At 37.9% G+C, this 72,089-nt stretch overlaps 2 protein-coding genes and 2 non-coding genes across 7 annotated transcripts; 1 reads left to right on the forward strand and 3 right to left on the reverse strand.

Moving 5' to 3' along the window:
* Positions 1–5,259: 5,259 nt before the first annotated feature.
* Positions 5,260–12,018, reverse strand: LOC130966449 (uncharacterized). 4 transcript variants are annotated; one of them, XM_057891265.1, is made up of 15 exons: positions 11,945–12,018; positions 11,439–11,517; positions 11,027–11,209; positions 10,836–10,944; positions 10,717–10,749; positions 10,126–10,250; positions 9,188–9,322; positions 8,842–8,918; positions 8,469–8,734; positions 7,627–7,683; positions 7,368–7,536; positions 6,561–6,618; positions 6,401–6,486; positions 6,256–6,312; positions 5,260–5,678 (listed from the first exon to the last, which is right to left on the reverse strand). In XM_057891265.1, the coding sequence occupies exons 3-15, from the start codon at positions 11,169–11,171 to the stop codon at positions 5,583–5,585; spliced, it is 1,413 nt and encodes a 470-aa protein (XP_057747248.1). In that variant the 5' UTR covers positions 11,172–11,209; positions 11,439–11,517; positions 11,945–12,018; the 3' UTR covers positions 5,260–5,582. The 4 variants fall into 4 exon arrangements, with proteins under 4 accessions (XP_057747248.1, XP_057747262.1, XP_057747241.1 ...); XM_057891279.1 differs by lacking the exon at positions 11,439–11,517 and having other exon boundaries at positions 11,945–12,015; XM_057891258.1 differs by having other exon boundaries at positions 11,439–12,005.
* A 6,755-nt stretch (positions 12,019–18,773) lies between these two features.
* Positions 18,774–19,516, forward strand: LOC130981354 (uncharacterized). The gene is made up of 2 exons (XM_057904950.1): positions 18,774–18,988; positions 19,150–19,516. The coding sequence occupies exons 1-2, from the start codon at positions 18,774–18,776 to the stop codon at positions 19,514–19,516; spliced, it is 582 nt and encodes a 193-aa protein (XP_057760933.1).
* Positions 19,517–23,982: 4,466 nt separating this feature from the next.
* On the reverse strand, positions 23,983–24,086 carry LOC130955343 (small nucleolar RNA R71). Its single transcript, XR_009076732.1, has one exon. It is a non-coding gene; the product is annotated as a small nucleolar RNA R71 (small nucleolar RNA).
* Positions 24,087–32,731: 8,645 nt separating this feature from the next.
* Positions 32,732–32,839, reverse strand: LOC130949136 (small nucleolar RNA R71). Its single transcript, XR_009073334.1, has one exon. It is a non-coding gene; the product is annotated as a small nucleolar RNA R71 (small nucleolar RNA).
* Positions 32,840–72,089: the final 39,250 nt, after the last annotated feature.

The raw sequence follows: 72,089 nt of genomic DNA on the forward strand, positions 1-72,089 counted from the left end.
CAATTTTAAAATTTTTAAAATATCTAAAAAATTCTTCTCACTCTAAAAAGTTGCGTTTCAATTAGTTTTTAAAAAAATGTATCTCGTTTACTACGAGAAGAATGATCTCACCATCCCAAAGGTCAACGCTATATATTCTCATCTTTAAGAATAACACAAAAAAAAAAAATCCATATCAAATTTTTTTAGCCCCAAATTTACACTTGAACTTTCACTATATCACTTTCATGCGAAATTGGTTAACACTTGACTTTTTTTTTTTATTTACATGTTAATACTAGCATTTTTTTTTTTTGTAGAAAAATGTGCGCGGATGCATACAGTCTATACAGAAAATGTTAGTCATCGTGCGAATATTCCTGCGAGCTGAGGCTATAAACAAAACCAGCAGACAGTGGTTAGGTTGTAGAAGTAGGTAATACGGCTAAAAGGGAAGCATATCAAATTTTTTTTTAATTAGTATACTATTATTAATTTTTTTGTAAAACCTATTAAAGATAACAAAGTTAAATATTAAAGTACTATAGACTATTAAATGTTTTATTTTGAACTAACCATTTGTCAATATTTTGGTTGTTTAATGAGCAAATAAAATATAATACATAAAAATAAATAAATATTTTACAATTAAAAATTTCAAAATATACAGATTATGTACATTACATTATTTGTTATAAAGAAATTAAAGTCTTACTAAATATAAATCTTTTAAATTAATTACATAAAATAATAGCTGCTATTATATATCAAAATTTAGGCCCAAAATTTATTATGAACACATTTATTATACTCAATTGAAAAAATTGGGCAATTTACGTTATTAAATTGTTTAATCCTCAATATTACGCAAATGCATTGTTTCAAAATCCAATACGCAAATACGTTGTTTTACAATTCTATACAAACCGTTTACAGGTGTGTATAAACCGCTATAACCAGCCGCGGATTATGTGTGTGCGTGTGTGAGGGTAAACCGCTGCTGCTGCCAGTAGTGGTTTACCCTCACACACGCTGGTTATAGCGGTTTATACACACCTGTAAACGGTTTGTATAGAATTGTAAAACAACGTATTTTGTATTGAATTTTGAAACAATGCATTTGCGTAATATTGAGGGTGTAATAATTTAATAACGTAAATTGCCCGAAAAAATTAGATATTTTGAGATTAAAATTTATGCATCTAATAATTTAGAATAATATTTAATTATAATAAAAATAATTTAAAAAACAAAATGTACAAAAATATTAATACTCACAAATAAAATTAAAATTTTAGCGGAGAACTACCCGTGTACCGCTGCATCACACTACTCTTTGCCTTGAAAGTTTTTTTGAAGGAAGTAGTAATTTTTTTATATTTGTTCATAAAATTGATTTACATGTTAAAACTTAGTTACTAAATTAATTATTATATATAATATATTTTTATATATTATTTTATATAATTTCTTTTTAAAATCAATAACCATCAAAATTCAAATTCTTTACAATAGAACAATTGAAATTTTTTAATAAAATAATTAATCATTTTTATAGTAATATTATCAATTTTTTAATGAACTTTAAAAATAAAATAATGATGTATGATTAATAAAATTTATCATTTTGAACTAACATTTGGCCTAAAAATATAGTTTTATACGTAACAGTTAAAAGATATAGGGCCATTTGGATAGGTTCATAAGTTACTTTTTTTTACTTTTTACTTATAAAAATGTATAGCATTAATGTCTGGTACAATTTTCAAAATCAAATTGCAGCTTTTTAAAAAGTTATTTTAATGTTTATGGAAAAATTAAAAAAAATGACTTCTCTCAAATAAAAAATTTTTTATTACTCTTTTCTTAAAATAAGCACATTTAGAATTAAAAATTCAAATACAAAATAACTTATTTATAAGTTACTTTTAATATAAGTATTTATTATTTAAGTTATTTTTTAAAAACAACTTAATTAAGTTGTTTATCCAAACTGAACATTAGTGCTAGTTAAACTCGAAACCTTAAACTCTAAATTTAAATACTAAATTCTAAACTCAAATAATAAAAAAGTAAATATATTAATAGTTGATTGGTGGATGATTATTAACATAGAGACATGGCTATAGGATTTTTTCTTATTATAAATACAAAAATATTATTTAAAAAAAAATAAAAGAGCATTATTTATCAAGATATAATTTTTTTTGACATTGCATGTATTCGTCTAATGAGTAAGTGAATTGTGCTAGTTAGCCAAATCATTAGGCAAACTTGCTTCTCAACCATGCAATTTGTCATTAGACGAACTGTGTATTATGAGCCCAATTTAATATAATTTGATAGTTTTAGATGGTATTGATATATTTCTATTTTTGAATTAATTTAATTTTATTCACATAATTTAAAATTTTTAAAAATTAACAATTTAATTTAATTTAAAAAATATATTTATATTATTATTATTATTATCATATGATTAAATATATTTATTTAATTTTTAAAAAAATAAATATTTAAAACAGTTAATTTTAAATTAAAAAATAAATGCTCTCATATTGTTTTTAAATTAAAAAATTTAATTTAAAAATACGAGTTTGATTATTTAAAATAATACCAGTCCATCTATTTAAATTAAAAAATTTTAAAATAATACAAATATGTTTATTTAAAATTGTTAATTTCAAAATAATACTAATATACTTATTTTTAATTTAAAATCAATAGTTTCAAACATTTAATATTTTTTAAAATCAAATAAACATAATTAATCTTACGAGAATAATAATACAAATATGTCTATTATCAAATTAAATTAAATCATTAATTAAAATTTTATAATTTTAAAATTTTAAAATATTTAAATAAAATTAGATTAAGTGAAAAAATAAAAATATACTAATATAATTTTAAATTATACAAAATTATATTAAATTAGACTACAAAACAGATCGTTCACCTAATTACTGAACAAACTACATATTTCAAAAACAATTTACCTAATCACCTGGCGAACTATAGTTTGCTTACTCATTCATCTAATGTCAAAGAAAAAAAAATATATTTTTGTAAATAATATTTTTTTAAAAAAAAATAAAGATATACTAATATAATTTAAATTATACAAAATTATATTAAATTAGACTACATAACAGATTGTTCACCTAATTACTGGGCAAACTACATGTTTGGAAAACAATTTAACTAATCACCTGACGAACTATAGTTTGCTTACTCATGCATCTAATGTCAAAGAAAAAAAATTCTCTCTTACACTTTGTTTGGATGTTTGATAGAAAATGAGAGAAAAAAAAATAAGAGGAAAGAAAATGAAAGGAAAGAAAATAAAAGGAAAAATAGATTTCTTTGTATATTGTTTGGATGTAAAGAAAATGAATGAAAAAAAAAGAAGAGAGAAAATTATAATAGAGTAAAATTACATTATTATCTTTACATATATTATATATAAATTATAACTTATTAATATATTTAAATTATTTTTTAATAAAAAAATCTTTCAAATTATTTTTTAAAATTTTAAATGTCATAAACAAAAAGTCATATATTTTTTTTTTAAACAAATACATATAATAAAACACCAACTAGAAGAAAAAATTAAAGTGAGTTAGAGATTTTATTTTTTTGTTATTGAAAGGGTAAATATGAAATTTAACATTGTTTACCCTCCTTTTTCAGTTTTCATGGCAATAAGGAGAAGAAAAAATTTATATGAACCCCACATTTACTTTTTTATTTTTCACCCATTTTCCACTCTAATCCAAACAAAGAAAAATAAACTTTTTTTATCTATTTTTTTATTCATTTTCCTTCCTTCCAAAATCAGTTATCCCAAACAAAATGTTAGTAAATAATGTTTTATTTTAATAATAATGATTTTTTTATTATAATATAAAAAAATATTAAAAAACTATCAGAATTTATTTTTTTATTATTATTTAATTATTAACTCAATTTTTTTAATTTAATAATCTAATAACACATTTTATCTTATAATATTCAAATATTGATAACGATAAAAACAATAAATTTTAATGTTTTTAGTATTTTTTTTATTAAAAAAAATCCTAAAGCTATAGATCACGTGAGTCACAAAATGAATGTGACAAATGGTAGGTCGGTGTGTGTTACTGTTCAATCTTCAATCTCATCACTGCTTTAACAGTTTAACCTTTACCTCTCTCCTCAATCTCTGCTTCCTGCCATCTGAATCGAGGGATCTCCCAACGTATCTTTGCTCTTTAGTCTTTACGTACTTTCTACTCAATCCTCTTCCCTTCACTTTCATCATATTCCTGCATCACAAAATTGGGGCAAAAGGGAAACTTTCCAGTGGGTCCATCCCTTCTCAAACCACAATTTTTTTAGAAAAAGTAAAAACCGAACAAATTAATACTAAATAATTTTATAGTTTTGCTTGATTTTTTTGTCATGTGAGATTGGCAGATGGCAAAGGCAAACACACTGGGGAAAAGGGTAAAAAAAGAAAAGCAAAACCTAGAAAGTACGGTAACAAGGTAGTGTTGATCTTCACGGATGTTGATCCTTTTCAGGATTCAACATTGTCAACTGTTAATGCCCATAGCTTCTGCTTTAGCCCATGCTAACCCTAAACAAACCAACAATATAATTTCGGCTACATTCTACTTCTAGCTATGCATGGTAAATAACCAAACACCAAGTTGGTATAGATATGCCGTGTCTTTCCAAATATACTAATTTTTTAGTATTTTTTTTCTTTTTCAGAAGTGATGTTCAAACTCAAACATCACTCTCTCCCAAATCAGACTATATATTCTGTCCATTAGTGACAACTCTAAGATTTCCATTTCCTGCCTGGCGATTAGACATATCACATTCGTTTCATTTCACCACACACAAGTGATATTTTAACTTTATGTTTAACTCAATCCTCATTAGTCATTACTATTTATACTCGAGAACAATAATGGGAGATATGCTCGAGTAGTTTGATGCCACTTATTGCCACTGTATTACATTCCAATAAAGTGCTGTTAGGTGATGCGATTATACGGCAATGCTAACATGAAATAAAACAAGAATAATTCTATGATGCACCAAGCAAAGTTATTAAAAGTTTAAAAACCTATAGTTCAACTATGGTGCGTCATAGATAGCTTAGTGCACAATTCAAATATATGTCATTGGATTAAATTAGTGATGATATATATAGTATTAATGCGTTAGGACGAAGAAATGGCATAAAAAAAGCCATCAAAGGAAATACGCATGGGCTAAATCTTACTATTCAATAGAAAAGCCATCAAAACTTTATGGTAAATCAATTTCTTTTTTCACACAAAAAAAAGGTTCTCAGTTCTCACTTCTCACTTCTCAGCACTACAAAAAGACACGGTGATTCTTCTTTATATCCTTGTAATATATCCTATCATTAATTCCAAAATGCCTTTGGTTCAAATTCTAACTAAGGTTACAAACGCTTGCATCCATGCAAATACATAGTTTGATAAGAGTTGAACAGAGCACAATCTTGCACCATTGAAATAGTCTACCAGGGACATCCCATTGAAGCTTAGTGGACACAGAATCATACTTCTTCATTATCAAGATTTGGCATCTTTAAGCTTCGTAGTAGTTAGCTTTGTAACCATTCTATCATGATTAAGCATGCAATTAACACACTCAATCACCAAAGCAACCTGCACATAGCAACCATATTTATGACCGCAAGATTATAATGTTCCTAATCAATCGGTTTTCATACAATTTGTCAATACCGAATCGTTTGGCAAAGGGCCACACCTAAAGGGTGTAACTAAGCGGCCTAATTTAATACTTTTATGAGTGGCCGATTCTATGGCTTAAACCCGTGTGGGTCACACGGAGACAACTCAACAGTGGTTTCAAGGCTCCCCCTTCAATTAAATAAGAAACAACTACACAAGAATATGCAATTTGATCTGATCTATCTTGACAGCGACTTGATATCGTCTCAAATCAAATATGATTAACCAGTAAACAGCCATACTGATCAGTATCACTATATAAGTTTAGTGTATGGAATATATAGTTTGGCAAGGGCCTTGATTATAGTTTAATGGCTATTGTTAGACTATTCCACATGTTATTTGACACACATCTGGGCGCAAAGAGGAAGAAAAAAATGAATAAGGAAAATTTGAAGCCTTAAATTTGCACAAGTGAATATCAAGGAGCAGAGCTTTTATTTTTGAGAGGGGTGGGGAAAGATAAACTCGATGAGTAGAGATAATGCACCTGGAAGAGGGCATAAGCAATTGCAGTTGCATAGTAAAAGTTTGCATTCCCAGTACCCTGCAAATTCCAATTACAAAGGTGATTAACTGAAGATAACAAGATGAATTACCTATTTGAAAATGTACATCAAACCAAAAATCCATACCCTCCATATCCATAAGTTGTGCATCACAGGGCTGAGAAGTGAAACCCCAACATAACCAGCAAACAGCAAGAAAGAAAATCGTATGTCTGAAAATGAAGGTGTTGGTTATTGCAGAAGAAACTATGTTTGATATAAAAGAACAGTCAGAAAGAGAAGTAACCTTTGAGTTCATAAGAAAATAACCCAAGTAAACCCAAGTATAGAGCTGAATCACCAACCTAGAAAAAGAAGGGAACTTAAGTAGATCAATTAAATTACAAAGGAAAACAAGTTCACATCCAATGAACATATAATGGAAAAACACCGATGAGCCACTTTATTTATTTATTTTTCCGATACTGAATAGTAGAGTTACTAATTTCAGCAATTACTAATATTCTATAAAACTGCATGTTCAAACTAAATGGTAGGCCCCCACCCTCCTTTCTTCCATTTTCTTCTAAACATGTTTGAGCAATTCAAATGTTGTATAGCTTTTTTATGGTTTGATTGACTCCCTATCGGAATTGCTTGTGGATGTCATAGAATTATGTTAAGAAAATATAGTAGTCAGATTGGATTGATCAATGAAACTCTTATATATTATCTTCTATAGTCAATATAAATAAGGCTATCGAAATTCCTGTGCTAGATCTTTAAAATTTGCGGTCAACATTTTTCCGACTAAATTTTAGGTTCCCTCTTCTAAATGCGTTGTGCAGATGCAAGTGTATAGCTCTTATTGAGCATTTTTAATTTGAGACAATACAAAATTTTACTCTATCAAGGATTAAAACAATAGCATTTCTTTCCTTCTAAATAGGAAATTCTTTTCATGACACCAAATGAAGGCTAGCCTTCATATACGTAGATATATTACATGCCTAAATTATTTGCACTAGTTTTTGATCCAGTAAGAATTGAATATAAAGGAAAGACAAATAAAAACTTGGTCAGAATTGAAACTAAAGGAAAAATTAGAACTTACTGAAGGATAAGACTTCAACAAGGAAGAAATCATAATATATACAAAAGCAAGAAAGCATGGCCGGTGATTAAGCCGTAAGGCTAATGGCATTATCATCAACAGAATATTCCCATGAAATACCATCAAGAAGAAACTTCTGAAGAAGTCGAAAACTTCGGCAAAAAAGTACCTGCATTAAGAACTATGTAAGTGCCAGAGTTCATGGTAGGTATGCAACATTCAAACATTCAAAATTACTTCCTTTTCCTATAAAACATACCACAAAACTCCAATATTTGGAGACAGGTCTGGTATGGTAAGGATGAAACCGTAGGTTCTGCGTAAACAAGTAGAAAGACCCATTAACAATGATGAAACTAAAAATTAAGATACAAAACTGTAAACAAATCCTTCTAACTAAGTAACAAGTCTCGTGCCACGAATAAGAGATAACAGAAAAACAACAGCAGAACTCTTATAATCAAATCAACGTTCTTCAACTATGCATAATATAGTAAAGTCTACCACCTCCAAGAAAAAAATTGTCACTGGACAAAATTCATCCAAAATCACAATTTACTTCTTAAACACTGACCTTAAATACCACATATCCCAATTTTTGGAATGATAGTTGAAAATCATGCATACTGCATTGACATGCAAAAAAGCTATGCAAATCCTGGAACCAGGAAACGAGTGATTTAATGACCCAAATTACAAATTATTGTTTTACTTTACAATATTGGTAGTTTCAAGCATTACATGAACAAATAACAATAATAAAGACTTCAACATTTTCAACTTTTAAGGGGCAAACGGCAGAAGATTTTTTTTTTTGAACTTCTAGATCATCACATTTATATACTCTGACAAGAACTCAGTACTTATGCAATTGCTTTGGAGTGGTTTTAAAGGTCTATAACTATATTGAAATGATAACGAATGGAATCTTCACTAATTCTTCAAACGACTGCTCCATAAGCAATGATAACCAATGGTGTAAATAATAAAAGTCTGAATAAAATTGAAGGTATAAACTAATTTGAATTCGTAATTAGACACTATACAAACAAATATGCCGCTATGTTTTGGTATAAAAGTAGTGAAATATTTAGACAAAACCTTCTGTACAACTCCTGTAGACCACCATGCTTTTGGAGATATATGCCACATAAGACTAAGACATAAGATGACCACAGCAGTATCCAGATCAAAAAATGAACAACTAGCCTCCATGCAAAGACCTTTAGCATGCTACTTTGATCCTTCAACTCTTCTTTTAAATGATCGCTACCAATTGAGGAGGAATTGCCAACCTCAAGTTTTATCCTCCGTTGGAATAACTTTCTAGGAGGAGCATCAGGACCATACCCCAACAACAATATCACCTGGTAAATAAGATTATATATGTATTTATAGATAATTAGTAATTGTAAAAGATTACAAAGATTTCATAGTATGCTGCAGATGCAATTCAATGAGTTCAAGAGCATACTGGAATAATAAGGATTGATGGGTAAAAAGACAAGTGTGTAGCCAAAACCCATCCAAAAGCTGCCAGTGAAGCTAATCCTATTGTCAAAACAGTATCAACATTTGACAAAATGTTAAAAGGAAGATCATTATCCAGTTAATATAACATGATAATGGTATTTGATTGATCCTGTTTTAATCATTCATAATCCCCTAATGATGTAATTTCTTGTGAATTCTAGCAACATTTCCAAAATAAATTCAATAGCATTTACATGATCCCATAGGCAATCATTACCAAAATATTTTGTCCATGCAAGCATGCTCCATAAATTAAAAACTAGAGGTAGTTAGCTATAGCTGCTTACGTTTGCAAGCTCCATAAAGTGATAACACAACAACTAAGTTCTCAATTGCAGATGTGGATAGACCAACACATGCAATTATCGTGAAAGGATTCCATAAATATACAAGAGCGGCAAAATCTCCTGAAGGAAGAACCTCTGTAAAAAGTGAATACACTATCAACAGGGATGATCAAGAATTTACAATAATTTTCAAAATGATCCACTGCTCAACAAGAGAACCTTTAAATATACGATATGATCAGAAGTTAATGCATAACGATAATTGTTAAGTCATGTTTCCTAATGAAACACTTTTGAGAATGAGTGGTATGCACAAATTTAGTGGTTTTTCTTTTTTATTTCTTTTTACAGGTCACCAAACCACAAAATCTTCAGCATCCATTTGTTAACAGAAACACACAATACTTTGATAAAACTAAGGAATACTCCTGTCATTCAATGGATATATTCAAAAACCTTATGTTCAAACCACCTCTATTACTACCTTTTTTTTTCCCATTTTAAACAAGAACAAATGCAGAAGGGGAGCGTTGGAATAACAATTGAGTTTTCTCCATGTGACCTCAAGGTCACGGGTTCAAGCCGTGGAAACAGCCATTGATGTAATTAATAGGTTAGGCTGTGTACATATACATTACACCCTTTATATTTTAGAAACAAGAACAGATGCGCATTTATGGCCAAAATTAATGCCACAATAATAGATTTACATTTCACACATATAACCAACTGAAATAACTATAATAAACACCTCATTAACAAATCCGTTAGCAGTGAACTTATATATCAAAATTTAACTCTAGCAATTTCCATGGATATAACTTCTAGATTTTCAATAAAGATATAATAATAGTAGATTACTAAAATTAACATCTACATAAAATTAACATCTTAAATTTGAGCAGGAGGATAACATATACAGCACACACAATAACAACCTGAAGTTTCTGATAACTGATGAAGGCCAAGAACTTTTAAACTAGAACTGTATGCTGCCTGAAGACTTCTACCGGCAGCACGGATGAGAGTTGCACTGATCACATCTGCAATCACAAAAACCAAACTATATCCAGAAATGAGCTGGATAATTCACTGCTTAACTATGTGTGCAACATACATAAAGTTAATAATGCAGATGAAGAACTCAATATGCAAGATACAAAAGAAGAAGAAGGATGGAGAAACATGTTATTTTGGATTTAAAAGCATCAAGAAAAATGATGATCAAATGTAACTATAATTCAATCCTAAAGATGTCACAAACTATAAGCATGTCTTCTTTTCTATTTAAAAAAGTCAGAACCAATTTTAGAGCAATGGCCTCTCTCTGGTAGTAGCAAAATGCCAAAATCACAGTTTTATTGTATAAAGAGAGGACATTTGTATCTAGATTCACTCGAGGTAAACACCAACAAGGTGGAAAAGATGTTTGACTCGTAAAGAACAAGTGAGCAACCACAATTAATGAGGATTAGGACATAAACAAACAACTGATTAAAAACCAAATAGTAAAAGGCAAAGGAAGTTACCTGCAGAGAAGTTGATCAGGTTGCCCTTCAATTCTTCAAAACAATATCTCCAAAGTCATTACTCAATTCAATCCAAGCCACAAAGAATAAAAAAAGCTGGTCCAATACAATAGATATACCTTGTAACTGTTAGAGGACCGAGGAGTGCCAACAACAAAGGAGAACCATGGTACATGGATCCAGCATATGGCGACATCGATGATCGCTTCAGCCAATAACCCTCAGCAACTGTGGAAACGAAAGTTGAGCTCAGAAAATTAAAGATTTTGGAATAAACAAGGAACATAGAATGTGGAAAAAGATAGTGTACGGCGGCGAAGACTTGTGAGAGGAGTGGAGACTTCGGGGCGAGAAGAGAGGTTGAGGTTCCTAGGGAAGTACACCAGAATCAGCCTCAATGTGACAGAGCCAATCACCCACATCCAGAACCATTGCACCTTCTTCTTCTTTGTCATCTTTTCCCTCTCTTTTAATCTTCCTTGATTTTGATGCACTGCAAATATAAGCTTCTTCAGCTCAAAACTCACTCACTGCTAGGGCAATCCCCCTTTTTTTCCACTAAAACAAAAGAATTATATATACATCTCCAAATTTAGCTATCTCCTCTCGAATACCAATATCCTATTGATGCCTTTTTTTTCAACATAATGTACACTACATTTGCCACTATGATAAGGAACTTAAAACACAATTTGCAAATGGTTATAAAAAAAATTCAGTACCTTGGATAAATATTAGCTATTTATGCAAACAAACACTGGAGCAAACAGAAACTAATAGCTTCCGGTAATGCTAGCAAATCTACAAACCAAAAACAAGCTCATAATTTCAGCTCAGAACAAGCCATTTTAAAGACCTTGTACCTAACATAATCTTCTTCATACAAATAAAACAAAACTTTGACACATCACAGATTAGGAAAACGGCACCAGTTTTCACCCAAACTTATAAAATAATAAAGAAATCACTCAGTGAGAGGAGTGGGACGAGTCTGAGAGTAAGACAACAGCAACAGAACCGAAAATTCAAGCTCGAATGAACCGAGACTGAGACACGATGCCTCAGCAAATCGATGAAGAAGAAGAAGAAGAGAATAAAAGGAAGAGGGTTTATGGAAACCCCGGAGAGGCTAGCGGCGTTCAGATTATGGTTCAGAACTTGCAGGAACCCGACTTGAAGAAGATGAAGATGCAATGAATCAAAGGAGATCGGAAACGGAAACTGAAACCTCTGGTGGAAGCGCCGCTGGAGAAGACAACAGAAAGAGGAGAACCTTGGGGAATAGGGCTGCACGGCGCTGATTCAACGAGGCTAAGCAGATGCATTTCGGGCCAAATGCAATGAGGGTCGGGTCTCTCCGTATGGTATGGTCCGAGTCGGTCCTGGACCATGGCCGGAAAAGAATAAGCGTTTGTTTAATTTTTTTACTTCTTACAGTTTTTTAGTTCATGGATCTTTAATCTTAATTTTTGGTCAAAGCCCACAACTCCTAAACCACCCTTTAACAGAAATAAAACCCCAAGAGAAAAAAAAAAACAGAAATAAAAACCCATAACAAGAAAAAAAAATCAGAAACGGGAACCTTGTAAAGAATAAAAAAAAAAAGAACAATAGAAACCCAAACAGCAACCCTCGCCTGGAATCCTTTCCCCAAACGCTAAACCAACTTATATGTCAAAAAACAGAAAACAACTTGAGTTGGTTTTGTGGCTGCTAATTCATTTAAATAAGTATCTAAATTGTACATACAGCAACTCATTTACTAGCAGTAAATGTTTAAATGAAGTTGCGATGAATTAGTGTGTTTGGATTAAAGTTTGCAGAGTTTGTATCATATTAAATTTTTAAATTTGATTTTGATGAAAAGTAGGTTAGTGATAATGTGATTTCTGTCTGACTGTATTTAAAATCACGTTTAAATAAAAATTACTAAAAAAAGACATGAATTTATATGATTTAAAACCACATTTTTTTCAACACTCTTATGGCTATAATTTTTTTAAAAAAACTTAAATTTATGTATTAAAATTTAATATTCTTTTAATCAAAATTTTTTAGTACTCTTTTTTTAGTACGTTTTTTATATTTAATTTGAGTTTTCTAATGAGATTAATAATTCATATTATAAAAAATTAACAAAAGTAAACAAAATATACTTTAATTCAAGAATTTATGATAAAAATGATACAAAATCAAATAATAAATTATAAAAGTTCCATAAAAAGAAATTTATATTAGAAAAAACAGAAGTTATTATTGTAATTATTAAAAGCAAAAGTTACAATTTGTTGTTTCAAGTAAATAGAAGTTAAAGCATAGAATTACATTTGCATTTAGAAAGAAAAAAAAAATAAGACTTTTAGGATAATTGAACGTGAAAAAATTTAAAGGTAAGTTTGGTTGAAGAGTAGGCATGGAGTTAAATTTTTTTTTAAAAAAAAACCCTTATAATCAGTAAAACCGAATCAATTACTCACCTTTCATTTTTTTTATATTCTTTTTTGACAACATGCCATTCAATTGCATACTATTTAATTGCTCTCCAAAATTCAGTTTCAAATCATTAAATTAAATCAATTCCGCACCATTCCACTGGATACTAATCATTCAAAATGAATTTAGGAAGTGTTTGAAAAAGAGACTGAAACTGAGAAATAGAAACTAAAAGATAAAGACTGAGACATAAAGACTAAGTTAAGTTTTTATATTGTGTTAAGTATAAAGTGTACAAGATTGAGTTATGTCTCAATATCTTATTTAGTTTAAGATAAAAATAAAGACTTAAAAAAATATTACTAAAATACTCTTAATTATTTAAAAAAAATAAATCCTAAACCCTACCAGTCACTTCCCTTCCTTTTCTTCTTCTTCTTCTCTCTCTCCCTCTCTCTAATATCTTTCTTCCTCTCTCTCTCCGGCAAACCAGCAGTGGTGGTTTTTGTCCCTGTGCATCGTCACCCCTCACTGTATGGTCACCTCATAGCATTGTCACCCTTTACCGCGTCACTCTTGCCGCTCTACTGCGTCATTCACTTTCTTCATGTCTCTGCAGCCAAACTGTCAGTCCATCACCCCTCACTACGCCGTCACATCACTGCCCAGCCACCCATCAGCTTTTTTCTAGTTCGTCATTGCTCGCATTTCCTACACTGTCCCCTTCGCTCGCGTTTGTGGTTGTCGTCCCCTTACCATATGCTTATGAGGTTGTTGTTGTTTTTGGTATTATTGTTGTTGGTGGTGGTGGATTTGGTCATGGCAAAGGTATAGTGGTTATACTTCAGTGATGGTAGAAGTGTGGTGGTTATGCTTTGTTATGGCAGAGGTGTGGTGTGATGCAAATTTTTTGCAAAACCACAACTCGACAAGTGCACCGAATTGTATCAAGTAATACCACGAAGAGTGGGTTATCATTTTCACAAAGATTAAATGAATAAGCAACAATGATTAATTTACTACTTTTAATAAGACAAATTAAAATAGAGGAGTGAAGGAATTAAACGTTAAAACAGAGGCAAATAAGTAGCAAATAATGAATGAAAACAATGATTATAAGAGTGCTAAGGTTTCAAAGATATTCACTCCTTAAGAAAACAATCCTTGTGCTCATTTATTTGAGTCATGCAAAGATCAATCACGGTCAATCATAAATAATCAAATTCCAATTTCTTGGTAATTCAATTTCACTTTAACCTAATTAAATGCTAATTCCTTAGTCAATTATTTAAGAAAAGATATGAAGTACAAATCTGATTTAGTTTTAAATAAGATTCAAGAATAGTTCTTAGGTTGAATTTTGTGTCACTTATCCAAGCTTGTCCTAAACAATTGAAACTTACAAGAAAAAATGATTTCCAAAAGTTTTGTAATCGGAATTTTATGTCACTTATTCAAACTAGAGCAATTGAAAATCACAGTGTTGCACACTCTTTGAAACACTATTCCTAGTCAAATAAAAAAGTAGTGAGGAAGAGTTTTCAAGCTAATTCCAATATTACTTTTTTCAAAATAATATTTAGAATTCAAAACAAAGTTAGAATGTTTTCTAGCCATTCTAAATCTTTAGGGAGGAAGAACGAAAACTCAATCATAAAATAAATCAAAGCATAAACCTCAAATAAAGCAAAACACTTAGATTAATAATCCATAAAAAGGTTAACAGAGCTCCTAACCTTAACAGAGAAAATCAGTGACTCATGGTGGAATGAAAACAAAACCTTAAGGTGTGGTGTGTAGTATGAGATGATGGATCCATGGAAACAATCCTTCCACTTATTTAAAATCTAAACCTAAAACTAAAATTGAAATTCAAAACTAAATCAAAACAGAATCAAATCTAGAGGCTCAGATGGACCTGCTGAGAGATATTTTTGGACTAGCCAAGTCGATGAGAGATGACTACCTCTCTACTACTTCTTTGGAGGATGACCTAGACTAGAAATATAATGATGTCGTAGAGCCAGCTATAGAGGCTGGGAGTAGTGGTGGTGCTACGAGTGATGCATGAGACTAGTCTTGAGATGACATTTGCATATTTGCAGCTCGATGGTGTTGTGTCTAAATGGTATTTGTTTTCTTAAACTCTATCTCCCTCGCACTAGTTGAGTCTATTTGAGGGATTAGGACTTGATTTTCTTTTGTTTAGGCTAGATGCCAACTTAGGAGTATATATATATATATATATATATATATATATATATATATATATGTCTATCGAGTCTGTCGTATACTAACTTTCTATGACGATGTATGTATGACATTTGGCTTGTTTTATGACTACTTGTTGGCTATTTGTTTCAATTAAGTAATATTTGTTTTTGTTTATTCTTTGTATGCCATTTCTCAGCCTTTAGCTGGGATTGAACTCTAGTAATAAAACCGTAAAACACATAAAAGATGGATAACATATGCGAGTTCGATAATGCAATAGGCTCATATGTATATAACTAATATAGAGTCTAGAGTTTTTAGATTAACTGAGAAGTAGTGTCTGATAACTGGTAATGATCCAGACCTATTGTAAATTAGGTCGTTACATTTACTAATGCCCACATCTATCCATTATTTCTCATTCTAAGTTAATATTAAAATTACCCAAACCACCTTTTCCAACTTTGTCCTCCTAGAGAAATATAATTTCTCTTCTGTCCCAAAAAAACTACTCGAGCCACCACCATAATTATACGTCAGATTTTCCAATTTCATATTTAATAACTCCTTGAGAATAGGATCACCTACATCGTCCCTTCTTTTTCCTTCTTTTTCCTGTTAAGTCTCCTGCACTACTAAACAGCACACCTCCTTAATAGCCATGGCTATCGAACTATGATTCACCTCTTTTCCATTGTGAAAACCCTCCTTTCTAGCATTATTGATGTTTCTAACGGTGCCATCCGAGCTCTTTGACTTCTCTAGATGGACTTGAGCCCATTTGATGATGTGTACACCTTATGGACGAAAAATGCCAAAAAATATTATTTCTTCACCTTATCACTTTGTAAACTTTTTCAAATTGTAATTGGTTTGTTCAATTGTAATGACTAAATAGACTAACAGAATAAATTTAACCAACTACTCTATATACTTTCAACATAGCCATCATTGTTGTCGATGTTTCATTTGTAGAGGTATCAACTATGAAGAGTCTTATTCAAGTAGAAATATAGAATATGCATCTCATTTAGTAACAAAAATATTATTAGTTAATACATTGTGATTGTGGTTCCGTATCACACTTTTATATTCTTTATTGTTCATATTTCTGGATATATCGAAATCAAATAAATTTAGAGTCGTGTCATGGTCTAACTCTTAGATTAGATCTAATGTTACGTTGGTCCAAGAATTCCCTTATTATGGGTATGTTGGTCCACAAAAGACGTAACTTAGATCATATATATAGAAGATCTTGCGTATATCCTGCATGAATCTATTCAAATCCGCCCTAGAATCCTCTTCCAAAAACTATACATAAGGGGCTTACACATGTTCAAGGTATGCTATCTAGCTTTAATCCTTCTATCTTTTAAACTATAACTGACTGGAGCATTGGACTCTTTTGCACGTCCACATTCCGTTGTGGAAATTCCAACTTGGAGCAAAGAAACCCATAGCACTCTCGTGTTCATATGTTGCAAAACTATGTTCCATAACAATAAGAGGTAATTTAAATTTTACCTTTGGAATATTGGTGTTGTCTGTAGGGGCACAATCACTTGTTACGATTCTCTTTTCTGAGTTATTTTTCACTACCTATGATACGTTCACATTTTTAGTAGTTTTTCTTGCAGTATTTTCATATTTTCTTAGAGATAATTACAGTTTCTTTCATCTAAACCGATTGATTTGAGAAATTCTTTGTCGTTAATATATTTTCCAAGTACTTTAAGGGAATTACAGGTAAAGAGAAGAAAACCAAAGAGCATAGGAAGCATTATTCAAAGGCTAGCAAAAGGGAGTGGAATGGAACGACAAGCACGTAACACATTAAAGCCATGTAGCCATGCAAAGGGACAGGGTGTGCAACGTCCTCTAGCTCAGCCAAGTTAGCACGCAGCGCCACTACAAGCGTGCAGCACCTTTGAGGCCCTCTAATAAGTGTCGTGTAACTCTACCACTAAGGGTGTGCAATGTCTCAATGAAAAAGAAAAAGTGGTGTGCAACACCTCCATAAAATAAAAGAAGTGGCATGTAACACCATCGAGGATCTCCAAAAGTGGCGTGCAACACCACAAAGTGGCGTACAATGACTTAACAAGCAAGAAGGAGTAGCGTGTAACACCACCTGTAAACCTGGTAAATTTAGCGAATAATTAATCAATAAATTAATTTTTAATAAAAAAATTAGAAATATATGTTTTTTTGTTTAAGGAGGTAGAGCTAATTAAAATAAAAATTTTGACATTAATTTTAAAGAATTTGGCCCAATATTGGGCCAAATGGGCCGAACCAGTCGAATCAGGCCCAAGGGTCCAACCCAACCCATGAACAAAATGAGCTTCCGCTATTTCTTCCCCCTCCATTCACCATTTACGTTCCCAAAACACAAAGAGAGGGGAAGGTTCCAAACCCTTGGTTTTCATTCAAATCCCCATATCTTCTCGCTCTGAGTTCCGATCGCCGCACTGTTTGCAGCGACGCATCCACAATGACGAGCTCTACAAAGCCCAGTATGTTATAAGGTGAGAAAATCACATTCTCAGTTCCTATACTCTCTTCTTCATTTCTAAAATGTCATGGTTTTGTGGTGTTGAGGTTTTGGTTAATTTGATGTTTTAGGATCAAATTGACTTCAGGAATTAATGGGCATTTGGAAGTTTATATTTTATTTTATTTTATTATCTATACCTGTACAGACTCTCCTTATGTATATATACTTTACTATTACACCTCATAGAGGTTTATGGAGAACCAGAATTACTTTTATGTATTTTGGGTTATAGATATCTATATGTATGTACATATATATTCTCCGGCCAGCCTTAGCTTCGTAGGCTGAGTTAGGAGCTTTCTTAAGTTGTACCCTTAACCTTCTACTCTCTTTTTATATACATATGTATGTGTGCTTTAGTTTTCTTCGCACGCAAGTTACGTTATTCCGGAGCGTAGCGCTTTTAATTTTTGCGATTTTGTTTTACCTATTCTTCAAGGCTCCTCATTTAATATATTCTTCCAATTATTATACGTATATATTTTTATTTTAGAGGTCGTAATACCACACCACCTCAATTTTACTACTTAAGCGTAAAGCCCTGTGTGATAGGGTGTTACATTATAGTATTAGAGCAGTTTGTTCCTGTAGAGCCTGAAAGACGAACTGACTATGCTTTTGGGCATACTCTGAGTGTTTATACATGCTAAATTAGGATATCTAAGTGATATAATGTGACATAAATGTTCATGAGCATGCATTTAGGGACTTTGAAGCACTAGACTTGCGATATTGAGACTGATCACCTTGATATCGGTTTTTTGGTGTGTATAGGAACCAGTTGGCGCCTCGTGGACGCGGTTGTGGCCGGGAGAGAGGTCAAACTAGTAATGAGGAACCAAAAACCGATATGAATAACCCTACAAACTTCATAGCTTCACTGGAGAACATGACTGTGGCTATGCAGGATACGGCTGCGACCTTAGGGAATCAAGGTAACAATGGTAATGGCGGAAATGGGGACGACGGGCCGATGACACTTGCTACCTTTCTGAAAGTGCACCTTCCGACCTTCAAGGGGACCTCAAACCCCACTGAAGCCAATAATTGGTTTCAGGCGATGGAGTAAGCACTACAAGCAAGCTGGTTCTCGAGGATCAACATGTTGAATTTGCCACTTATCAGTTAGTGGGGGAAGCACAATTCTGGTGGCAGGGGACCCAACATCTCCTACAACACGGCGATGCTGTGATACCTTGGGATGCATTTCGACTTGAATTCTACAGGAAATATTTCCCTAACTCCGTTAGGATGATAAAAGAGCTCGAGTTACTACAATTAATGCAGGATTCCATGTCAGTAACCGAGTATACAAACAAATTTGAGGAGCTATGTCGATTTTCTAAGATTGGTCATGGTGCCCCAGAAGGCTTTGAACAATGGAAGTGCATTAAATATGAAAGTGGGTTTCGTAGCGAAATTTTGAGTACCATGGGGCCGATGGAGATCAGAATTTTCTCTGAACTGGTAAATAAAAGTAGAGTTACTGAAGATTGTGTAAGAAACGCGGCATTAGATAAGGGTGATCACCGCGCCATCGTTAGGGGAGATCAAGGAAGAAATTTTGCGCCCAGAGGCCAAGATTTTAAGTGAAGAGGCAATGTTCCACAGCCACATCAAGGTCGGAATAACTTCCAGAGGTTTAACAATAACAACAACCAGGGAAGAGGACACGAAAAACAGGCTCAGTTTTTGCAAGACGATTTGACTTGTAGGAGGTACCACCCGAACACTCCATGTAAAGCAAGTTGGAATGTATGTTATTACCGTAGGAGACTGGGCATATGTCCTGGAATTGTCTGGAGAAGAAGAGTCAGGAAGCTAGAAGAGCTCAGTAGGCGGGACGCGTGTACACCATGACTAAGGATGGTGCGGAGGGCACAAATGCCTGATTAGAGGTAATTGTAAACTAGTTGTTGAAGTTTTGAATGCCTTGCATGATAATGACATGTAGTACTCATCTTAACACATTACTGAGTGTTGAGAATTGTGAGTTTTCAAGTGAACAATTGATTGATAACTTCCGATCGGTGAGACAGAATGACATTTGGTTAGTCTAGATAGAGTGACTAGGATATTGGAGAATAGTCATTTGGGTAATACAATAGAAGTGGATTGGACAATTGAGCATACAATTTGTACCAAACATTAGGGATCAGAGGTGCTGAGGATCATGCGAGATTATTATTTAGAACCCAGTGATGGTGGACTACGAGGATGAGGCATGATGCGGATCTAACCTTTAACTGCTAATCGGTTGGGTGTCGAGAGCGGAAGAAAGTAGCGATAGAATTAGTATCGAGGACCGAATCATTCTTTATTAGCTTGTATGTGACAACTGAAGAGCGGATAATTTATACGCTTTTTGCCATTGTTTTTAGGTAGTTTTTAGTAGAATCTAGCTACTTTTAGGGATGTTTTTATTAGTTTTTATGCAAAATTCACATTTCTGGACTTTACTATGAGTTTGTGTGTTTTTTTGTGATTTTAGATATTTTTTGGCTAAAATTGAGGGACCTGAGCAAAAATCTGATTCAGGCTAAAAAAAGACTGCTGATGCTGTTGGATATCGACCTCCCTGCACTCGAAATGGATTTTCTGGAGCTAAAGAACTCTAAATGGCGCGCTCTCAACTGCGTTGGAAAGTAGACATCTAGGGCTTTCCAGTAATATATAATGATTCATACTTTATTCGATCTTAGATGACACAAACTAGCGTTCAACGCCAGTTCCATGCTGCATTCTGGAGTAAAACGCTAGAAACACGTCACAAACCAGAGTTAAACGCCAAAAACACGTTATAACTTGGCGCTTAACCCCAAGAGAAGCCTCTGCACATGTAAAGCTCAAGCTCAGCCCAGCACACACCAAAGTGGGCCCCAGAAGTGGATTTTTGCACTTAGAATTATTTCTGTAAACCCTAGTAGCTAGTCTAGTATAAGTAGGACTTTTTACTATTGTATTCTCATCTCTGGATTATCTTTTGATCCTTTGATCACATTTTGGGGGCTGGCCTCACAGCCATGCCTGGACTTGTATCACTTATGTATTTTCAACGGTGGAGTTTCTACACACCATAGGTTAAGGTGTGGAGCTCTGCTGTACCTCGAGAATTAATGCAATTACTATTGTTCTTCTATTCAATTCAAGCTTATTCTTGTTCTAAGATATCACTCGTACTTCAACCTGATGGATGTGATAATCCGTGACACTCATTATCATCCATCCTTATGAACGCGTGCCTAATAACCACTTCCGTTCTGCAAGCGAGAGCTAGAGTGTGTATCTCTTGGATTTCTGGTCCACGACTTCTCGTTGCCTCGCCTGACAACCGAGCCTCCCATTCCGTGAGATCAGAGTCTTCGTGGTATAAGCTAGAATTATTGGCGGCCATTCCTAAGATCCGGAAAGTCTAAACCTTGTCTGTGGTATTCCGAGTAGGATCTGAGATGGGATGACTGTGACGAGCTTCAAACTCGCAAGTGTTAGGCGTAGTGACAGACGCAAAAGAATCACTGGATTCTATTCCAACATGATCGAGAACCGATAGATGATTAGTCGTGCTGTGATAGAGCATTTGGACCATTTTCACTGAGAGGATGGGAAGTAGCCATTGACAACGGTGACGCCCTACATACAGCTTGCCATAGAAAGGAGTAAGAACGATTGGATGAAAGCAGTAGGAAAGCAGAGATTCAGAAGGAACAAAGCATCTCCATACACTTATCTGAAATTCCCACCAATGATTTACATAAGTATCTTTATCTCTATTTTATGCTTTATTTATCTTTATTTTTGAAAACTATTATAACCATTTGAATCCGCCTAACTGAGATTTATAAGATGACCATAGCTTGCTTCATACGAACAATCTCCGTGGGATCGACCCTTACTCACGTAAGGTTTATTACTTGGACGACCCAGTGCACTTGCTGGTTAGTTGTGCGAAGTTGTGACAAAGTGTGATTCACGTTTGAGAGCTCCAAGTCTTTGGCGCCATTGTTGATGATCACAATTTCGTGCACCAAGTTTTTGGCGCCGTTGCTGGGGATTGTTTGAGTTTGGACAACTGACGGTTCATCTTGTTGCTCGGATTAGGTAATTTTCTTTTCAAAAAGTTTTCAAAAATCTTTCAAAAATTTTTTTATTTTGTTTTCGTTTTTCCAAAAAGTAATTTTCAAAAAACCAAAAAAATTAATAAAATCATAAAAACAAAAAATTTTTGTGTTTCTTGTTTGAGTCTTGAGTCAATTTTGTTAGTTTGGTGTCAATTGCATGTTTTTAAAATTTATGCATTTTTTCGAAAAAACTCATGCATGGTGTTCTTCATGATCTTCAAGTTGTTCTTGATAAGTCTTCTTGTTTGATCTTCAAATTTTCTTATTTTGTGTCTTTTGTTATTTTTCATATGCATTTTTGCATTCATAGTGTCTAAACATGAAAAATTTCTAAGTTTGGTGTCTTGCATGTTTTCCTTTCTTGAAAATTTTTCAAAAATAAGTCTTGATGTTCATCTTGATCTTCAAAGTGTTCTTGGTGTTCATCTTGACATTCATAGTATTCTTGCATGTATCATGTGTTTTGATCCATAATTTTTATGTTTTGGGTCGTATTTGTGTTTTTCTCTCTCATCATTAAAAATTCAAAAATAAAAAATATCTTTTCTTTGTTTTACTCATAATTTTCAAAATCTTTGGGTTGACTTAGTCAAAATTTTTTAAAATAAGTTGTTTCTTGTTAGTCAAGTCAAGATTTCAATTTTAAAAATCTTATCTTTTTAAAACTTTTACAAAAATCAAATCTTTTTCATTTTTCTTTTATTTTTCGAAAATTTTAAAAATTGATTTTCAAAATTTTTTTCTTAATTTCATTTCTAATTTTCAAAAACTTTACTAATAATTAATGTGATTGATTCAAAAATTTCAAGTTTGTTACTTTCTTGTTAAGAAAGGTTCAATCTTTAAATTCTAGAATCATATCTTTTAGTTTCTTGTTAGTCAAGTAATCAATTTTAATTTTAAAAAAATCAAATCTTTTCCAAAATATCTTTTTCAAATCATATTTTTTTCAAAATCTTTTCCAACTTCTTATCTTTTCAAAAAAATTGAATTTTAAATCATTTTCAACTAACTAATTGATTTTTTGTTTGTTTCTTATCTTTTTCAAAACCACCTAACTACTTTTCTCTCTCTCTAATTTTCGAAAATTCCTCACCCTTTTTCAAAATTCTTTTAATTAACTAATTGTTTCAAATTTTTAATTTTAATTTTATTTTTTCTCTTAATTTTCGAAAATCACTAACCTTTTTTCAAAAATAATTTTTGAAATTCTCCCCCTCTCATCTCTTTCTACTTATTTAGTTAATTACTAACACTTCTCTTCATCTAAAAATTCAAACTCTCTCTTATCCTCTATGTTCGAATTTTTCTCATCCTTCTTCTATTCTTATCTTCTTCTACTCACATAAAGGAATCTCTATACTGTGACATAGAGGATTTCTCTTTTTTTTCTGTTCTCTTCTTTTTTATATGAGCAGGAGCAAGGACAGGGACATTCTTGTTGAAGCAGATCCTGAACCTGAAAGGACTCTGAAGAAGAAGATAAGAGAAGCTAAAGCACAACAATCCAGAGAAAACCTTACAGAGAATCTTGAAAAAGAAGGAGACATGGCCGAACCCAACAACAATGCAAGGAGGATGCTTGGTGATTATACTACACCTACTTCCAATTTTTATGGAAGAAACATCTAAATCCCTACCATTGGAGCAAACAATTTTGAGCTGAAGCCTCAACTAGTTGCTCTAATGCAACAGAACTGCAAGTTTCATGGACTTCCATCAGAAGATCCCTATCAGTTTTTAATTGAGTTCTTGCAGATCTGTGATATTGTTAAGACTAATGGAGTAGATCCTGAAGTCTACAGGCTCATGCTTTTCCCTTTTGCTGTAAGAGACAGAGTTAGAACATGGTTGGACTCACAACCTAAAGATAGCCTGGACTCTTGGGATAAGCTGGTCACGGCCTTCTTGGCCAAGTTCTTTCCTCCGCAATAGCTGAGCAAGCTTAGAGTGGATGTTCAGATCTTCAAGCAAAAAGATAGTGAATCCCTCTATGAAGCTTGGGAAAGATACAAGCAGTTGACCAAAAAGTGTCCTTCTGGCATGCTTTCAGAGTGGACCATTTTAGATATATTCTATGATGGTCTATCTAAGCTTTCTAAGATGTCACTGGACCATTCTGCAGGTGGATCCATTCACCTAAAGAAAACGCCTGCAGAAGTTCAAGAACTCATTGATATGGTTGCAAATAACCAATTCATGTACACCTATAAGAGGAATCCTGTGAGTAATGGGATGCCTCAGAAGAGGGGAGTTCTTGAAATTGATGCTCTGAATGCCATATTGGCTCAGAACAAAATGTTGACTCAGCAAGTCAACATAATTTCTCAGATTCTGAATGGATGGTAAAATGCATCCAACAGTACTAAAGAGGCATCTTCTGAAAAAGAAGCTTATGATCCTGAGAACCCTGTAATGGCAGAGGTGAATTACATGGGTGAACCGTATGGAAACACCTATAATTCCTCATGGAAAAATCATCCAAATTTCTCATGGAAGGATCAACAAAAGCCTCAACAAGGCTTTAACAATGGTGGAAGAAACAGGCTTAGCAATAGCAAGCCTTTTCCATAATTTTCTCAGCAACAGACAGAGAATTCTGAGCAGAGCCCCTCTAGCTTAGCAAACATAGTCTTTGATCTATCTAAGGCCACTTTAAGTTTCATGAATGAAACAAGGTCCTCCATTAGAAATTTGGAGGCACAAGTGGGTCAGCTGAGTAAGAAAATCACTGAAACTCCTCCGAGTACTCTCCCAAGCAATACAGAAGAGAATCCAAAAAGAGAGTGCAAGGCCATTGATATAATCAAAATGGCTGAATCCAAAGAGGAAGGGGAGGACGTGAATCCCAATGAGGAAGACCTCATGGGATGTCTCCCAGACAGAAAGGAGTTCCCTATTGAGGACCCAAAGGAATCTGAGGCTCATATAGAGACCATAGAGATTCCATTAAATCTCCTTCTGCCATTCATGAGCTCTGAGAACTATTCTTCCTCTGAAGAGGATGAAGATGTAACTGAAGAGCAAGTTGCTCAATATCTAGGAGCCATCATGAAGCTGAATGCCAAGTTGTTTGGTAATGAGACTTGGGAAGATGAATCTCCCTTGCTCATTAGTGAACTAAATACATGGGTTGAGCAAACTCTACCTCAAAAGAAACAAGATCCTAGTAAATTCTTAATATCATTTACCATAGGCACCATGACCTTTGAGAAGGCTCTATGTGACCTGGAGTCAGGTATAAATCTTATGCCACTCTCTGTAATGGAGAAACTGGGGATCTTTGAGGTACAAGCTGTAAGAATCTCATTAGAGATGTTAGACAAGTCAATAAAACAAGCTTATAGATTGGTAGAGGACGTGTTAGTAAAGGTTAAAGGCCCTTACATCCCTGCTGATTTCATAATCTTAGACACTGGGAAGGATGAAAATGAATCCATCATTCTTGGAAGACCCTTCCTAGCCACAGCAGGAGCTGTGATTGATGTTGACAGAGGAGAGTTAGTCCTTCAATTGAATGGGGACTACCTTGTGTTTAAAGCTCAAGGATCTTCCTCTGCAACCATGGAAAAGAGGCACGATAAGCTTCTCTCAATACAGAGTCAAAAAAAGCCCCCACAATCAAACTTTAAGTTTGGTGTTGGGAAGCCACAACCAGACTCTAAGTTTGGTGTTGAACCCCGCATTCAAACTCTAAGTTTGGTGTTGGGAGGTCCCAACAATGCTCTGAACATCTGTGAAGCTCCATGAGAGCTCACTGTCAACATCAAAAATAGCACACCTTGGAGGAAGAGCTTACTGGCGTTTAAATGCCAGTAAGGAGCATATGGCTGGTGTTTAATGCCAGAACAGAGCATGAAGTTGGCGTTGAACGCCAGAAACAAGCAGCAGTCTGGCGTTTAAATGCCAGGATTGCACCCTGAGAAAAGCTGGCGTTAAACGCCAGAAACAAGCAGCAAAGTGGCGTTTAACGCCAGAAACAAGCATAGAGCTGGTGTTTAACGCCAAAAACAGGCAGCATTCTGGCGTTAAACGCCAGAATTGCATACAAAGGGGGGGGGTTTTACACGCCTAAATGGTGCAGGGATGATTAACCCTTGACACCTCAGGATCTGTGGACCCCACAGGATCACCTCAGGATATGTGGACCCCTCAGGATCCCCACTTACCTTCTCCCTCTCTCTCACACCTTTTCATAACACTCTTCCCCAAACATCATTCACCAATCTCTTCAATCACTCTTCCCCATTACCTCTTCACTACTCACATCCATCCACTCTTTCCCATAAACCCCACCTACCTTCAATTCAAAATCTCTTTCCCACCAAAACCCACCTTACATGACCAAACCCTAACCCCTCTCACTCCACTATATAAACCCCCCCATCTTTCTTCATTTTCACACAACACCACCCTCTCTTCTCCCCTTTGGCTGAAACCTACACCACCCTCCCTCCCTCCATATCTTTTTCTTCTACATCTATTCTTTCTTCTTTTGCTCGAGGACGAGCAACATTCTAAGTTTGGTGTGGTAAAATCATAGCTTTTTTGTTTTTTCATAATCATTGATGGCACCTAAGGCCGGAGAAACCTCTAGAAAGAGGAAAAGGAAGACAAAAGCTTCCACTTTCAAGTCATGGGAGATGGAGAAATTCATCTCAAAACCCCATCAAGACCACTTTTATGAAGTTGTGGCAAAGAAGAAGGTGATCCCTGAGGTCCCTTTCATGCTCAAGAAAAATGAGTATCCAGAGATCCGACATGAGATCCAAAGAAGAGGTTAGAAAGTTCTTACCAACCCCATTCAACAAGTCGGAATCTTAATGGTTCAAGAGTTCTATGCCAATGCATGGATCACTAGGAACCATGATCAAAGTATGAACTCGAATCCAAAGAATTATCTTACAATGGTTCGGGGGAAATGCTTAGATTTCAGTCCAGAAAATGTGAGGTTGGCATTCAACTTGCGTATGATGCAAGAAGACGCACGCCCCTACACTAGAAGGGTCATCTTTGATCAAAGGTTGGACCAAGTCCTCATGGACATATGTTTGGAAGGAGCTCAATGGAAAAGAGACTCAAAAAGCAAGCCTGTTCAATTAAGAAGACTGGACCTTAAGCCTGTGGCTAGAGGATGGTTGGAGTTCATCCAACGCTCCATCATCCCCACTAACAACCGATCCGAAGTAACTGTGGATCGGGCCATCATGATCCATAGCATAATGATTGGAGAGGAAGTAGAAGTTCATGAAATCTTCTCTCTAGAACTCTACAAAGTAGCCGAAAAGCCCTCCACCTTGGCAAGGCTAGCTTTTCCTCATCTCATTTGCCATCTATGCTACTTAGCTAGAGTTGTCATAGAAGGAGACATCCTCATTGAAGAGGACAAGTCCATCACTAAGAAAAGGATGGAGCAAACAAGAGAGCCCATTCATGGATCTCAAGAGACACATGAGGAAGCTCATCATCAAGAAATCCCTGAGATGCCTCAAGGGATGCATTTTCCTCCAAACATCTATTGGGAACAACTCAACACTTCTCTAGAAGGATTGAGTAATGACATGAACCAATTAAGGGTAGAACATCAAGAGCACTCAATCATTCTCAATGAGATTAGAGAAGATCAAAGAGCTATGAGGGAGGAGCAACAAAGGCAAGGAAGAGACATAGAGGAGCTCAAGAACACCATTGGTCCTTCAAGAAAAAGGCGCCACCATCACTAAGGTGGATTCATTCCTTGTTCTTATCTCTCTGTTTTTCAGTTTTTGAGCTTCATATTTGTCTATGTTTGTGTCTTTATTACATGATCATTAATATTTAGTAACTATGTCTTAAGGTTATGAATAATTCCATGAATCCTTCACCTTTCTTAAATGAAAAATGTTTCTAATACAAAAGAACAAGAAGTACATGAGTTTCGAATTCATCCTTGAAATTAGTTTAATTATATTGATGTGGTGACAATACTTTTTGTTTTCTGAATGAATGCTTAAACAGTGCATATTTTTGATCTTATTGTTTACGAATGTTAAAATTGTTGGCTCTTGAAAGAATGATGAAAAAGAGAAATGTTATTGATGATCTGAAAAATCATAAAATTGATTCTTGAAGCAAGAAAAAGCAGTGAAGAACAAAGCTTGCGAAAAAAAAAAAGCAAAAAAGCCAGTAGCCCTTAAAACCAAAAGGCAAGGGTAAAAAGGATCCAAGGCTTTGAGCATCAATGGATAAGAGGGCCCAAGGAAATAAATCCAGGCCTAATCGGCTAAATCAAGCTGTCCCTAACCATGTGCTTGTGGCATGCAGGTCCAAGTGAAAAGCTTGAGACTGAGTGGTTAAAGTCGTGATCCAAAGCAAAAAGAGTGTGCTTAAGAGCTCTAGACACCTCTAACTAGGGACTTTAGCAAAGCTGAGTCACAATCTGAAAAGGTTCACCCAGTCATTGTGGCATTTATGTATCCGGTGGTAATACTGGAAAACAAAGTGCTTAGGGCCACGGGCAAGACTCATAAAAGTAGCTGTGTTCAAGAATCAACATACTTAACTAGGAGAATCAATAACACTATCTGAACTCTGAGTTCTTATGGATGCCAATCATTCTAAACTTCAAAGGATAAAGTGAGATGCCAAAACTGTTCAGAAGCAAAAAGCTACTAGTCCCGCTCACCTAATTAGAACTAAATATTCATTGATATTTTGAGATTTATAGTATATTCTATTCTTTTTATCCTATTTGATTTTCAGTTGCTTGGGGACAAGTGATGAGCGGATAATTTGTATGCTTTTTGGCATTGTTTTTAGTATATTTTTAGTATGATTTAGTTAGTTTTTAGTATATTTTTATTAGTTTTTAGTTAAAATTCACTTTTCTGGACTTTACTATGAGTTTGTGTGTTTTTCTGTGATTTCAGGTATTTTCTGGCTGAAATTGAGGGATCTGAGCAAAAATCTGATCCAGAGACTCAAAAGGACTGCAGATGCTGTTGGATTCTGACCTCCCTGCACTCGAAGTGGATTTTCTGGAGCTACAGAAGCCCAATTGGCGCGCTCTCAACGGCGTTGGAAAGTAGACATCCTGGGCTTTCCAGCAATATATAATAGTCCATACTTTGCCCAAGATTTGATGGCCCAAACCGGCGTTCAAAGTCACCTCAAGAAATTCCAGCGTTAAACGCCGGAACTGGCACCTAATTGGGAGTTAAACGCCCAAACTGGCACTAAAGCTGGCGTTTAACTCCAAGGAGAGTCTCTACACGAAAATGCTTCATTGCTCAGCCCAAGCACACACCAAGTGGGCTCGGAAGTGGATTTTTATGTCATTTACTCATCTTTATACACCTTAGGCTACTAGTTATCTATAAGTAGGACCTTTTACTATTGTAGAAAAAAGAGGGGAGATCTTTTGATCATGTTTTGATGATTGAACCCTCTTTGGGAGGCTGGCCATTCGGCCATGCCTAGACCTTGTTCTTATGTATTTTCAACGGTGGAGTTTCTACACACCATAGATTAAGGTGTGGAGCTCTGCTGTACCTCGAGTATTAATGCAATTACTATTGTTCTTCCATTCAATTCCGCTTGTTCTTTGTCCAAGATATCACTTGTTCTTCAACATGATGAAGGTGATGATTGACGCCCATCACCATTCTCACTCATGAACAAGGTGACAGACAACCATTCTTGTTCTACAAGCATCTGAGGCTTAGTGAATATCTCTTGGATTCCCGATTGCACGATGCATGGTTGATCGCCTGACAACCGAGTGCTCGCCTGACAAACGAGCCAACCATTCCGTGAGATCAGAGTCTTCGTGGTATAGGCAGGACTTGATGGCAGCATTCAAGAGAATCTGGAAGGTCTAACCTTGTCTGTGGTATTCTGAGTAGGATTCAATGACTGAATGACTGTGACGTGCTTCAAACTTGTAACCTACTGGGCGTTAGTGACAGACGCAAAAGAGGGATTCTATTCCGGTAGGGGAGGGAACCAAACCGGTGATTGGCAGTACTGTGACAGAGTGCGTGCATTAGCTTTCACTGCGAGGATGGGAGGTAGCTGCTGACAACAGTGAAACCCTACACGAACTTGCCATGGAAAGGAGTAAGAAGGATTGGATGAAGGCAGTAGGAAAGCAGAGAGACGGAAGGGAAGGCATCTTCATACACTTGTCTGAAGCTCTTACACCAATGATATACATAAGTATCACTATCTTTATCTTTATATTATTTTCATTCATCATCATACACATTTGAGTTTACCTGACTAAGATTTACAAGATGACCATAGCTTGCTTCAATGCTAACAATCTCCGTGGGATCGACCCTTACTCACGTAAGGTATTACTTGGACGACCCAGTGCACTTGCTGGTTAGTTGTGCGAAGTTGTGTAATGCCATGGAATTGAACCACCAAGTTTTTGGAGTTCATGACCAGGGATTATGAGAGTTGTGAAAAGTATTGTTCACAATTTTGCGCACCAAGTTTTTGGCGCCGTTGCCGGGGATTGTTCAAGTTTTGAGCAAGCTTTTGGTAACAATGCCTGGGATTGTTCTAGTTTGGACAACTGACGGTTCATCTTGTTGCTTAGATTAGGTATTTATTTTTCGAAATTCTTGAAGATGAATTCTAGAGTTTCATGATGATTTGTTGAAATCTGGCTGGCTGAGAAGCCATGTCTAATCTGATTGGACCGAGGTTTCAACTTATCACCACAAGAGCTTGTTGATTTTAATCAATCTTGCTTTTGGAGCAGTGATCTGCTAAGGCTTGGCTGACCTTTGGTCATGTCTAGTGTTTTGGACCGAAGCTTTCTTTGAAAGCTTGGCTGGCTGTGAAGCCATGTCTAATTCCTGGACCGGAGTCTTAGACTAGCATTGCACTGATTCCTGGAATTCTCATTAAGAATTTTGATATCTTTTTCCACTTAATTTTCGAAAAACACAAAAAAATTACAAAATCACAAAAAAACCAAAAATATTTGATGTTTCTTGCTTAAGTCTAGTGTCTCATCTTAAGTTTGGTGTCAAATGCATGTTTTTGTTATACTTTTCGAATCCATGCATGTATTTCTTTGTTTTGATCTTTGAATTCTTTTGGCTTGAGTGTTTCTGTGTCTCATATAGTGTCAGTAGTACACAAACTGCTAAGTTTGGTGTCTTGCATGCATTGTTATTTGATTCTTGTTGCATTTTGATTATTAAAAATCCAAAAATATTTTTTTATTTGTGTCTTCTCAAGTCAATAATACAAGGAATTGAAGATTCAGAACATACTGCAGAGGAATTATACAGAAAAAGCTGGGCATTCAAAATTGCCCAGTGAAGAAGGCAGACTGGCGTTTAAACGCCAGCCAGGGTACCTGGTTGGGTGTTTAACGCCTAAAAAGGGTGCATTTTGGGCGTTAAACGCCAGAATGTATACCATTCTGGGCGTTTAACGCCAGGATGGTGCTAGGGGGAGAATTTTGTTTTCAAATCAATTTTTTTTCAAGTTTTCAAAGTTTTTCAAAACCAAATCTTTTTCAAATCATATCTTTTCAATCAAATGTTTTCAAAATCAATTTCTTTCCTTTTTCAAAGATACTTACTAACAATTAATGATTTGATTGAACATTTTTGCCTTTTCTATTAAGAAAGGTTTTATGTTTGAATCATATCTTTTCTTGTTAGGCAAGTCATCAAATTTTTTTTAAAATCATATCTTTTAAAATTGTTTTCAAATCATATCTTTTAAAATTGTTTTCAAATCATATCTTCTCAATCACAATTTTTTTAACCAATCATATCTTTTTAATCACATCTTTTTCAAAATAGTTTTCAATCAAATCTTTTTAAACTTCTAATTTCAAAATCTTTTTCAAAAATCACTTGATTTCTCTCCCACTTTCAATTTTCGAAAATTATCAATCAAATTTTCAAAATGTTTTCAAAATCTTTTAATTGAATTTTCGAAAATTCTCTTCCCTCCTTCCCACATCCTTCCATTTATGGAGTACCACTCCTTCTAAATGCACAATTCGAACCTTATCTAATTAAAGTTCGAAATTCTTCTTCTCCTTCTTCTTTCTATTTCTCTTTTCTTCTGACACTTCAAGGAATCTCTATACTGTGACATAGAGGATTCCACATTCTCTTGTTCTCTTCTCTTTCTTATGAGCAGGAGCAGAGACAAAGGCATTCTTGTTGAAGCTGACCCTGAACCTGAGAGGACCTTGAAGCGAAAGCTAAGAGAAGCCAAAGCACAACTCTCTGTAAAGGACCTGACCGAATTCTTCAAAGAAGAAGAAGACATGGCAGCCGAAAACAACAACAATGCCAACAATGCAAGGAAGGTGCTGGGTGACTTCACTGCACCTACTCCTGATTTCTATGGGAGAAGCATCTCTATCCCTGCCATTGGAGCAAACAACTTTGAGCTTAAGCCTCAATTAGTTTCTCTAATGCAACAGAATTGCAAGTTCCATGGACTTCCAATGGAAGATCCTCATCAGTTCTTAGCTGAATTCTTGCAAATCTGTGACACAGTCAAGACTAATGGGGTAGACCCTGAGGTCTATAGACTGATGCTATTCCCTTTTGCTGTAAGAGACAGAGCTAGAATATGGTTGGACTCTCAACCTAAAGAAAGCATGGACTCTTGGGAAAAGCTAGTCAATGCCTTCTTGGCAAAGTTCTTTCCACCACAAAGATGGAGTAAGCTTAGAGTGGAAGTCCAAACCTTCAGACAGAAGGATGGAGAATCCCTCTATGAAGCTTGGGAAAGATACAAACAATTAATCAGAAAATGTCCCTCAGACATGCTTTCTGAATGGAGCATCATAGGTATCTTCTATGATGGTCTCTCTGAACTATCCAAGATGTCTTTGGATAGCTCTGCTGGAGGATCTCTTCATCTGAAGAAGACGCCTGCAGAAGCTCAAGAATTGATTGAAATGGTTGCAAATAACCAATTCATGTACACTTCTGAAAGGAATCCTGTGAACAATGGGACTAGTCAGAAGAAAGGAGTTCTTGAGATTGACACTCTGAATGCCATATTGGCTCAGAACAAGATATTGACTCAACAAGTCAATTTGATTTCTCAAAGTCTGTCTGGAATGCAAAATGCACCTGGCAGTACTAAGGAAGCTTCATCTGAGGAAGAAGCTTATGATCCTGAGAACCCTTCCATGGAAGAGGTGAATTACCTAGGAGAACCCTATGGAAACACCTATAATTCTTCATGGAGAAATCACCCAAATCTCTCATGGAAGAATCAAGAGAGACCTCAACAAGGTTTCAATAACAATAATGGTGGAAGAAACAGGTTTAGCAATGGCAAGCCTTTTCCATCATCTTCTCAGCAACAGACAGAGAGTTCTAAGCAGAATACTTCTGACTTAGCAACAATGGTCTCTGATCTAATAAAGACCACTCAAAGTTTCATGAATGAAACAAGGTCCTCCATTAGAAATTTGGAAGGACAAGTGGGACAGCTGAGCAAGAAAATTACTGAACTCCCTCCTAGTACTCTCCCAAGTAATACAGAAGAAAATCCAAAAGGAGAGTGCAAAGCCATAGACATGGCCGAATATGGAGAGGAAAGAGAGGAGGAGGACGCCACTGAGGAAGACCTCAGTGGGTGTGTACCAATCTCCTCTGAGTTCCTCAATGAGGAACAATGGGAATCTAAGGCTCAAAATGAGACCATAGAGATTCCATTGGACTTACTTCTGCCTTTCATGAGCTCTGATGAGTATTCTTCCTCTGAAGAGGATGAGTATGTCACTGAAGAGCAAGTTGCTAAATACCTTGGAGCAATCATGAAGCTAAATGACAAGTTATTTGGAAATGAGACTTGGGAGGATGAACCACCTTTGCTCACCAAAGAACTGGATGACTTGTCTAGGCAGAAACTGCCTCAAAAGAGGCAAGATCCTGGGAAGTTTTCTATACCTTGTACCATAGGCACCATGACCTTCAAGAAGGCCTTGTGTGACTTAGGGTCAAGTGTAAACCTCATGCCCCTCTCTGTAATGGAGAAATTTGGGATCTTTGAGGTGCAAGCTGCAAGAATCTCATTAGAGATGGCAGACAATTCAAGAAAACAAGCTCATGGACTTGTAGAGAATGTTTTGGTGAAGATTGAAGACCATTACATCCCTACTGATTTCATAGTCCTAGAGACTGGGAAGTGCATGGATGAATCCATCATCCTTGGCAGACCCTTCCTAGCCACAGCAAAGGCTGTGATTGATGTTGATAGAGGAGAGTTAATCATTCAAGTGAATGAAGAATCCTTGGTGTTTAAGGCCCAAGGACATCCCTCTATCATCATGGAGAGGAAGCATGAAGAGCTTCTCTCAAAACAGAGCCAAGCAGAGCCCCCACAGTCAAACTCTAAGTTTGGTGTTGGGAGGCCACAACCAAACTCTAAGTTTGGTGTTGAACCCCCACATTCAAACTCTAAGTTTGGTGTTGGGAGGTTCCCACACGGCTCTGAGTATTTCTGAGGCTCCATGAGAGTCCTCTGTCAAGCTAATGACATTAAAGAAGCGCTTGTTGGGAGGCAACCCAATGTTTTATAGTTAACTATTTTCTTTTGTTATTTTATCTTTTTTGTAGGTTGATGATCATAAGAAGTCACAAAAACAATAAAAAAAGCAAAAACAAAATGAAAAACAGGAAGAAAAACAGCACACCCTAGAGGAGAAGAAGCTGGCGTTCAAACGCCAGTAATGCTAGCTGTTGGGCGTTTAACGCCCAGTCTGGCACCATTCTGGGCGTTTAACGCCAGAAAGGGGCACCAGACTGGCGTTAAACGCCAGTAACGGGCAACAACCTGGCGTTAAACGCCAGGAATGGGCACCAGCCCGGCGTTTAACGCCAGAAATAGCTCAAAACGTGATTTTGAGCAACATTTGGTGCAGGGATGCCTTTTCCTTGACACCACAGGATTTGTGGACCCCACAGGACCCCGCCATCACTCTCTCTCTTCTTCCCCCATTCACCAATCACCTCAATACCTCTTCCCCAAAAACCTTTCACCTATCAAATCCCATCTTTCTCTTCACCACTCACATCCATCCTTCATAAAACCCCACCAACCTCACCCTTCAAATTCAAACCACTTTCCCTCCCAAACCCACCCATAATGGCCGAACCTTTACCCCCCTCTCTCCTATAAATACCCTTCTTCAACTCTTCATTTTCACACAACCTAAACACCCTTTCTTACCCTTCTTGGCCGAACACACCACCTTCTCCCTCTTCCTCGTTTCTTCTTCTTCTACTCTCTTCTTTCTTCTTTTGCTCGAGGACGAGCAAACATTTTAAGTTTGGTGTGGTAAAAGCGTTGCTTTTTTTCGTTTTTCCATAACCATTTATGGCATCCAAGGCCGGAGAAACCTCTAGAAAGAGGAAAGGGAAGGCAAAAGCTTCCACCTCCGAGTCATGGGAGATGGATAGATTCCTCTCAAGGGTGCATCAAGTCCACTTCTATGAAGTTGTGGCCTTGAAGAAGGTGATCCCCGAAGTCCCCTTTTAACTCAAAAAGGGTGAATATCCGGAGATCCGCCATGAGATCCGAAGAAGAGGTTGGGAAGTACTCACCAACCCCATTCAACAAGTCGGAATCTTGATGGTTCAAGAGTTCTATGCCAATGCATGGATCACCAAGAACCATGACCAAAGTGTGAACCCGAATCCAAAGAATTATCTCACTATGGTTCGGGGGAAATACTTGGATTTTAGTCCGGAGAGTGTGAGGGTGGCGTTCAACTTGCCTATGATGCAAGGAGATGAGCATCCTTACACTAGAAGGGTCAACTTTGATCAAAGGTTGGACCAAGTCCTCACAACCATATGTGAAGAGGGCGCACAATGGAAGCAAGATTCAAGAGGAAAGCCGGTTCAATTAAGAAGGCATGACCTCAAGCCCGTGGCTAGAGGATGGTTAGAGTTCATACAACGCTCAATCATTCCCACTAGCAACCGGTCCGAAGTTACTCTAGACCGGGCCATCATGATTCATAGCATCATGATTGGAGAAGAAATAGAGGTTCATGAGGTTATAGCCCAAGAACTCTATAAGGTGGCGGACAAGACCTCCACCTTGGCAAGGTTAGCCTTTCCTCACCTCATTTGTCACCTCTGTTATTCAGTTGGAGTTGACATAGAAGGAGATACCCCCATTGATGAGGACAAGCCCATCACCAAGAAAAGGATGGAGTACACAAGAGACCCCTCTCATCAAGAGATCCCTGAGATTCCTCAAGGGATGCACTTTCCTCCACAAAATTATTGGGAGCAACTAAACACCTCCCTAGGAGAGTTGAGTTCCAACATGGGACAACTAAGGGTGGAGCATCAAGAACACTCCATTCTCCTCCATGAAATTAAAGAAGACCAAAGAATCATGAGGGAGGAGCAACAAAGACAAGGAAGAGACATTGAGGAGCTCAAGCACTCCATAGGATCTTCAAGAGGAAGGAAGAGCCGCCATCACTAAGGTGGACCCGTTCCTTGATTTCCTTGTTCTTTATTCTTCTGTTTTTCGAATTTTTGTGCCTTATGTTACCCATGTTTGTGTCTTGTGATCATTAGTGTCTTAGTGTCTATGCCTTAAAGTTATGAATGTCCTATGAATCCATCACCTTTCTTTAATAAAAACGTGCTTAATTGAAAAGGAAAGAATTGCATGAATTCTGAATTTTATAATAGTTTAATTATTTTGATGTGGTGGCAACACTTTTGTTCTCTGAATGTATGCTTGAACAGTGCATATGTCTTTTGAATTTGTGGTTCATGAATGTTGGCTCTTGAAAGAATGATGAAAAAGGAGACATGTTACTGAGGATCTAAAAAATCATAAAAAAATGATTCTTGAAGCAAGAAAGAAAGCAAGCAAAAACCGAAAAAAAAAGCGAAAAAAAAGAGAAAGAATAAGAGTTGTGATCCAAGGCAAATAAGAGTGTGCTTAAGAACCCTGGACATCTCTAATTGGGGACTTTAGCAAAGCTGAGTCACAATCTGAAAAGGTTCACCCAATTATGTGTCTGTGGCATGTATGTATCCGGTGGTAATACTGGAAGACAGAGTGCTTTGGGCCACAGCCAAGACTCAATAAATGCCTATGTTCAAGAATCATCATACTTTACTAGGAGAATCATTAACACTATCTGGATTCTAAGTTCCTAAAGAAGCCAATCATTCTGAATTATAAGGGATAAAGTGAGATGCCAAAACTATTCAGAGGCAAAAAGATAAAAGCCCCGCTCATCTAATTAATACTAATCTTCATAGATGTTTTTGGAGTTCATTGCATATTCTCTTCTTTTTATCTTATTTGATCTTCAGTTGCTTGGGGACAAGCAACAATTTAAGTTTGGTGTTGTGATGAGCGGATAATTTGTATGCTTTTTGGCATTGTTTTTAGTATGTTTTTAGTATGATTTAGTTAGTTTTTAGTATATTTTTATTAGTTTTTAGTTAAAATTCACTTTTCTGGACTTTACTATGAGTTTGTGTGTTTTTCTGTGATTTCAGGTATTTTCTGGCTGAAATTGAGGGATCTGAGCAAAAATCTGATCCAGAGACTCAAAAGGACTGCAGATGCTGTTGGATTCTGACCTCCCTGCACTCGAAGTGGATTTTCTGGAGCTACAGAAGCCCAATTGGCGCGCTCTCAACGGCGTTGGAAAGTAGACATCCTGGGCTTTCCAGCAATATATAATAGTCCATGCTTTGCTCAAGATTTGATGGCCCAAACCGGCGTTCAAAGTCACCTCAAGAAATTCCAGCGTTAAACGCCGGAACTGGCACCTAATTGGGAGTTAAACGCCCAAACTGGCACTAAAGCTGGCGTTTAACTCCAAGGAGAGTCTCTACACGAAAATGCTTCATTGCTCAGCCCAAGCACACACCAAGTGGGCCCGGATGTGGATTTTTATGTCATTTACTCATCTTTGTACACCTTAGGCTACTAGTTATCTATAAGTAGGACCTTTTACTATTGTAGAAAAAAGAGGGGAGATCTTTTGATCATGTTTTGATGATTGAACCCTCTTTGGGAGGCTGGCCATTCGGCCATGCCTAGACCTTGTTCTTATGTATTTTCAACGGTGGAGTTTCTACACACCATAGATTAAGGTGTGGAGCTCTGCTGTACCTCGAGTATTAATGCAATTACTATTGTTCTTCCATTCAATTCCGCTTGTTCTTTGTCCAAGATATCACTTGTTCTTCAACATGATGAAGGTGATGATTGACGCCCATCACCATTCTCACTCATGAACAAGGTGACTGACAACCATTCTTGTTCTACAAGCATCTGAGGCTTAGTGAATATCTCTTGGATTCCCGATTGCACGATGCATGGTTGATCGCCTGACAACCGAGTGCTCGCCTGACAAACGAGCCAACCATTCCGTGAGATCAGAGTCTTCGTGGTATAGGCAGGACTTGATGGCAGCATTCAAGAGAATCCGGAAGGTCTAACCTTGTCTGTGGTATTCTGAGTAGGATTCAATGACTGAATGACTGTGACGTGCTTCAAACCTGTAACCTACTGGGCGTTAGTGACAGACGCAAAAGAGGGATTCTATTCCGGTAGGGGAGGGAACCAAACCGGTGATTGGCAGTACTGTGACAGAGTGCGTGCATTAGCTTTCACTGCGAGGATGGGAGGTAGCTGCTGACAACAGTGAAACCCTACACGAGCTTGCCATGGAAAGGAGTAAGAAGGATTGGATGAAGGCAGTAGGAAAGCAGAGAGACGGAAGGGAAGGCATCTTCATACACTTGTCTGATGCTCTTACACCAATGATATACATAAGTATCACTATCTTTATCTTTATATTATTTTCATTCATCATCATACACATTTGAGTTTACCTGACTAAGATTTACAAGATGACCATAGCTTGCTTCAATGCTAACAATCTCCGTGGGATCGACCCTTACTCACGTAAGGTATTACTTGGACGACCCAGTGCACTTGCTGGTTAGTTGTGCGAAGTTGTGTAATGCCATGGAATTGAACCACCAAGTTTTTGGAGTTCATGACCAGGGATTATGAGAGTTGTGAAAAGTATTGTTCACAATTTCGCGCACCAACAAGCAACAATTTAAGTTTGGTGTTGTGATGAGCGGATAATTTATACGCTTTTTGGCATTGTTTTTAGGTAGTTTTTAGTATAATCTAGCTACTTTTAAGGATATTTTTATTAGTTTTTATGCAAAATTCACATTTCTAGACTTTACTATGAGTTTGTGTGCTTTTCTGTGATTTTAGGTATTTTCTGGCTGAAATTGAGGGACCTGAGCAAAAATCTGATTCAGGCTGAAAAAGGACTGCTGATGCTGTTAGATTCTGACCTGCCTGTACTCGAAATGGATTTTCTGGAGCTACAGAACTCCAAATGGCACGTTCTCAACTGCGTTGGAAACTAGACATCCAGGGGTTTTTAGAAATACATAATGGTTCATACTTTATTCGATCTTAGACGACGCAAACTGGCGTTGAACGCCAGTTCCATGCTGCATTCTGGAGTAAAACGCCAGAAACACGTCACAAACCAGAGTTGAATGCCAAAAACACGTTACAACTTGGCGTTTAACCCCAAGAGAAGCCTCTGCATGTGTAAAGCTCAAGCTCAGCCCAAGCACACACCAAAGTGGGCCCCGAAAGTGGATTTCTTCACTTAGACTTATTTTTGTAAACCCTAGTAGCTAGTCTAGTATATGTAGGACTTTTTACTATTGTATTCTCATCTCTGGGTTATCTTTTGATCCTTTGATTACATTTTGGGGGCTGGCCTCACGGCCATGCCTGGACCTGTATCACTTATGTATTTTTAACGGTGGAGTTTTTACACACCATAGATTAAGGTGTGGAGCTCTGCTGTACCTTGAGAATTAATGCAATTACTATTGTTCTTCTATTCAATTCAAGCTTATTCTTATTCTAAGATATCATTCGTACTTCAACCTGATGGATGTGCTGATCCGTGACACTCTTCATCATCCATCCTTATGAACGCGTGCCTGACAACCACTTCCGTTCTACAAGCGAGAGCTAGAGTGTGTATCTCTTGGATTCCTGGCCCACGACGCATGGTTGCCTCGCCTGACAACTGAGCCTCCCATTCTGTGAGATCAGAGTCTTCGTGGTATAAGCTAGAATTACTGGCGGCCATTCCTAAGATCCGGAAAGTCTAAACCTTGTCTGTGGTATTTCGAGTAGGATCTGAGATGGGATGACTGTGACGAGCTTCAAACTCGCAAGTGTTGGGCGTAGTGACAGACGCAAAAGAATCACTGGATTCTATTCCAACATGATCGAGAACCGACAGATGATTAGCCGTGGTGCGACAAAGCATTTGGACCATTTTCACTTAGAGGATGGAAAGTAGCCATTGACAATAATGACGCCCTACATACAGCTTGCCATAGAAAGGAGTAAGAATGATTGGATGAAAGCATTAAGAAAGCAGAGATTCAGAAGGAACAAAGCATCTCCATACACTTATCTGAAATTCCCACCAATGATTTACATAAGTATCTTTATCTCTATTTTATGCTTTATTTATCGTTATTTTCGAAAACCATTATAACCATTTGAATCCGCCTAACTGAGATTTATAAGATGACCATAGCTTGCTTCATACCAACAATCTCCATGGGATTGACCCTTACTCACGTAAGGTTTATTACTTGGATGACCCAGTGCACTTGCTGGTTAGTTGTGCAAAGTTGTGACAAAGTGTGATTCACGTTTGAGAGCTCCAAGTCTTTGGCGCCATTGTATATGATCACAATTTCGTGCACCCACAACCATATTAGAATCAGTAGGACGTAGGAATTAGATACGGTGAGTATCCAACCAAGTGCTCTCGGTATGAAGTACTAGTTAGGTCGGAGGAAAAAGGAAGATAACAACAGGAGGGTTTATATGAGCATGAGTGCACCAACAAATCTTTCCGAATCCACCTAGCCTTCTTTTGTGACCTATACTGGAAATCGACTTTGAATTTCTTTTTGAATTATGACTGGATCAACTTCCGTGATTGATCCCAGCTTGTGTTGTTTAATAATGTAAATCCTTCAATTTTAGGGACTTGTTGCGAGCAAAATTGCTCTCTTTCGTAAACTTGCATTTCGTTGACATCAGCTAAGGTTTATTTAACTTGATTATGCTTTACCATCTCTTCATCCAGCTTGGATTCCAATCCCTCTTTCGAGTGCACCTTAACTTCTTCTTGTGCATTTTTACTAATCTCTAAGACTTGCTACAATCACCACATAGGACATCCTTTTATCTTCTAGCGAATACCATTTGAGTAGTTCAATCACTTTTGTGTTTATTATTTTTTAAAAAAAAATCAACTCAAGCTTGGTTTAGCATCATGTACAACTCCTAAGCATAACCATTAGGATATCGATTCCTTGAAAGAAAAGAGTGACCTCTGTGCCAAAATTGATGACACCTGAACCTAGTGAAATTATCCAAAAATTCTACGCATGTGCTATCCAAGGGCTTAAGAGGTGAACAGATGCGACGTCGTGATAGCGTGAGGACGCCTCAATAGGAAGACTCTAAACAATGGTCAAAGGATTTAATGTACAATAGGAAATAGTAAGGTTACACGCTATGCTAATTACTTTAGTATTGAGATGACCCCAAAGGAATAGGGAGCTGAAACAACGAAAAGAGTAAATGAATTTGAGTTGAGACTCTAACTGTGCAGAGCCAACTAGAGAGTTGTGCGGATAAGAGAAGCGAATACCTAAATCATTCAAAGAAGGAGGTTACGCATACTCAACATTTACTTCAACAGATTGGGATTAGTAAGCAATTAAGATTAAGGAATTACAACCGAGATGCATTGGACCAATTATAGTAATAAGACGGATTAAAGACAGGGATGGAGGAACACACCTAAGAACTTGAACCTAAGAGGAGGAACGACTACTGCACCTATCACAAATAACTAAACTTGAATTTTGAGAGCAAAATTCTTAATTAGGTGGGTAGAATGTAAATTCCGTAAATTTAGCGAATAATTAATCAATAAATTAATTTTTAATAAAAGAAATTAGAAATATATTTTTTTGTTTAAGGAGGTAGAGCTAATTAAAATAAGAATTTTGACACTAATTTTAACGAATTTGACCCAAGATTGGGCCAAACGGGTCAAACCGGTCAAATCAGGCCCAAATGGGCCCAAGGGTCCGACCCAACCAATGAACAAAATGAGCTTCAACTCATTTCTTCCCTCCTTCATTCACCATTCACGTTCCTAAAACACAAAGGAAGAGAGGGGAAGGTTTTTCATTTAAATCCCCATATCTTCTGGCTCCGAGCTCCGATCGCCACACCGTTTGCGGCCACGCGTCCGCAGTGACAAGCTTTACAAAGCTCAGTATGTTATAAGGTGAGGAATCATATTTCCAGTTCTTATACTCTTTTCTTCAGTTCGAAAATGTCATGGTTTTAGGGTGTTAATGTTTTGGTTAATTTGATGTTTTAGGATCAAATTGACTTGAAGAATTAGTGGGCTTTTGGTATTTAATTTGATGTTTTATGGAGAACTACGGTTATTTTTATGTATTTTAGGTTATGGATATCTATATGTATGTATATAAATATTCTCCTGCCAGTCTTAACTTTGCAGGCTGAGTTAAGAGCTTGCTTAAGTTGTACCCTTGACCTTCTACTCTCATTTTATATACATATGAATATGTGATTTAGTTTTCTTCACACGCAAGTTACGTTATCCTGGAGCGTAGCGCTTTTAATTTTGCAATTTTGTTTTACCTATTCTTCAAGACTCCTCGTATACTACGTTCTTTCAATATATATATATATATATATATATATATATATATATATATATATATATATATTAGAGGTCGTAATGCCACATCAGCTCTGTTTTACAACTTAAGCATAAAGCTCTGTGTGGTAGGGTGTTACACCACTGATGGGCGAAAAATTGGCGATTAAGAATTTAATGTAGAATTAACATTGCGAGTACAGTTCTTAACCGACGAAAATTCCGCTTATCAATTTAAAAAGGGTTGTCACAATTTAAGAATAAAATACTGGGAGTAGAATTCCCAAGTCGTCTCCCAACGAGTTGGTAAGAGAGTGCTATTTATTAGTCAGGAATTTTCTAAGAAATTTGGAGTTGGGGAATGGAAAAATAAATGATTATAAATTAAAGCAATGGAAATTAAGGAGAGGTTTTATGTAATTAAAATAAAAAGCCTTGACTAAGAGAAGATTAATCGGAAGTTCTATCCTTGTTGGATTTTCCCAAGAGTAATAGTAAGAGGTTGTTGTTTTTACTTAGTTAACCTTTACCAAATAAAGGAAAGTAAAGTAATTGAGCCAACTCTTATTCACAAGTCCTAATCCTCTCCCTTGGGAAGGATTAGCGTTAGTGACTAGAGAGCCAGCCAACAACTTCCTGTTTCAAATTAACTCTTGAGTATTCCAACTCAAGGGTCTCCTATTAATCAACTCAAAAGTCAAGTTGAGAACCTACTCCGTTGACATGGATTCCATTTTTGCATGCATGTAAAGGAAGTAGAAAGAAGACATGGTAATTAAAATTGAATTGAGATAATTAAGCAAATAAAGAAATTAATGGAAAAATACTCTTTGCATTAATAAATTCCACAATTGAAGATATCCATATGTAACTCTGAACAGGATAAATGGGAAATAAAAGAGTAAGGGAATAAGAAAACAAACTATAATAATAGAAACTTCAACGGAGGTAGTAACTCTTCTCAAAATCCAATCCAAAAGCATAAAACTAGAAAATCTATGAATCTATGAATATGAAGAATCCTAGAGAAAGTGGTAAATTCTCTCCAAGATTCCAAAAACTAAAACTAAAACTAAGTGAATGTGAATGTGTGTTGAGTCTCTGCTGTTCCCTGGCTTTAGTATGTGTTTCTGGGCCGAAAACTGGGTCCAAACTCAGCCAAAAATCGCCCCCAGTGAATTCTGTAGTTGCAGCGTATTATGCACGTCACGCGCACGCATCAGTCACGCGTACGTGTTGATGGTCTTCTACGCCAAGTCACGCGCACGCGTGAGCCATGCGTGCACGTCGATCCTCGCTGGTCAGCTCCTTAGTTTCTTGTGTTCATTCCATTTTTGCAAGCTTTCTTTCCATCCTCTAAGCCATTCCTGCCTTATAAAGCCTAAAAACACTTAACACATAGATCACGGCATCAAATGGTATAAAGGGGAATTGAAGATTAACAATTTAAAGGCTTAGGAAGCAAGTTTTCAATCATAGAACAAAATTAGGAAGGATTTGTAAAACCATGCAGTTTGTATGAATAAGTGTGCAAAGAACCTATAAAAACCACTCAATTTAGCACAAGATAAATCATAAAATAGTGGTTTATCAATCTCTCCACACTTAAACATTAGTATATCCTCATGCTAAGTTCAAGGGGATCAAAAGAATGAATGGGGAAAAATAAGACTCATGCAATGCAACCTATGTATATGAAAGTAACTACATGCTAAGATGTTTCTACCTACTTGGTTAAAAAATGAACAAGTTCTCCAAGACAAATAAAAATCAGATTCCACCAATTCAAATCACACAATAAGAGGCAAGTAAACTTGTAAGAAGATAGCTTATGAAAGCCGAGAACATAGAATCAAGCATTGAACCCTCACTGAAAGTGTATATGCACTCTAATCACTCAGGTGTTTAGAGTTGATCCACTCTAGTCCCCTCTAGTCATGCTTTCTAAAACTTTGCTCTTCATCTAGCCAATCAACAAATATCTAGTGTACAAATGCAGACATCATGAGGTATTTTCAAGGTTGTAATGGGTCTAAGGTAAGGGTAAGGATATATGTATGGCCAAGTGAGTTATAAACTGAATCTTTGACTAACCTAAGTTCTCACCTAACACACACACACACACACACACACACTATATGCTTCTAAGATCATGCCTAGCTACCCATAATCTCACTTTTATATTTATTATATACTCATGTATCTAAATTTTCTTCTATTTCATCTCATATGCATTGATCTTTTTATTGAACTTAACATTGGGGTGATTTTATTCCCCTTTATGATTTTTTTATCAAAGCATATGGTTTTATAATTTCACATGAGTAGCACCCAAATTCTCAATATTTGTCAATAAAACAATACACATTTTCATCAACCACAGTTCCCACAATTCCCCAAACTTAATTGACACACAATCTCTATCTTAAGCTAACCAAAGATTCAATCGGGGTAATTACTTGTTTCTCCGCTTAAGGCTACGATGTGGTAATGGTACACGGAATCGTGAAACACACACTTTCTTCACAACTCCGCGCAGCTGACCAACAAGTGCACTAGGTCGTCCAAGTAATACCTTACGTGAGTAAGGGTCGATCCCACGGAGATTGTCAGCTTGAAGCAAGCTATGGTCATCTTGTACATCTCAGTCAGGCAGGTTCAAATGGTTATGGGGTTTTGATAACTAAAAGACAAATACGACATAAAATAAGATATAAATACTTATGTAATTCATTGGTGGGAACTTCAGATAAGCATATGGAGATGTTTTGTTCCTTTTGAATCTCTACTTTCCTACTGCCTTCATCCAATCATTCATACTCCTTTCCCTGGCAAGTTGTATGTAGGTGGATCACCGTTGTCAATGGCTATCATCCATCCTCTCAGTGAAAATGGTCCTCTACGGTTTCCCGCATGGCTAATCATCTGTCGGTTCTCGATCATGTTGGAATAAGATCCATTGATCCTTTTACACACTGTCACTGCGCCCAACACTCGCGAGTTTGAAGCACGTCACAGTCATCCTATCCCGGATCCTACTCGGAATACCACAGACAAGGACTAGACTTTCCGGATCTCAAGAATGCTGCCAATTGATTCTAGCTTATACCACAAAGACTCTAATCGCAGGGAATAGAAGGCTCTGTTGTCAGGAGAGGCAACCATACATCGTGAACCAGGAGGCCAAGAGATATGCATTCAAGCTTGTTTACAGGTAGAACGAAAGTGGTTGTCAGGCATGCGTTCATAAGTGAGAATGGTGATGAGTGTCACTAGATCATCACATTCATCATGTTGAAGTGCGAATGGATATCTTAGAACAAGAATAAGCTTGAATTGAATAGAAGATAGTAGTAATTGCATTAATTCATGAGGAGCAGCAGAGCTCCACACCTTAATCTATGAGGTGTAGAAACTCCACCATTGAAAATACATAAGCACAAGGTCTAGACATGGCTGAATGGCCATGCCTCCCAAATATCATAAAACAATCAAAAAAGGGTTCAAAAACCTGATCCCAAGATCAAAGATGATCAAAAAGATGAAAATACAATAGTAAAAGGTCCTATTTATAGAGAACTAGTAACCTAGGGTTTGCAGAAATAAGTAAATGATGCAGAAATCCACTTCTGGGGCCCACTTGGTGTGTGCTTCGGCTGAGCATTGAAGCTTTCACGTGCATAGGATTTTCTTGGAGTTAAACGCTAGCTTTGGTGCCAGTTTGGGCGTTTAACTCCAATTCTAGTGCCAGTTTAGGCGTTTTACACCAAAATTTTTATGCTGACTTAGAACGCCAATTTGGGCCATCAAATCACGGGCAAAATATGGACTATTATACATTTCTAGAAAGCCCAAGATGTCTACTTTCCAACGCAATTAAGAGAGCGCCAATTGGGCTTCTTTAGCTCTAGAAAATCCATTTCGAGTGCAAGGAGGTCAGAATCCAACAGCATCTGCAGTCCTTTTTCAGCCTTTGAGTTAGATTTTTGCTCAGGTCTCTCAATTTCAGCCAGAAAATACCTGAAATTACAGAAAAATACACAAACTCATAGTAAAGTCCAAAAATGTGATTTTTGCATAAAACTAATAATTATATACTAAAAACTAACTAAATCACACTAAAAACTACCTTAAAACAATGCCAAAAAGCGCATAAATTATCCGCTCATCACAACAGCAAACTTAAATTATTGCTTGTCCCCAAGCAACTGAAAACAAAATAGAATAAAAAGAAGAGAATATACAATGAATCTCACAATATCAATGAGACTTAGTCCCAATTAGATGAGCGGGGCTAGTAGCCTTTTGCTTCTGAACAGTTTTGGCATCTCACTTTATCCTTTGAAATTCAGAATGATTGAAAACTATAGGAACTTAGAATTTAGATAGTGTTATTGATTCTCCTAGTTCAGTATGTTGATTCTTGAACACAACTACTTTATGAGTCTTGGCCATGACCCTAAGCACTTTGTTTTCCAGTATTACCACCGGATACATAAATGCCACAGACACATAACTGGGTGAACCCTTTCAGATTGTGACTCAGCCTTGCTAAAGTCTCCAGTTAGAGGTGTCCAGAGTTCTTAAGCACACTCTTTTTCTCTGGATTATGACTTTAACCACTCAGTCTCAAGCTTTTCACTTAGACCTTCATGACACAAGCACATGGTTAGGGACAGCTTGATTTAGCTGCTTAAGCCAGGATTTTATTCCTTTGGGCCCTCCTATCCATTAATGCTCAAAGCCTTGGATCCTCTTTTACCCTTGCCTTTTGGTTTAAAGAGCTATTGGCTTTTTCTGCTTGCTTTTTCTTTTTCTTTCTTTTTCTTTTATTTTTTTTGCCATTTTTTTTCGCAAGCTTTTTCCTTTTCACTACTTTTTCTTACTTCAAGAATCAATTTCATGATTTTTCAGATTATCAATAACATTTCTCTTTGTTCATCATTCTTTCAAGAGCCAACAATTTTAATATTCATAAACTTCACTATAAAAAATATGCACTGTTCAAGCATTCATTCAGAAAGACAAAAAGTATTGCTACCACATCAAAATAATTAAACTAATTTCAAGATAAAATTTGAAATTCATGTACTTCTTGTTCTTTTGTAATTAGGAACATTTTTCATTTAAGAGAGGTGAAAGATTCATAGAATTATTCATAGCTTTAAGATAGAGACACTAGACGCTAATGATCATGTAATGAAGACACAAACATAGATATCACATAAAGCATAAAATTCAAAAAAAAAATAGAAAGATAAGAACAAGAAAATCAAAGAACGGGTCCACCTTAGTAATGGCGGCTAGTTCTTCCTCTTGAAGATCCAATGGAACGCTTGAGCTCCTCTATGTCTCTTCCTTGCCTTTATTGCTCTTCCCTCATGGCTATTTGATCCTCTCTAATTTCATGGAGAATAATGGAGTGCTCTTGGTGCTCCATCCTTAGTTGCTCCATATTGGAACTCAAATCTCCCAAAGAGGTGTTGAATTACTCCCAATAGTTGTGTGGAGGAAAATGCACCCCTTGAGGCATCTCAGGGATTTCTTGATGAGGGACTTCCTCATGCTCTTGTTGAGGTCCATGAGTGGGCTCTCTTATTTGTTCCATCCTTTTTTTAGTGATGGACTTGTCCTCTTCAATGAGGATGTCTTCCTCTATGATAATTCCAGCTAAATTGCATAGGTGACAGATGAGATGAGGGAAGGCTAACCTTGCTAAAGTGGAGGTTTTGTCAGCCACTTTGTAGAGTTCTAGAGATATAACCTCATGAATTTCTACTTCCTCTCCAATAATGATGCTATGAATCATGATAGCCCGATCTACAGTCACTTCGGATCAGTTGCTAGTAGGAATGATGGAGCGTTGGATAAATTCCAACCATCCTCTAGCCACGGGTTTAAGGTCATGCTTTCTCAATTGAACCGGCTTGCCTTTGGAGTCTCTTTTTCATTGAGCTCCTTCCACACATATGTCCATGAGGACTTGGTCCAACCTTTGATCAAAGTTGACCCTTTTAGTGTAGGGGCGTGCATCTCCTTGCATCATTGGCAAGTTGAATGCCAACCTTACATTTTTTGGACCGAAATCTAAGTATTTCCCCAGAACCATGGTAAGCCAATTCTTTGGGTTCAGGTTCACACTTTGATCATGGTTCTTAGTGATCCATGCATTAGCATAGAACTTTTGAACTATTAAGATTCCGACTTGTTGAATGGGGTTAGTGAGAACTTCCCAACCTCTTCTTCGAATCTCATGTCGGATCTCTGGATACTCATTCTTCTTGAGCATGAAAGGGACCTGAGGGATCACCTTCTTCTTGGCCACAACTTCATAGAAGTGGTCTGGATGGACCTTTGAGATGAATCTCTCCATCTCCCATGACTCGGAGGTGGAAGCTTTTGCTTTCCCTTTCCTCTTTCTAGAGGTTTTTCTGGCCTTAGGTGCCATAAATGGTTATGAAAACACAAAAAGCAATGCTTTTTTCACACCAAACTTAAAAGGTTTGCTTGTCCTCGAGCAAAAAAAGAAAGAATGGAGGAGATGAAGAGGTGTGAGTGGTTCGACCAAGGGGGGAAAGAAGTGTTTATGATGTGTGAAAATGAAGGAGGGATGAAGGGTTTATATAGGAGTGGAGAGAAGGGTAGGGTTCGTGTTTTAGGGGTTGGGTTTGGGAGGAAAAGTTTTTGAATATTGGATGGTGGCGTAGGTGGGGTTTTTGGGGAAGAGTGGGTGGATGTGAGTGGTAAAGAGGTGATAGGAAAGAGAGATGGAGGTGATTGGTGAATGGTTTTGGGGGAGGGTGTTACTGGAATGTGTGAAGAAGAGAGAAAGTGAGTTGAGGTAGGTGGGGATCCTGTGGGGTCTACAGATCCTGAGGTGTCAAGGATTTCTCATCCCTGCACCATTCTGGCGTGTAAACACCCTCTGAATGCTAATCCTGGTGTTAAACGCCAGATTGCTGCCCATTTCTGGCATTTAACGCCAGCTTTTCTTCTCTTTCTGGCGTTGAACACCAACTTGGTGCCCTTTTTTGGTGTTAAACGCCAGTCTGGTGCCCTTTTCTGACGTTAAACGCCCAGAAAGCCCAGGAAGCAGTTGGAACCCGATCCCAAAATGGTAGAAATCTTCAAAAAGATTGAGGTAACTGTTCCCCTTTTTGATGTTATTTAACAGGTACCTAAATATGCAAAGTTTCTCAAAGATTTGTGCATACATAAAGACAAAATTAATGAATTAGAAACTATTCCTTTAGGAAGTTCTATATCTGCTTTAATGGGAAATTTACCTGAAAAGTGTAGTGACCCAGGTCCTTGTATAGTTAGTTGTACTATTGGTGGTATAGTAATTTATGATTGCATGTGCGATTTAGGAGCATGTGTTAGTATAATGCCTTTATATGTATATGATGTTTTGAGGCTCCCTCCCTTAAAAAGGTCGGCAGCTCATTTTGTGTTAGCAGATAAAAGCATTATTACAGTGGCTGGAGTTGCTGAAGACGTTTTAGTGAACATTAAAGGGCTCACATTCCCTACTAATTTTTATATCTTAGAGATGCCCCATAATGACTCAGATAAGCCATCATCAATCCTACTTGGGAGACCATTCCTGAAGACATCAAAATTCAAATTGGATGCTTTTTCAGGAACATACTCTTTTGAAATAGATGGCCGAATGGTAATCTTCAATCTGAATGGAGTCATAAGCAACCCTCCAAAAGATCGTTCTATCTTTCAGTGTGACATCATAGATGAAACCGTAGCTGAAGTTCACCAGGAAGAGTTTGAAGATAAGTACCTAGGACAAGGTCCAAGTGTGGGGAATTCCGAGGACAATGCAGGCACTCTACCACTGCCACCAGTTCCAGATAATCCAATGCCAGATCATGACCAGAAGTTGGAATTGAAACCCCTTCCTCCACACCTCAAATATGCTTACCTTGAGGACCAGCGTAAGTTTCCAATTATCATTGCACAGGACCTCACTCCTGAACAGGAAGAGCAGTTACTTAGTGTGCTGAGGAAGCACAAGAAAGCAATTGGGTGGAGTTTAGCAGACATAGTAGGCATCAATCCTCAAGTTTGCGAGCACAGAATATTTTTAGAAGAAGGAGCAAGACCTGTTCGTCAACCCCAAAGAAGACTGAACCCCACTATTTTAGAGGTTGTCAAGAAGGAAGTGACCAGACTATTAGAGGCAGGTATTATCTACCCCATCTCAGACAGTGAATGGGTGAGCCCAGTACAAGTGGTGCCCAAGAAGTCTGGAGTCAATACAGTGAAGAATGAACATGGAGAGCTCATAGCAACCAGAGTACAGAACGCATGGAGGGTCTGCATTGATTACAGGCGTCTCAACCAAGCTACTCGTAAGGATCACTACCCTCTTCCATTCATTGATCAAATGCTGGATCGCCTGTCAGGTAAATCACATTATTGCTTTTTAGATGGTTACACGGGCTATTTCCAGATTCATATAGCTCCTAAGGATCAGGAAAAGACTACCTTTACATGTCCTTTTGGGACTTATGCTTACAAGAGAATGCCCTTTGGCCTGTGCAATGCACCAGCCACTTTCCAAAGGTGCATGATGAGTCTTTTCTCTGATCTGATTGAGGACTGTATGGAGGTTTTTATGGATGATTTTAGCGTTTATTGTGATTCTTTTAACCTTTGCTTGGATGGATTATCTAGAGTATTAGATAGATGTGTCAATACAAACCTTGTATTAAACTTTGAAAAATGTCACTTTATGGTAAAACAAGGGATTGAGTTTGAGTTCAGTGAGGATTGCAAACCTTGTATTAAGGACTTTAGTAAGATAGCACTTCCCTTATCCAGATTACTGCAGAACGATATTGAGTTCGAGTTCAGTGAGGATTGCAACAAGCGTTTGATAAGCTGAAGACCGACCTGACTCAAGCTCCAATTGTGAGAGGACCAGACTGGAGCCAGCCGTTTGAAATCATGTGCGATGCTTCCAACCATGCAGTAGGAGCAGCGCTGGCTCAGCATGAAGGTAAGGATCCTTTTGTTATTGCTTATGCGTCTAAGACTTTAGACACTGCCCAGTCCAATTATACTACTACTGAGAAAGAGCTTCTTGCTATTGTTTTTGCTCTGGATAAATTCTAAGCTTATTTACTTGGTACTAGAGTAGTAGTGTATTCGGACCATGCAGCTTTAAAGTATCTATTAGCTAAAAAGGAGTCCAAACCAAGGCTCATACGTTGGATACTGCTATTACAAGAATTTGATTTAGAAATAAAGGATAGGAGTGGTAACCAGAATCTAGTGGCAGACCACTTGAGTCGCCTTGAGCACATTAAGGATGATTCTACTCCTATAGATGATAATTTTCCATTTGATAACCTACAAGCAGTATCTGAGGTAGTCCCTTGGTACGCACCTGTAGCTAATTATCTAGTTAGCCGCACATTTCCTCCACACTTTTCTAAGCATCAAAGAGACAAGCTAAAAAGCGAGTCTAAATATTATATATGGGATGACCCATATTTATGGAGATGTGGCGCTGATCAGGTAATTAGACGTTGTGTGCCTCAATCAGAATTCCAGTCCATTTTAGAGGCATGTCACTCATCTGAGAGTGGAGGACATTTTGGCCCTCAAAGAACAGCTAGAAAGATCTTAGACTGTGGATTCTGGTGGCCTACTCTTTTTAGAGATGCTGCTGAGTTTTGTAAATCTTGTCTCCCATGCCAAAAATTTGGTAATATATCCAGGAGGGATGAGATGCCTCAACAAATTATGCTTTTCTATGAAAGTTTTGATGTTTGGGGCATTGACTTCATGGGTCCATTTCCAAATTCTAATGACTATTTTTATATATTTTTAGTTGTGGATTACGTTTGCAAATGGGTGGAAGCAATTCCTACCCGCACTGATGATGCTAACACTGTTGTTTCCTTTGTGAGAAACCATATTATTTGCCGCTTTGGATCACCACGAGCAATCGTGAGCGATCAAGGCACCCATTTTTGTAACAGGAGACTAACAGGATTAATGAAGAAGCATGGGATAATTCATAAGGTTGCAACCAGGCTACAAGATGCACTATGGGCATATAGGACAGCATATAAAACACCCATTGGGATGAGTCCTTTCCGCTTAGTTTATGGAAAGGCTTGTCATCTCCCAGTTGAAGTAGAGCACAGAGCCTTTTGGGCAGTCAAGGAGTGAAACATGGAAATTGAGAAAGCCAGAGCTGAAAGAAAGTTGCAACTGCAAGAACTGGAGAGCCTTTGCCTAGAAGCTTATGAGAACTCAAGAATATATAAGGAGAAGATGAAGGCTGTACATGATCAGCACATCAAGAGAAAAGAGTTCCAACCTGGGAATTTATTCCTCCTTTACAAATCTCGACTGAGGCTCATGCCAGGCAAGTTGAGATCCAGATGGGAAGGTCCATACAGAGTAGAGAAGGCCGAACCATACGGAGTTTATCACCTAAGCCATCCGTCAAGCTCTGAACTTATCAAAGTTAATGGACAACGTCTGAAGCTGTACCATGGCGAGAAGATGCAAAAAAATAAAGAGCTTGAGATCTTCCTCTTGGAAGATCCCCACATGGCAGACGATTGAGCTAGTGGAGCGTCCAACTTACGGACGTTAAAGCAAAGTGCTAGGTGGGAGACAACCCACCATGGTATGATCGTTCTTTTCTTTATTTTTAGTTTTTTTATTTAATAAATCTTCTCTTTATCAGCACATTTCGTGCATTTGCATTTGCATAATTTAAAAAAAATGACACGCGACGCGACCGCATCAGCGACGCGTCCGCGTCGAAAGGAGAGGAGAGAAAATAAAAACGAACAGAGAGTCACGCTGGAGCGTGGCTGGAGGTGTGCCAGTGGCACAAATCGTCCCACGCGACCGCGTTGCTGACACGTCCGCGTCATATGGGAATAATGGCCTCCCACGCGATCGCATGCCCCACGCGGCCGCGTGTCCTGATTTTCGACGTAAAAAGGGGTGCACAACGAATTATTGTGCGAGAGTCGTGCTGGATTGGTGCTGAACGCAAAATCCCTATCACGCGACCGCGTCGCCGACGCGTCCGCGTGATTCCTTTCTAAAGCCCACTCACGCGATTGCATGCCCCACGCGATCGCATCACCCCAAATTTGGCAAATATATAAATTTGAACAGAGAGTTGTGCAGGCGCGAGGCTGCGCTCGCGCCCGAAGCATAACATGGGTCACGCAACCGCATGACCGACGCGACCGCGTCAACTAAATTAAAGCGCAATCACGCGAACGCGTGCCCCACGCGGCCGTGTCGCTTGCGCCGCACAGCTCAACCTGAATTGCCAAAATATCTTATCTTTCTCTTCTCCAAATCCTAATTTTTCTTTTCCCTCCTTATTTCTTCCTTCTCCCTTCTTCCTTCTATCTCACCTTTCACTTTCTCTCTCACCTCCATTAACAAGGTTTTATTTTCTTCTTCCCTCCCTCCTTTTCTATCATTCTTCTTATTTTATATATTATTTTCTTTTCTTTTCTTTTTCTTTTTATTATCCATATTTTCTTTCTTCTTTCCTTTTTACATGGTGTTAGAAATTTATTTGAGTCATTATTCCTCATTATATGCTTGTAGATTATTGCAAATTGTTGGCAATTATATATTATATTTAAAGGGTTGCTTGCATGTTTGCTTTAATACTTTCTATACCTTATTTACCATGCATGCTATGTGTTTGTGAAAAAGCCCATATGGCATTATGCACTTCTCTATTATACTTTCTACTATTCAAAGCATGTTTTTCACAAATTCCCTTTACCATTTTATTAATTGAATTTAATTGCCAATACAAACATGATAGTTTGTTACGAAGTGATGCTTGATCTATGCTACTCATGCCCTTGCCGGCATGCCAATAAACATCTTGCATCTACTTTCCTATCGTGCACTTATTCTATTTCCTTTCTTGATCTTTTCACATGTTGTCATGACCATGTGTTTATTTCATTCATCTTTACCGTGCACTGATTATCACTCACTCAATCCCCTTCCTTGCTTTATCTCTTTGGATTTCACTTACTTTCTCTTCCCTTTTTTTCAGAATGGCCACTAAGAAAGGTAAAGAGAAAGCTACCCCTAAACTCACCGCAAGGAAAGGAACGAAGAGATCATTAGTGGCAGAGCCTTCTTCAACTGTAGTCAAGCCCTCAACAAAAAGAATTGAAAGGATTATCAAGGTTGAGGAAAAAGAGAGAGCCTTCCCAGCCAAGGACACTGCACGATTCCCAAATCGCTACTGTGAGCAGATGTTTCCTATTTTGGCAGCTCGAAATTACAACAATGAACACCTTTTTATCCTTCCGCCTCGTATTGCTGAATTTGTTGAGCCACAAATTGCACAAAGACATTGGGGATTCTTATAAAGACAGCCACAACAGGTTAATCTTTCTTGGGTTGTTGAGTTCTACTCCAACTTCCACCTGCCGACTCTGCAGTCTGTCTATTTATGCCAGAAGCAAGTCCCCATTGTAGAAGAGGCCATACAGCAAGCCTTAGATCTCCCACCTGCTCCAGAAGGATTGGACGCCTTTCAGAAAGTCGCAATCAAGCGCCATGCATACACCTTTGACTGGGACACTGTTCTCAGAGTTATCGCTCGACTTGACAGCAAATGGATCTTCGGATACCATCGTTCCCGTCCTAAGAGAATCTCGGCTTCTGCACTCACCTTAGAGGCTCACGTATGGGCACAGATTATATCCCATTACGTCTTCCTGAGTACTCATGAGTCCTCCTTCACCGTAGATATGGCCGTTCTGCTATGGTGCATCCTCACGGACCAGCCTCTTAATTTACCAAGACATATCCGGAATGCTATGGAACATGTGCAGATCGCGGGCAACCTATCTTTCCCCGCTTTGGTCTCTGATCTTATCTCAGCAGCCGGAGTATCCTACAGAGCTGGAGACACCAAAGCCATTCTTCCACGGGATGATCAGTATGTCCCTAACGGGAGATATCTCAGGCCACAACTTGCCGCTACCAGCCAGTCCACAGAGGATACTGCAGCTCCTCCCCCATCTACTAGTCAGCTGCTGCATCATATACTGAAGCGGTTGGACCAACAAGAAAAGAAAGCAAAGCTCTGAGAGCGCCGCAACCACCGCCGTTTCAAATACCTCAAGGAGCTACTTACAGGCAATCACCGACCCGATGACGATTCAGGCACTCCAGACTCCACTTTCTTCACCAGCACAGGGAGCCATGACGGCCCCGACTGTGGAGACACTGCCACCAGCCCACCATTGTTCCTGACAGATGGCACCGAGGATGGTGCAAAGCCTTAAGTGTGGGGAGATCGGTCAGTACCTGACTTTCGGAGGTAATTTCTCTTCCCTAGCACCAATAAATTAGGATATTTTAGTTAGATTTTCTTCCTTTTATAGAATAGGATAAATTGCATAGTAATAGGTTAGTTGCATGCATGTTCTACTTGATTGAAAAGACAATAAATTTCTTCTAAGACTCTATCTTTGGAACAAAATTTTACTAATTTTAATTAAAATTTTTTTATGATAAATCTGCTTGAAGTTGTATTTGGAACATGATGTTTGAGCTAAAGAACACACAACATGTGAAGATTTGAGCCTTTATGCATGGTTACATTATTTAACCATAATTATTTTATTCTTGTGTGTTTACTTCTCTATGATTGTAATCTATATTTTGTTTCATCCTATATGTCCAATATTTATTATGTTTGAATGCTTGCATATGATTGAGGCCATTATTTGTTTAAACTCACTTATCTAAATTAAGCCTACTCTTTTCAATTACCTTTGTTAACCACTTTGAGCCTTTAAATCCCATTTGTTCTATATTTTACCACATTACTAGCCTTAAGCGGAAAAATAATTGTATATCCCAAATTGAATCTTTGGTTAGCTTAAGATAGAATTGTGTATGCTAGTTAAGTATGGGAAATTGTGGGAATAAAAGTTATTAAGGGAATGTGTCATGATAATACAATGGAATTTGGATACCTACTCATGTGAAACTATAAGAATTAAAAATCTATGTGCATTGATAAGCTATGTTTATTTTTATGTCTATATTAAAATAAAAAAATCAATAAATAAATAAGGGGACAAAATTACCCCAATGCTGGATTAAGAATTCAAAGATCAATGCACATATGATAAAAATAAAAAAAAATTTTGATACATGAGTCTGGAATGTAAAAGGGAATTCTGGGTGGCTAGGTATGAATTCTAAGGTTATATAAAATATATAGGTTGGGTTAAAGCTTGGGCTAATTAAAGATTCAATTTATAAGCTCACTTAACCATATATGTATCCCTACCCTTACCTTGGCCCCATTACAACCTTGAAAAGACCTCATGATGTTTGCAGTGGTATATTAACTGTTGTTGATTGGTTTGGAGAAGAACAAGAGTTAGAGAGCATGATTAGAGAAGGATAGAGTGATTACCCTATACACTAGAGAGATTAGAGCGTACATACATCATCAGTGAGGGTTCAATGCTTGAATTCCCATGTTCCCTGCTTTCATGAGCTATCTTCTTGCACTTTTATCTGTCTTACTGTATAATGATATAATTAGTGGAATTTGATTTGTAATTGTTTTGAAGAGCTTATTTACTTTTGATCAAGTGGGCAAGAATCATATAGTTGCATTCATATATATAGGTTGCATTGCATTGCATTGCATGAGTTTCTACATGTTCATACTTATTTATCATATCTCCTTCAATTAAGCATGAGGACATGCTAATGCTTAAGTGTGGGGAGGTTGATAAACCACTATTTTATGGTTTATATTGTGTTTAATTGTGTGGTTTTATCATGATCCTTACCCACTTATTCATTAATTTAGCATGCATTTATATTTCCTTCCTGAAATTATTACATGATTGAAAACTGCTTCGTAGAGACTTTTAATTATGCATTTTAATTTTCCTTTATTCCATTCGATGCCGTAATCTGTGTGTTAAGTGTTTCAGGCTTTATAGGGCATGAATGAGTTGGAGATTGGAAAGAAAGCTAGCAAAAATGGAAGGAACACGAGAAATTGAGGAGATAACCAGCGAGAAGTGACGCGGCTGCATGGCTCACGCGTTCGCGCGAAAGAGGAGAAATCGCATTGACGCGGCCGCATGGCGCACGTGACTGCGAGGATTGGAAAAGCACAAGTGACGCGGAAGCGTGGACGATACGAACGCGTGGCAGGGGAAAACGCGAATGACGCGTCTGCATGGATGACGCGATCGCGTAACGTGCGCGATTTGCATAATCTGCAGAATTCACTGGGGGCCATTTTGGACCCTATTTTGACCCAATTTTTGGTCTAGAACAGCAGACTAGAGTCAGAGAACATGCAGAAACTAGAACAACAATTCATTATACACAGTTTTAGTTTTAGATCTAGTTTTTACTCCTCCTCTAGGTTTTTCTCTCTACACATTCATAGTCCTGAGGATTTTATTTTTCTACCACTTTTTGCATTGGGATACTGAGAAGAGTTATTACCTCATCAAGACTTCGTCATTTCAGTTCATTTTCTTTACTTGGCTTTACTCTTCCATGTCCTTTGCTTTGTTTAATTTTACCATTGGAATATTTTTAGGATTATTTAATACAAGGATTATTTTTATTTTTAATTGATTATTTTGATTTTTATTTACAATGTCTTTCTTCAATTCCCTTTCATATGTTATGAATTTTACATTCACAATGAGCGAGTAGTTCCCTAACTTGATGGGGAGTTAATTGAAAGGAACCCTTGAGTTGGAAGGCTTAAAAGAAAGATTGTAATTGGGTTTACTGTTGGATTGCCCTCTAGTCACTAACACCAATCCCTTTTAATTAAGTGGGTTGCAACTTGTGAATGGACGTAGCATTCCGACTTGTTTGACTTTTCCTTACCTAGTAAGAGATAACTAAACAGGATAACCTTTAATTATCAATTAATCTAGAGAGTAATTCAACAATACTGGGACTTCCAACTAATCAACTCCCAGTCAAGGCTTTTATTTACATTATTCAAATTCTCCAATTTTATTCCCTATTTACTCAACTCAAACCTTTTTGAAAACATCTGATTAATAAAATAGCACACTTTTCTGCAACTCGTTGGGAGACGATCTGGGATTCATACTCCCAGTATTTTAATTTTAAATTTCTGTGACACCTTTCTAAATTGATAAGTGGATTTCTGGTGAGTTAAGAACTATACTTGCAACATATATATTTTAATAATTTTTAATTCACCAATTTCTGCTCGCATCAAGCCACTCCTATCCTTAATTTCTAAATCAAATTCTTGCAGTAGCAGGATCCAACGTATTAGCATTGGTTTGGACTCTTTTTTAGCTAATAAATATTTTAGAGCTGCATGGTCCGAGTACACTACTACCTGAGTACCAAGTAAATAAGCTCAGAATTTATCCAAAGCAAAAATAATAGCCAAAAGCTCTTTTTCAGTGGTAGTGTAATTAGACTAGGCAGCGTCTAAGGTTTTTGAAGCATATGCAATTACAAAAGGATCCTTACCTGCGCGCTGGGCCAGCGCCGCTCCTACAGCATAGTTGGAGGCATCACACATAATCTCAAAGGGCTGGCTCCAGTCTGGTCCTCTCACAATTGGAGCTTGAGTCAAGGCGATCTTCAGCTTATCAAATGCTTTCATACAGTCCTCACTCAGCTCGAACTCAACATCCTTCTGCAATAGTCTAGATAAGGGTAAAGCTACCTTACTGAAGTCCTTGATGAATCTCCAGTAGGAACTTGCATGGCCAAGGAACGAACGGACTTCCTTCACGGAGGAGGGGTAAGGTAAACTAGAAATGACATATATTTTGTTGGATCTACAGAAATACCAGTATTAGAGACAACATGTCCTAGAACAATACCTTGTTTGACTATAAAATGACACTTTTCAAAATTCGAAACAAGGTTTGAATTAACACACCTGTCTAATACTCTAGATAAACTATCCAAGCAAAGGCTAAAGGAATCACCGTATACGCTAAAATCATCCATGAAGACTTCCATACAGCTCTCAATGAGATCAGAGAAAAGACTCATCATGCACCTTTGGAAAGTAGCTAGTGCATTGTATAAACCAAAAGGCATCATCTTGTAAGCATATGTTCCAAAGGGACATGTAAAAGTAGTCTTTTCTTGATATTCAGGTGCTATATGAATCTAAAAATAGCCTGTGTAACCATCTAAAAGGCAGTAATGAGATTTACCTGACAGGCGATCCAGCATTTGATCAATGAATAGCAGCGGGTAGTGATCCTTACGAGTGGCTTGGTTGAGGTGCCTTTAGTGAATGCACTCCCTCCAGGAATTCTATACTCTAGTTGCTATAAGCTCTCCTTACTCACTCTTTATCGTAGTGACTCCAGACTTTTTGGGCACCACTTGTACTGGGCTGACCCATTCACTTTTTGAAATGGGGTAGATGATGTCTGCCTCTAGTAGTCAGGTTACTTCTTTTTTGACAACCTCTAAGATGGTGGGATTCAATCTTCTTTGGGGTTGACAGACAGGCCTTGTTCCCTCTTCTAAAAATATTTGGTGCCCACAAACTTGAAGGCTGATGCCTACTATATCCGCTAAGCTCCACCCAATTGCTTTCTTGTGTCTTCTCAACACACTAAGCAACTGCTCTTCCTATTGGGATGTGAGTTCCTTTGCAATGATAACTGGAAGCTTCTGATTATCCTCAAGGTAAGAATACTTGAGGTGGGGTGGAAGGGGTTTTAACTCCAATCTCTGCTCCTGATTGGGTGTTGGATCTTCTGGAGCTAGTGATGATGGTAAAGTGTCCTCATTGTGTTCAGAGGGTTTCCCCAGACTTGGACCGTGCTCCATGTGCATCTCTTCTGCTTCTCTTTGGTGAACTGCAGCTACGGTCTCATCAATGATGTCGTACTAGAAGATGGAATGGTCTTCCAGAGGATGCTTCATAGCCTCATTCAGATTAAAGCTCACTGCTCGGCCGTCTATCTCAAAAGAATAAGTTCCTGAGAATGCATCCAACTTAAACTTTGAGGTCTTCAGGAATGGTCTTCTGAGCAAAATGGATGACGGTCTTCTTGAGTCATTTTGGAGCATCTCCAGGATGTAGGAGTCAATGAAAAATGTGAGCCCCTTAATGCTCACCAGCACGTCCTCAGCAATTCCAACCACTGTAATAATGCTTTTATCTGCTAACACAAAATGAGCTGCCGACCTTTTTAAGGGAGGGAGCCTCAAAGCATCATATATAGACAAAGGCATAATACTCACGCACGCTCCTAAATCACACATACAATCAGAAAATATTACACCTCCAATAGTACAGTTAACCATGCATGGACCTGGGTCACTACATTTTTCAGGTATATCCCCCATTAAAACAGATATCGAACTACCTAAAGGAATAGTTTCTAATTCATTGATCTTATCCTTATGCATGCACAAATCCTTTAGAAACTTTGTATATTTAGGTACTTGCTGAATAACATCAAAAAGAGGAACAATTACCTCAACTTTTTTGAAGATTTCTACCATTTTGGGATCGAGTTCCATATGCTTTCTGGGCTTCCTTGTAAGGTGTGAAAATGGAATAGGGATGGCGTCTCTAGTAGCTTCAGCTGTCTTAGATGCGCTATTCTCTGGTTGAGTTGCTTCTTCCTCAACCATGTCTTATACTTTATCTTCCTCTTCGACATCCTCCATTTTAACCATGTCCTCAACTGGGGCGTGTTCTTGTGGGCTTGGCTCCTCCTGATTCCTCTCTTGCTGTGTAGTCCCAGACCTCAAAGTAATGGCATTGATTCCTCCTTTGGGGTTGGGTAAAGGTTGAGAAGGAAGTGTATTTGAGTTGGCTGGCTGATTGTTGGAGGCATTCATTGATGCAATCTGTGAGACGAGAGCTTGTAAAGTAGAATTTAAACTGTTTAAGGTAGAAGTAAGGTTGTTCTCTATGGTCTTCTGTCTTTGATCAAAAGAGTGTAGAAACTCGTCATCAGAAGAGGAAGGGGGATAAGTAATTTGAGGGGTCTGTTGAGACGCTTGGGACTGCCTTAGGTGAGGTGCTCTGTAAGGCTGGTTCTGGTTCTGCTGTTGATATGGAGGATTCTGCTGATACTGGTTTTGGCAGTCATAGAAATTGTGAGTAGCTGCCAAGGTGTTGTCCTCATGTTGAGCTGTGGACACTCATCAGTGTAATGACTATAATCAGCACATATTTCGCATACTCTCTGAGGAACCAGTTGTTGACTATGTTGTGGTGAGGGAGGTTGAGACTATTGCTGGCTCAGATGTATCTGCTTCAGTAGGTTGGTCATCTCACATAGTGATTATGTAAGAGCAGTATTCTCACTGCTAGAGGAAACATCTGCAATAGCTTTGGGATGGTTGTTCCTGTGCCTGGCATTCCGAGAGGATTCAGCTAGGTCGACGATCAATTTCCATGCTTAATCTGTGGTTTTGTACTTTTTCAGAGAACCATTGCTTGCACCATCCAATGTAGTCTTGTCCTGAGGCTTCATGCCCTGTGTGAAGTAGCTGATCAACACCAACTTGTCGATCATGTGGTGGGGAGAAGCGTCTAGGAGGTTCTTGAAGCGCTCCCAATACTCATACAGAGTCTCATTGTCGCCTTGAATAATGCACGAGATTTCTTTTCTCAATCTATCAGTCACTTCAGCTGGAAAGTATTTTTCTAAGAATTATCTCCTGAGCGTATCCCTGTTAGTAATCACTGCTTCAGGTTGAGTGTAGTACCACTCCCATACTTTTCCCTCAAGAGAAAATGGGAAGGTGAGTAGTAGAATAGAGGTCTCATTTTCACCCTGACGCCTAACAGTAGAACAGGCTGTCTGAAAATCTCTGAGGTGCTTGAGAGGCTCTTGAGCAGGTAAGCCATGAAACTTTGACAGTATATTGATTAGTGCAGTCTTTAGTTCAATATCTGCACCCAAATTTGGATGACGCACTTGGAAAGGTGGCAGTGTAAAGTCTGGAGCTCCTGCTTCCTGGAGAGTAATCCTTCTGGGAGCCGCCATGTTTTCTGTGCGCAAATCAACCAAATCAGTAGAAAGGGAGCTTGTTTCTTTCTTAAATGATGTTTCAAATTCGTCCTCAGATAGGACTAACCGACGCCGAGCTCGCCTTATATGTGAAATAGTTCTTTCAATTTCGGGATCAAATGCGGGTAGGTTCAGATCAGGTAGTGAACGCGTTATTTAGCGAAAGAAACATACAGCTCATGGTAATAAAATAAAAGAAAATAAAATGCAAATAAATAAATTTCAACCAATAAATTAGCACACTGTTGCAACTCCCTGGCAATGGCGCCAAAAATTGACGTGCGGAAAATTATCGTTTAAGAATGTATAGGAAAAACAGCGTTGCAAGTATAGTTCTCAACCGACTAAAATCCGCTTATCAATTTAGAAAAGGGTTGTCACAATTTTAAAATAAAAATACTGGGAGTATGAGTCCCAGGTCGTCTCCCAACATGTTGACAAATGAGTGCAGCTTATTGGTCAGAGGTTTTCCAAGAAATTTTTTAGTTTGAGAAACAGAAAAATAAATAATAGTGAATTTAAGCAACAGAAATTAACGAAAGAATTTATATAATTCAATAAAAACTCTTGACTGGGAGGAGATTAATTGGAAGTTCTACCCTTGTTGAATTTTCCCAAGTGTAATAATAAAAGATTGTTGTTCCACTTGGTTATCCCTTATATAATAAGGAAAAGTCAAGTAACTAACCAACTTACCCTAGCGCTCGCGTCCTAATCCTTTCCTAAGAAAGGATTTCTTTCCTAAGAAAGGATTAGAGTCAGAGACTAGAGAGTCAGCAAACAACTCCCAATTAGGATTAACACATGAGTATTCCAACTCAAGGTTCTCCTCTTAATTAAATCCCAATCAAGTTAGGAAACTACTCCATTAACATTAATATAACTTTCACAGAATTAAGAGAGGAATAAAAGGAAGACATGATAAATAATAATTGAAAATTAATTAAAAGTAAAAATGGTTCTTTGCATTAATAAATCCCAAAATCATAAACATACTTATCCAAATAGGGTGAATGGGCAATAAAAGAGTAAAGGAATAGGGAAACAAACTAGAATAGTGAAGCTTCAATGGAAGTAGTGACTTCTCTCAATATCCAAAGCAAAAGCAATAAAACTCTAAAAATTATCAATGCAAAGTAAACCTAGAAGAAGGAGTAGTATTCTCTCTCAGATCCAAAAAACTAAACTCAAACTATGCTGAATGAGAATGTGTATTAAGTCTCTGCTGTTCCCTGGCTCTAGTCTATGTTTCTGGGCCAAAAACTGGGTCAAAAGCTGGCCCGAAATTGCCCCCTACGTTTTCTGCAATTTCTGCAGATCGCGCATGTCATGCGTACGCGTCACTCACGCGTGCGCGTTGTTTGGCGATTTTCCTTGTCACGCGCACGCGTCAGGCACACGCACGCGTCGTTGAGCGAACTCCAATTCACGCGGACGCGTGAGCCATGCGTGCGCGTCACTCCGCGTTGATTGTCTCCTTTATTTCTTGCGCTCCTTCCATTTTTGCAAGCCTCCTCTCCATCCTCCAAGCCATTCCTGCCATATAAAGCCTGAAATCATTGAACACACAGATCACGGCATCGAATGGTAGAGAGGGGAATTAAAATACACAAATTAGAGGCTTAGGAAGCAAGTTTTAAACCATAGAACAAAACAAGATCTCCTGTACGGGTCGGAGCTGATGTGTCTGACTTGCTGGGCTTGATGGGGGTGCTGATCCTTCATCACCGGAGGATGGTAGTACCTGCAAGGGACTCTGATGCTTAAGTTAGTAAGGGTATTAAGCAGGTTTTTAGTAGAATCAGAGTACGAGTTATACCTGGGTGCTCCAGCATATTTATAATGGTGCGGAGTGACCTTTTTAGATAAGATAAGTTAGTTATCTTATCTTATCTTATCCTATCTTTGAGTGAGGTCCTCGTATCTTCAAGGGAACCGCCCTTATCTCTTTAGGCTTGGGCTGCCCGTGGATTTAGGTCGTGTTCCTCTATTTGGGCCCTTTACTGGGCTTTCCTGGCAATTTGGCCGAGCTCTTTAAGAAGAGGTCAGATAGTCAGACCTGAAGAGGTCGATTGCTCTGTCGCTAAACATCCCGGGTTGGATGACTCAATCCTGGGTATGAACAGTGCCTCTGCTCGAGCTTGGTCTTTTATGTTGAGTTTGAGTCTTAGTCTTTAGGACTTCGAACCTTCTTGGATGAGGCCAAACTCGAGCATTTTGTCAACTTCTTCTTTGTAGGGTGTTATTCCTTCTTTTGAATGTGAAACGTTTTGTTTCTCTTAAAAGCGCGTGCTTTAGCGCTCTAGCTTTGGAAACGTGCGAGGGTTTAATACCCTCATTAATTGGTTTTTTAATGCCCCGTTTCTCTTGGTTCTTTTTGAATTTTGTATTTCCAGAAACGGTTTCCTCTTTTCTGTAACTTTCCCTCTTTTTTCTCTGTTTTCGTCCTGCATTTTCATTTTTCTCTGTGATGCTTTGTCTTGGTACTTTGTCTTTGCTTCGAGGGACGTCTTTCATCGCTCCATCTTTCAGCTTTTCCTCAGAGCTTTTCTCCTTTCTCCAGGTTGGTTCTACTTTCTGCTTCTCTACTTTTTTCGCCGCTTTTTCCTTTGATTCTTGGTGAAGCTTTGATTTTGCTTGCATGCTTGAAAGTTTGATCCTTTATGCTTGGTTGCTATGATGCGTTTTTCTGGTATTTCTCTTGATGATTAGGGTTTCTTAGGACTTTGCATGTTTTATTGCCCTTCCTGTTGCTTTTGTAGCTTTCTGGGAAAATGACTTTGGCTTCGTTTGGTTATTCTGGAGAAAAAGGTTGCGTCTTTGATATCCTCCGTTTGGGATTTTTGTTGTTTTGTTTGAACTGCTACTTTCGTTGTTCCTTTGATGACTTTGTTTGAAGAGGGTTGTTTTCTTTGTTGGGAGATGGTGTGAGTCTTCACTCTGTTATTGCCTCCAAAGGGAGCCCCTGGTCTTTGGGTTGTGTCCTAGGGTTTTCCTTTTTACTGCTGAGTCTACTATCTGCTGTTTATTTTTGCTGTCCGAGTTGTTTGTCTGGTTTTCCAATTAGTTTTAGTAATCCATCTTCTTTTTTTGTTTGTAGGACTAGTTGGCCATGTCTTCTCGCAAAAATATTGTAGAGACGTCTTCTAAGGTTCCTGAGGGGATGTCCGATTGGTTGGACTCCCTTATTTTAATGTGTGTTTCTGTGGTGAACGCTGAGTTTTGTGTAGAGCTGAGAAAACATTATAGGGTTTGTGGTAGTGATGCCCAGGAGAGGGATTATGAGCTTGTAGGGCCTGATTCTGATGAGAGGGTTTGTTTTCCAACCTTGGTCGAGGGGGAGCATCCCTTCTTCTATACCTATGATTATTTCTTTAGCCAATTGAACATTACTTTTCCCTTTACTACTTTTGAGATTGACTTGTTGTGGTCGTGTAACATTGCCCCATCCCAACTCCATCCGAATTCTTGGGGCTTTATCAAGATCTTTCAGTTACTTTGTTAAGAGTTAGGTGTCAAACCTTCTCAGACTCTCTTTCTTTATCTTTTTGTTTCGGCTAAGCCCGAGGCTTCTTCCAAAAAGAAAGCCTCTTGGGTTTCTTTTAGATCCGCCCAGGGACATAAAGTTTTTGCTATGTCTGTCGAGGGAGCTCACCCCTTTTTTCTTGACGAGAACGATGAGCCTGCTTTTCCTTTCGAGTGGCAGAAGAATGTGACAGTGTCTCGTTATACATGGGAGATGCTCGACAAGGTTGAGTGGGCTTTTGTAACTTTTCTTGAAGATATATGGGGGGAACCTCCCCATCTTGATACCAAAAAATTTCTGGGGGACCCGTCCCTGGTCGGAACTGTGTTGGGTACTGGCTGACTTATTTTTGACCTTGTTTTTACCTTTACTTCCTCCTATTTCGTATTTGTAATCCATTTCTATGGTTGATTCTATTTTTCAGATATGTCTAAAAATAATGACTCCATGAGGGCCTTTAAAAAGGTAAGAAAGGCTGCTGCTGCTCAAAACATATCAGTCAAGGCGGCTGGAGAGGGGTCCTCTCAGGTTCAAATGAAGCCATCCGTGCTGATTTCACCTGGGCCGAGGAGGATGATCCCTACTCCCTAGGTTCGTTTGGCTGACCCTCCACAAACTTCAGTTGCTACTTCTGGTGCTCTTCCTACGAAAAAATAAAAGACCGTTGAGCCTTTTAACCTGGATGCCCCCTGATTGTGATGCTATGAAGTTTATCAACCAGCAGATTGCCCCTTATGGTGGCCTTTCGATGGATGATGTGTCCATTCTTCATCACCTAGAGTTCATCACTAGGAGTAGTGTAAAGATGGCTCACATGGGTGCAGCTCTTTTTCGAACTGCTCAAGGTATCCCGGTTCATGCTACAAAATCTTTTATGGAAGAAGCTAATTCGGAGTGTGATCGGATCAAGGGTTTGAAGGAAGAGCTAGAGGTGAAGTTGACGAAGGTAGAGAAAGAATTAGAGGGTGAAAAGGTTAGTTCTGTTGCCTTGGCGGCTTCTGTGAGGTTGGCTGAAGACACGGCGTTGAGTCACAAGGAGAGCTATGTTTCGGCATACAGGGAAGTGGTGCATCTCAGGGGTGATTTGGAGACTGCCCGGGCTGATTACACCGATCTCCAGGGTTACCTTGTGGGCAGCGCAAATGCTGCTTATGAGAACTTGAAGGAGCAGGTTCGGGTTCTTGCACGCGAGCTCGACCTTACTCTCTTTAGTCTCGACAATGTTGTGAAGGATGGTAAGATTGTCCCTGACGACCCTGATGATGATGATGTTGAACCTCCTCCTGCGCCTGCCACCAAAGCTTCTGTCGTGCCGACTTCTTCAACTCCTTCAGCCAGAGTTGAGTCAGAACCTGATTGTCAAATCTTGAACCGGGAGGATGTGACAGTGGATGCTGTGCCTCGCCAGACTCGTCCTCCTTCATCCCGTGTTGATGCAGCTACTGGGAAATCTCTAGACCCTCTTAAATTATTCTTGATGTATTTGTGTATGGCCCGGCCTGTGAGCTTGTTGAACTCTTTAATTTTGTAAATGGTGCTTCTGACTTTACTACCTCTTTAGTTGCTTGTTTAGCAACTTTATTTTGAAAAACAAAGTAGTTTCCGAGCTCTTGGGGCTGATCTTGGTAGCCTCTTGAGTTTGTTTATATCTTGTGTTTTTTTATAACATGTTTGTCTGCATCCGCCTGGCACTTTTTCAGGATTTTTGGGAATGTTGGAGCCTTGTCGACCTCTTTGGATTGCCTTTGTATTTCATACTTGTGGCTTGATTCTTTGAGGTTGTGTATGCTTGGATCCAACTTGTCTGTCGGCCTTCTCACTTTGGCCTGAAGTTATTTCTAGTAATCCGTTTTGTTTGGACCTTTGTGAGGTCTCTGTTAGAATTTTACCTTTCATAACATTAAGGCTTTTGGGAGGCCGACTTCGTCGTGTTAGTCTTTTCCAAGTTACTTTTGGTAATCCTCTTTTTGGACTTCTGGTAGGTCTCTTTCAGGGATTACTTTTTATAACTTGTTTGTGGGAGACGAACTTCGTCCTGCCGGTCTCTTCTAAGTTATTTTTAGTAGTCCTCTTTCTTGGACACTTATCAGGTCTCTTTCAGGGATTACTTTTTATAACTTGTTTGTGGGAGGCCGACTTCATCATGTCGGTCTCTTCTTAAGTTATTTTTAGTAATCCTCTTTCTTAGACCTTTATCAGGTCTCTTTCAGGGATTACTTTTTATAACTTGTTTGTAGGAGGCCGACTTCATCATGTCGGTCTCTTCTTAAGTTATTTTTAGTAATCCTCTTTTTTAGGGCTGGCCAGGCCCCTTTCCAGGGATTGACTTTTTATAACTTTGGTTAGTGTGGTCGACTGGTCCGACTTCTTTATGTCAGCCTGTCTTTTAAGTTATTTTTAGCAACCCACTTTGTTAGGACCTCGTCAAGTCCTTTCTATGGATCACTTTTGATAACTTCTTGCATTACTCTGTTTTGTCGCTCTTTCATCTTTGCCAATTTTGTTGAAATTGGATTCTGTCCTTGTCTGGTCGACCTTTTGATGAAATTTGATTTTCATCTTCTTTGGTCTTTTATCGTGGTCGGACAATGAATTTTGATCTTTCACTTTCTGCCGATCTCGTAGCTTTGTAATCGGGCGATGAATTTTTAGCGTTTCAAACTAATGCATCTTGGGAGTTTGTAGAAAATCTAAAAAACTTTAATCCAAAGAAAATGCAGATATATATAAGTAGGAGTTTTATCTCTGAGTCGAGTGGTTTATGGATCTTGGCTTGGTGCCTTGTTAAAAAACCTTTTCAGGAAAAAGAGTGCACCTTATCCTAAGATCTCAATTACCTTTTAACTATTACCTCCTTAGGTTGCAAGCGTGCCATGATCTTGGTAGTTCTCACCCGTCGAGTTCGGATATTCTGTAGTAGCCTTTTCCTAGTACTTCTATGACTCGGTAGGGTCATTTCCAGTTAGCTGCTAGCTTTCCCTCTCCCGGTCGACTTGTTCCGATGTCATTTCAGATTAGGGTAAGGTCATTGTTGGCGAAGCTTCTTTGCACTACCTTTCGATTGTACCTTAAGGCCATGCGGCGTTTTAGCACTTCTTCCCTGATCCGAGCTCTTTCTCGAATTTCTGGAAGTAAGTGAAGTTCTTCCCTTTGAAGCTGGGAGTTGACTTCGTCGCTGTAGAGAATTGCTCTGGGAGATCTTTCTTCGACCTCTACCGGTATCATTGCCTCCATTCCATAAGCTAGTCAGAAGGGTGATTCCTTTGTGGTGGAATGTGGAGTTGTCCTATATGCCTACATGACTTATGGGAGTTCCTCAACCCAGGCTCCTTTTGCATCCTGTAACCTTCGTTTTAACCCTGCTAGTATGACTTTATTGGCAGCTTCTACTTGTCCATTAGCCTGTGGATGTTCTACGGAGGTGAATTGGTGCTTTATTCTCAAGTCAGCTACCAATTTTCTAAAGCCTGCGTCGGTAAATTGGGTGCCATTATTTGTGGTTATGAAGTAGGGGACCCCAAACCTTGTGACGATGTTCCTATATAGGAATTTCTAACTTTTTTGAGCCATGGCATTGGCCAGAGGTTCTGCCTCATCCACTTTGTGAAATAATCCACCTCTACAATGAGGAATTTTACCTGTCCCAATCCTTGGGGGAAAGGGCCGAGGAGGTTCAGTCCCCACTGTGCAAATGGCCAAGGTGAGGTTACGCTAATGAGCTCCTCTGGTGGGGCGTTGTGGAAGTTAGCATGTTTTTGACATGACGGGCATGTTTTCACGAATTTGGCCGCTTCTTTCTGCAAGGTCGGCCAAAAGAATCCGGCTCGGATTACCTTTTTGAAGAGGGCTCATGCTCAGAGGTGATTACCACATTCGCCACTGTGTATTTCTTCCAAGATCTCTTTTGTGTTAGGGGTTGGTACACATTTTAGCAGAGGTGTCGAGATTTCTCTTTTGTACAAGATGTCATTTATGATGGTGTAATAATGTGCCTCTCGCTTAAACCTTTTTGCCTCCTTTTCATTTGTAGGAAGTATTTCTAATTTGAGGTAGCGGATTATGGGAGTCATCCACCCTTGATCCTGGTCTGTTATGGCCAAGATTTTTTCTTCTTCTGCGATTGACAGGTTCTGGAGCATTTCTTGGATGAGGCTTCTATTGTTACCCCCTGGTTTGGTGCTGGCTAGTTTTGAGAATGCATCAGCTCGGGCATTTTGTTCTTGAGGTATGTGGCGGACCTCATATTCCTTGAGTTGTCTGAGTTGTTCCATGGTTTTGTCCAGGTACTTTTTCATGGTGAGATCTTTGTCTTGGTAGCTCCCTGCTATTTGTGAAGTAACTACCTGTGAATCGCTGAAGATGATGAGCTTTTGGGCTCTGACCTCCTTAGCCAGCTTCAAACTGGCCAGTAGTGCCTCATATTTGGCTTGGTTGTTTGAGGCAGGGAACCCGAATTTGAGAGAAAGTTCGATTCGGGTTCCCTGATCACTTTCTATGATGACGCCTGCGCCACTTCCAGTTTTGTTTGAGGAACCGTCCACATAAAGATTCCATTCTGTAGGAATTTCTGGAGTGTCTGTAAATTCTTTAATGAAGTCAGCTAGATATTGTGATTTGATGGCTATCTGATCTTCATATTGGAGGTCGAATACGGATAACTCGACTGTCCATTGCAAAATTCTGCCTGCTAGGTCTGTTTTCTGCAAAATCCCTTTTATGGGTTGGTTGGTCCGAACCTTAATGATGTGAGCTTGGAAATATGGACGGAGCCGTCGGGTGGTCAATATGAGAGCATAGGCAAATTTTTCTATTTTTTGGTAGTTCAGCTCAGATCCTTGCAATGCTTTGCTGATGAAGTATACAGGTTGCTGCCCACTGTCGTCTTCTCGGACTAATGCTGAGGCCACTGCCCGACTTCCTACTGCGAGATATAATATAAGTGGTTCTCCTTCCCGAGGCCGAGTGATGCCAGGGCATTTTGGCCAGTTTCACTGAGCTTTTCTTTACTGTTTTTAGGTAATTTCATGCATTTTCTTAGGAAATAAGTTAGTTTTGGGCAGATATTCACTCAGACCTTGATTCAAGCATACATTATGCATTTTACATTGTTTCATGAGGATTTTGCATGATTTTAATGACAAAATTGTATATTGCATTACCCATGACTTGGACTAGAACTTTGATGCACTCTATTGCTTGATTTCAGGACCAAAGGAAGCAAGGAATGGGAGGTAACTTGCAAAGTTAAGGAGAAAAGTAATTGCCAAAAACACTCTCAAAAGCCATCAATGCCCACGTTAAAAAGTCACGTTAACTAAGTTAACATGAACTCTAACGTGGAGAAGAGAAGTTGAGCCAACGTTAGTGACACTCAAAATTATCACTAACGTTGGCCTAAGGTGCAAGAAGCCACGTTAACTCCCACGTTAACTTGGTTAACGTAGGAGCTAACGTAAGAGATGGAGAGTTGTCGACAACGTTAGTGACACTCAACATTGTCATTAACGTTGGAGCAACCACACAACCCCCAAGAGCCACGTTAAGTTCCACGTTAACTTGGTTAACGTGGAAGCTAACGATGAGGAATGAAGAATGAGCCAACGTTAGTGACACTCAACATTGTCAC

Source organism: Arachis stenosperma, chromosome 1 (assembly GCF_014773155.1).
Source record: "Arachis stenosperma cultivar V10309 chromosome 1, arast.V10309.gnm1.PFL2, whole genome shotgun sequence".
NCBI lineage: Eukaryota > Viridiplantae > Streptophyta > Magnoliopsida > Fabales > Fabaceae > Arachis > Arachis stenosperma.

Bases quoted from the DNA above. Each gene is read 5' to 3' on its own strand.
- LOC130966449 (XM_057891265.1), bottom strand. From the start codon at position 11,171: ATGACAAAGAAGAAGAAGGTGCAATGGTTCTGGATGTGGGTGATTGGC. The intron at 6,487-6,560 runs GTTACTTCTCTT...CTTCATTTTCAG, and splicing joins ATTTTCTTATGAACTCAAAG to ACATACGATTTTCTTTCTTG. The intron at 5,679-6,255 runs GTGCATTATCTC...TGCTATGTGCAG, and splicing joins TTGCTTATGCCCTCTTCCAG to GTTGCTTTGGTGATTGAGTG.
- LOC130981354 (XM_057904950.1), top strand. From the start codon at position 18,774: ATGAATAACCCTACAAACTTCATAGCTTCACTGGAGAACATGACTGTG. The intron at 18,989-19,149 runs GTAAGCACTACA...TGAATTCTACAG, and splicing joins AATTGGTTTCAGGCGATGGA to GAAATATTTCCCTAACTCCG.